The following is a 72,089-nucleotide window of genomic DNA, read 5'->3' on the forward strand; positions in this document are numbered from 1 at the left end:
AATCACACAACATCCTCTAACGAGCGGATTTCCGGTAAACATCTCTTACCCAGAGTGCGTAAACCGAAGTATGAAAATCGGAGGCAGCGGTGTGATTGTATAGTCCTGCTTTGTTTGTGGTACCATGAACATTGAACTGCAAGCAGTCTAAACATTCTGAACAATGTCATGCTCCCTACTTTGTGGCGTTTCTACGGAACTGACCATGGTCTCTCAGCAAGACAATGCACTGTGTCAAGGCTGATGCTGTAATTGCGCGATTTTTGGGCATGAACGTCAACATGTTAACATGAACTGTTGTGGGATCGCTCTACAACAGTCCAGTACCTCATTACATACCTAAAGGAAGAATGGTACAAAATTACCATTGATCGTTATTGTACGCTAGTGGAAAGTATGTCGCATAGAATTGCTGCAGTTATTTCAGCGAAATGAGGTCCTACATCTTATTAAGGTGGTTTAAGTCTTATGTGTCCCTCTCACCCTAAAAAAAATAATAATATGATAAGATAAATAACAAATAAATAAAATTGAATAAAAATAAAGAAATGAAATTAATAAAAATAAAATACTGTGAAATGAAATAAATAAAATAAAAAGTTGAGCTCGCCGGGAAACATACACACTAATAGATAATAGAGATGGGATCCCATTGCGGACTACTAAAATAGAATTAGCTATCAGCAAAATAATTACGTGAGATGGTATTTTGTAAGCTTCAGATAGTCATATTTGTAATAGAGAACAATTCTAATAATAATATTGATATTGTAAACTTTTAATTATTATGATTATTAAGGAATGCGTTGTTTTGACCACCTCTGTCGGATTACAACGCTGCTGACCACCTTCGTTCGAATAGCTGGAACATGGGATTGATATCAAGTTTAAAAAAAAAAAAATTCAAATCGAGTTCATCGGTTACGAACCAAGGTGAACATCTTTTACCAGAGTGCGTAAACAGAAGTATGAAATTCGGAGGTAGCGGTGTGATTGTATGGTCCTGATTTTGTGGACCACGAACATTGAATTTTGAATGGAGAATTTTTCATTAAGTTAGGTTTCTTATGCTGTTCCCCCCCTCCAAAAATGGCTCTCAGAACAGTTGGGAAACGTAACATAAACATCGTTCACAAACATGGGTAACTCACTCTATAAATTCCTTTAAAAAAAAACTGCTTTAAATTTAGTGTAAGCAGATCAGAGAAATATTGCATGCACAGGATAATCAAAACGATATATTTTTTCGAAAATAGTAATAATAAAATGAATAAAAATCCTGATAAAACAGAAACCATTAATTTTGAAGATACTTTGTCTGTTTGTGTGTTATTGAGTAAACTTATTGAATAAATACAACTCTCTAAAACTGCTGTTTCGGTCGAATATTACCAGAGGATACACATGAAATCACCAATGGATTTGATTTGTATCTATCGATATAAATATCGATGCGGTAGCTCGCGGCTACCGCATCGCCAATATTTGTGTACAGACTACCAATTGAGGCCAAACATTTGCTACGATTCAAACTGAGGACGAATATCGACTCTCTCCCTCCCTCCTGTCTGTCTATCCCTCTGGATACCTGTCCATATATCTCTATGCGCCTCACTGTTACTGTGTATGTTCATAGAATTTTTTCTCTTGTTTTCCCCATTAACATGAGATGAGAATATATTTTCTAAAAAAAAAAAGAAGGGAAAAAATGAATTATTCTCTTCTAAAAGCTTCACATAGTAAAAGCATAAATTACAAAGCACATTCATTCTTCCATAAAAAATCTAAATTAAGTTTAAGAGTTATTCAGCTATTAGTGGAATTCCTTAAATCAGGGGAATGAATTATTGAAATACTTCTAAAATTCTTTACTGCAACCAACGATCAATAACTGCGTAACAAATCTTGCATCCTAGTAAAATATCAACACTAAAGTAGAAAACTAGTCCTTATAAGGATAAGGACTGGCTTAAAGGGGCGAAGCAAGAATGCTTTTCAAGTTGAAAACTACGCAAGACGTTGCTGACTATAAGGGCGAAGCAAAATGCTTTTTTATTCCCTGCTATCTGATAAGGATTACTGTGTGAGGAAAAGTTTATGAGCTAAGAGCTCTGCCTGAGTGGGTGCGATTCAGAGATCTTCATTTGGAAGTAGGATGGCCTTCGGTCTCCTATATTTTGAGAAGTCTGTTTCATCATAATTAAGTTGAAAACTAGTTCTTAAGTTCTTAAAAGAACTGGGCGATGGACTGAGTCCTTGACTCTATATCCCGTCATCTGAATGAAGAAAATCTGTGTGGATGGGGTGTTATTCAGCCTAGCAGCTCTAGTCATAACTGGGTAACGGCCATAGCCGAGTCTTGAAAACTACCACTGGCTTCCACTTTAATGAATATTGTGTATCTATTAAAAATTGTGGTTTCTTAACATCAACTAAATTAATTTCGCTATTTTAAAAAATTATTCATAAAAATATTTTTTAATTAATAGAATTAGTTATACAATTTTTTAAAATACTTTTATATTCTTTATATTTAATTTTTATTAAGTTTATATATTTTATTTATTTTTACCTAGCCCTAAATCCTACTGTAAAGAGCGAACAGAAATTTTCATAAAGCCATTTCTCTCCTTCGATAAGTAAGTCTCGCACCGGCGTTGAAATTCATCTCCTAAATAAAATCAATCACAAATATCCATGACCACCATGGGATTTGAACCAGCAGTGTCTGTTGGCTGGAGAGTAGATAAGTTAATCCAGTCAACCTCGTCATTGCTTTGAATATATTTAAAATAATAAACATTTGCACGCATCCTGTTGAAAAATGGATGAAAAGAACTACAGCAGTAAATACGATCAATAACTTAACTACGTAACAAATGTTCTAATCAAATTAACAAATTAAATTTTCTAGAAAAAAAACTTCATTAATACACCTTTTAGTTTTTTTTATATTTTAAAAATATAATATAATACTGCAGTGCCATTGTATTTGCTCGTTATATAATGAAATTAAATATCATTCATTAATTATTAACCACAATAACTAGATTAAGGGCAGTTGTTGGCATACAGTAGATAACTTTGTTTTGTCATTAAAATGGCATAATTAACCGATAAAGATGAAAGTATGATTAAATAAGGCAAAATTTTAAGCAGATTAGAATTAAGATTTGAAGATTCGCTAATAAATGTTTTTTCAGTAATGTATATTTTATCTATCGGGTTGACGCTAACTTTATATCGATGCTAATCTTGATGTTCTTTATATACAAACAAAAGATAATCTTCAGCTATTACTAAAGATTCATAATTTAAATGATCAATAATGTGTAACCCACTGTGAATGACCAACAATTGCACTGTGCTAATCAACCCTCATTCTCATGATGCTCCGCGTATATATACATGTGGCTTTTTTCTTCCAGTACATCTTTGTGCATGCAAATGGACCGGTAGTTTTGACATTTTACCGTCGAATTCTAAAGTAAGGTATTATCTGTGTTGTTTAATATTCAGGGCACTTTTATAGAAAAACAGATCTTAAAAAAAGGTCCAGAAATTTGGATCGATTCTGTAGGAGAAAACTTAAAAACGTTCAGCCACTCAAATATGGCTCAAGATGAACTATATCGAAGACATTATGATTAGATGATATTGCTACATATTTCTTTTCTCTTTTTGTTTTGATCTGACGTTGTTACGCTTGGCACAAAGAAGAGTGGCTTACACCTAGTCTTCGCCTACTTTAAATAGAAAACTGGTAGAACAACATGAAATAATAAAATTATTTGAGATAACAAAATACGAGCTGAGTTTCATTGACGAATTTTCAGTAATTCCCAGTCCACTTTATGTATTTTGTTATTTTTATCTCATTTTTTGAATTTTTTTATTACAATAATAATCGTATAGGTATTCTTAGAATTCTGCAAATATCAATTATGTCTAAGAATACATATCCGATTATTTTGTCAACTACACTTATTTTGTCCCGTTCTTCGTTCCATCCGCACATTAGTTTTTCAGGGATTCTCTCTAAGGGGTCTACTGAAATGTAATATTTCGAATTATTATTACACATTTCTGAATGGTTTCAGTTGAACTCTTTTAATTAGGAGAGAATGAAATTATGTGTACAGTAGGCATGCGTGAAATGATTCTAGGCTCAGTTGTGATAACTAATAAGGTTACTAATGTATCAGAATTTGTCAACTGAAGGCAAGTTAGCCGGTCTCATGCATAGGCTCAGAGTTTTTTTTTATTCTGCAACCAGGCAAACCAGCCAATACCCCCCCCCCCCACACACACACACATACGCGCGCGCAGTATACGATAAATTACTACGGGAATAAGAATTAACCACCACCCCCTATTTCATCGGATCGTCACACGGCGGTTATAGACCTTCATACAAAGAAGTAATGAGACTGAATTCAAATAAGTCAAAATACATACGGAAAATATTTTCTTATTACATATAGGCTTTGGAAACCGCGCGGTTAGCCTAGTGGCTTTGGGGAAGGAGTGGCATATGCCTGGGGAAGGAGTGTCCTAGGCTCGATTCCCGTTGTAGACGTGAGGAATTTGAGGATCTTCCTTAGGCATAGCTAAGTTAGCCGGTCTTGGGCGCGGTCAGTAGGGTTTTTTCCGCCAGTTTATCTGGCGTTTTTCATCCCGCAAACAGGCAAACCGGCCCCGTGAACATACGCCTCTACAGTCAAAAATATATCCCCCCCCCACCCCCAGAGGCAGACCAGGCGACGGGTCGGTTGGGAGTAGTACTAACAAGAAGTCGCATCTAAGTAACACGCGGACCCTGCATAGGAAGCGGGAATAACGCGTAGAAGAAGATACAGGCTTTGGAACACTTGGAAAACTCCACTACATGGCTGTTACAATGCTATTTAGGAAATGAAGCACATTATCAGCTGTTTACACAAAATCTTTATGTACATCCAGACATCTCATCGTGCAAACAGCGTAGACCAGAATTCGAGCAAATTTATTTTTTCCAAGTCTGTAATAATTATGGACTCATAAATTCTTTATTTGCTTTTAACTCAGTATTTTCAGTATTAATTATGGAATTGGGGGTCACTTGCTAGTAAATGTGCATTTTGAAGGCCAATTTCTGGCTACAGGTCATTTTGATTTATCCACTTCAAAGATCTGCTACATCCTTTCTCTCATCTCTGGAACACATTTAAACCATCGAAATATTTGCTTGGGATAGAGCCTTATCTCTATAAACTGTTCGTAACATTTCTTGTGTGTCAAAAAGTCTTTTCCCCTAACTCTATTCAAAACCTGATTGGTTTATTGTTGTATTATCTGGTTTCTGATAATACAACATGTTGCTATACACAAAGAACAACCGTATAAAAAGAAAAAAAAAGCAACTTAGGTTTGTAGGACTGTTGAGTATAATTCTATGCTTCTCTACCGCCCTCTCCTGGATCCATCGTAGCATTAGACTTTTTTTTTCCTCTCTTATAAATGGTTACACCTAAAACCATCTTTTAATTTATCTTAGTTGCTCCATATAAATGAAACGAGAAATATGACCATCACAAAGGTTCATATTACTGACTTTTCTCGTCTTCTCTAAAATAATTACACATCCACAAAAAAAAAAAAAAAACTTAGAAATTCGATCTATGACTAACACACACTTGTGTTTGCAATAATTGTTGTAATTGAAGTGGATATCATATATAATCACAATCACCTCAAGTATCCTTCTATTTCTTCCGTTACGTCATATGATTAAATACTTGGTACAAAGTTCCGCACTTCAAATTGCTGCATACGAATGAGAAATAATAATTACTATTTCACAATCCTTGCAGTTGATTTCTTTTTCTGATCTGTCAGTAGTCATCCCAACTAATCTAGAATTCTTCATTTATCATTAATGAGACAGAAGGGAAAAAAACTTTGCAAATTAAAGCCGTTAAAAAATGGATTTTTGTGGCTCGAACTCGCACGTGCAGTTTCCAAATTAAATGGTGTTGCGGTTTCTCTTCTTGCTCTTATTAAATCGGTTCTGAGACAAGTGTATTCAGTATGCACGGGATAGTAAATAGTATTGATTCACTTCGCAGAAAGTAATCGGCATAGCATGGAAGTAATCGCAACTGATTAACGGACATCAATATCGAAGTGATGTTGAAGGGTTTTCCATTAGAAACTTGCAACGGATTTTTTTTAATGTTAAATTTCTTCGTGTATTGCAACTATCTATTTAACTCATCCCTCGATGTACTCCGTCGAATTTTATGAAAATTAATAGCAGATAACTTCACGATTCTCTGTGAGGATGTTTTCCGACGTTACTAAAGCATAATTTCTAATTTTTCATCTTTTAAATTATTAATTACATACTTTTTTAACAGTTAGCTCTTCAATACAATACGCATCAAGGTTTCAAAATTATTAACGTGTTAATTAACGCTATATTACATAGGAAGATACCTTTTATGAACATTGGGATAACTATGAATGAACTCAACCCATATCAGACTCAAGTACGGTTATCTTTCTTCGTTTTCTTCTTATTTCATATTTTAAAAATCAAATAAAGACGTTCGTTCTATCGAATAATTCGTTACAGAGGATAATGGCGGTATAAAAAAAATTCTTAAAACGAAAGTCTAATTTAAACTTTACTTAAACTATATTCCATCAGCTAAATACTCAGCGTATAGTATAAACATTACATTTATATTATTTATTTATATTTATTACATATATTTTATATTATTAATTATTACATAATTATACAATGATTATTATAGTTACATTACATTTATATGCTTTTTATATTTAATAAATGTGGAATATTATATACAGCACTTATCAATTCTGCAAAAAATCAGGAAATATGTAATGTTAGTGATGATACACCATTTTCTTTTTTATATAAATGAATTGAAAAAGAGGAAAATATACGTTTAATTTTGTGGGTTCGGGATGTATAATCGACCGTGATATGCCATGGACTTCTTTGCAAAAGTTTCAGATTACAATGTTTATCATCAGTTGTTAATTTATTTATTAATAAGTTAATAGTAACAATGGGTAACTTTATTATTTCTTATTAATAAGTTTTATCAACTCAAGTGGTTAACGTTTCCGCTCTCCAACCGCCATGCTGTGGTTTGAGTACCGTCTTAGGCATGATGTAAGTGATTTTCCTTCTGTGCGAGATGAATTTTATCGCTAGATGTATGTCCACCTCTCTGTTTATTGGAGGTCTGAAGTGTCTTGAAAAACTTCCATGTTTCGTGTCTAGAGCAAGGTTTCAGGAACCAGGTAAAAAAATGAATTTTTAATAAAATAGAAAAAATTCTCGCCCACCCAGGGCACCAACGTACTGTAAGTTCACAATCTTTCGTGGATTAAAGTCACATAAAATAATCGCACATTTGAATTTTGAAAATTTTAAAATTTATTTTTGTTTCATGTGAATCGACGCATATTCAGTTAATTTTATAATTACAGCTTCTACGAAATTGTACTAATCGACGTTTGCAAATGCCAACTCCAGATTCTGTTTCTGCATCGAGATTTCTACACATTAGAACAAAATGCATACAAAAAAAATCCACACTGCAGAAAGTATGTTTTAATTGGCACAATGCCGACTGGAGCATCGCCCTACCAGCTGACATCATTTCATGTATGCAAAAAAAACATTGCAGGTTATCTGGAAACAAACAAAAAAAGTCATAATTGTAGTATCCACTGGGATCACGTTCATGAACCGTGATCTAAGTTTATAGTTTCTAAACTAATAGAAATAGTTTCGCCCAATTAGTAATCCTCTGTTAGTTTATTTTAATACTAGATTTCGTGTGATGTTGGCATAGTATATCACAGAAGCAAAGTAGGTAAAAGTCTAATATAGGATATTCGTGACCAGACAAAAGGTGTGGTGGCAATAAATATAATTTATTCATCACTTAATACGTAGTCCAGAGAAGATACGATAAAAGCGGATGCTCCGCCCTAGACAATGGGAAGAAATAAGAAGAGTCCTACTGGATAAAATAATCGATCTTTTCTCTCTCTCTCTCTTTCTTGATTAAACAAGAAATTCTTCGTTTCAGAATCATACTGTTTGCTACATTAATAATAATCCTAGTTTCAGAAAAATCTGTTTTATTATTCAAAGAATCTAAGTTTTATTATAGTAAAAAATGCATATTTAATGTTTTCCATTAACTTAGTTAAATTACTGCGCATGTTTAGTTTTCGTTTAGAATAGTTAAACACTTTTGTGAAAAGTAAGAATGCTCATCTTCTTCACTTAAATTATTTTACCGAAACTCACAGAATCTTGCTACTGGAGTATATATTAAAATATATATTAAAATTTGGAATTGAACAGTATCGATCTTGTGCATAATAGTATAGGACGTATGTTGATGTATGTTTTCACACACTCATGCGCCAAAATATTATGCGTGGCACTAGCGTCGATCGACGGGCGTTGCGCTCTACATGATCTAACAAATGTTTGGTAGGATGCAAACCAGAAGAATCGGGCAGCCAGAGCAGCTGCATGAATTCGAATCCCATTTGAACAATTGAGAGTCTTGTGACTCAGTGCGTTCCTTTGATAAGACAATACCCGGCCTGAAACAAACCTTCATGTAAGAATTAGCGATCAAGGTGTGTTCAGAGGGAATGAGAGGACCAGTGATGTCTACGAAAACTGGTTGGTCAAGCATTTTTAGGGTACATCGGACTGTAAAAATGCGTGCGTAGGAAATTTGCGAATCTATTCATTTATCCATGAAGTCTGATGTGTTAAATCCATGAAAACTCTTAGTACAATTTAGATTATCGAAAAAATAAGCTTTATCTTCGAACAGTACGTTGTTATATTCCTTATTTATTCTCATTATGTCATGTGATACATAAGCCGAGATGTGTTTCTTCCAGATATCTGTCTTGTGCAACTAATTAATCTTCATCCACCGCCATTCTTTCATTTTCGCTCATTCTCTGCCAAGTTAATTTAGGCCCTGCACTTTTCTTGTTTCATTCTGAAATCTTTGTGGAATTCTCATAGAATTTTTCTCTGCTGTCCATTCTCGCTACTTGTCCAATCCATTTCCATTTGCGTTTTTTATTTCATTGGTTTTTGTTCAGTAAAACAACATATAATCCTATACGTTGATTTACTTGTAATATAAGAGAGAAAGAATCAGGACTCTTTTTATAGTAATAAACACTGAATATTTTCCGAACTTAAATAAAAAATAATAATAACTGATTTTACGAAAACATATACTATTTAGATCTGTTATTTTATTCTTTATTGTTAATCTGAAATCTGTATTTTTATAAAGTAAATTACAAAGTAATGAAGGCATGTTAATCGACTATTTATGCATATTAAATTTGGATTATAAATATCATAGGATATCGATCGATTACTAAAAGAAGGCCGAACAAATTAAACTATATAAAAACAGAAGTTTTTCGGAATTAATATTACATGTGTTTAGAACCGCTATTACATGCGGTGTTATTTTTTATTGAACAACATCTATACTCTTTTGGTTTTTCAAAGATGTAATACTTCAAAGCTTGCTCTTGACGATAAAAAAAAGTATTTGATGGCGCCGACACCTCATTTTTTGCTTCTGCACTTCAAACAAGTGTTGAAAGGACAGCGCTACAAAAAGATTTCATAATCACTTAAGATTTCGAAGAATTCATTTGTAGTCGTTTCCGTTCTTTCATAAGTTTTTTTTCCAAGAAGAGAGAAAGAAAAAGAGAGAGATTTACGCTTTTTTTTAAGAATTAGTTTTGTAACAGCGATATGTTTTCTTAGACATTTTAATGGCAGCCTTCTACATTTCTTCTTCAATGCGTTAAGACTTCTTCCAAGACGTCTGAACATACATTTTTCAAATTAAAGTTATATCGCGAAATACAGAAGAAACATCGTTCATGTCACAAATAAAAATTATTGGGTTATTGTATAAAACATGTATTAAGGGTCAGGTGCTAGTTTAAGCTCATAAGGTTTAATGGCCTGGAAAAAAAAAACCACCACAGTGAACTAATTAAACACAACTTTAATACGTTTGAATATATATTGTCTGTCACAGAGACATCATCTGTGATATATACTACAAAAAGTTTAATCATACAAACACAAGATGTAAGAACGGCGCCCTCTATTGGTACTGATAGGTAGTCTTGGCTGTTGGGCGGGGTCAAAGTATGAACATTTCCCAAAAAGTCTCTCGAGTTTGTCCTTGAGGTGAAGCAATTTTTTTTATTTGATTTTGAGCAAGATATAATACCCATGTCCATGGCACGGCCAGTCAGGTATATTAAACATCTATATAGAAAAAAAGCAGGAATAATGTAATTAAAATTAAATCTAGATGAAGTAACCTTTAACCTTTTTGGCTGGATGGATCTCAATCCCTTGGATTATAATCCCTTCATCTCTATGAAAAATGGCTTAAATTAATGAGAATTTATCGAGCACCTGACTCACCCATTTTAGGGCAGTGTGGGAGCGTCTGTACCGATGAGCAGAGCTGCTTTCGGACGCTTGTGTTTCCACCTATCGTTTTCATTGTAGTTAGATGAGTTGATTGAGATGATTAGCTGCTTTGGTGAAATGTGTAATGGCAGTATCACGGAGAAACATGTGAATATCAGGAATGTCAACGTCTCGGTGGAGGAGAGTATTCCTGACAAACCACGGAGCATTGAATATCATACGGAGACATTTGTTCTGGATGACTTGTAGCTTTTTGATGTTGCCAGGGGAGGTGTGACCCCAAGTCCGTGATCCATAGGTCAGTGGGGGTCTAACGATTGCTTTATAGATTCGTAGTTTGTTTTCGGTGCTGACACGGCTTCTTCGGTTGAGAAGAGAGTAAAGTTGCATAATTGCAGAGTTTGCCTTGCTGCAGACATAATCGATGTGAGAGTTAAGTCGAGGCGGTTATCTAGTTGAATACTTAAATATTTGGTGCTGGATTTCCATGGAATAGCTGCGTTGGAAAGTTTGACTTCTCCGTAGTGGGATGCCTTCTGTCTTGTGAAGAGAATGGCAATACTTTTGTCTGCATTCACAGCTATTCTCCATTTCCTGAGCCATTTTTCTAGGTTTGTTTCTGCGGTTTGTAAGCGCTGCTTAGCTAAGTTCGGCCCGAGAGATCTACTCAAAATTGCCATGTCATCCGCATCTCAAGCTGTGGTGGTTGATGTCGTGTTAGGGGCGTCAGCAACGAAGATGTTAAAAAGCAGCGGAGAGAGTAGCGAGCCTTGAGGAACACCTGCGGTGATTCTTTTCAAAGAGGATTTGAGTCCTCTCAACTTGACCTGAAATTTCCGGTTTTTTAGAAAGGAATTGATATGTTTGGTAAGGTAGAGCGGAACGTTGGCCATAAATAATTTGTAGATGAGGCCTTTGTGCCAAACCTTATCAAAGGCTTTTGCTACATCCAGAAAAACAGCCCCTGTATGTTGTCGCCAATTGAATCCAGTAGTAATGAATTCGACCAGTCTGTGAACTTGTTGTATAGTACTGTGCCCGGTTCGAAACCCAAACTGCTCTTTCGCTATTGTGTTGTTTTTGTTCACCACATCTTGAAGTCGATTGAGAATGATTTTTTCTGCAATTTTTCCCCAGCATGAAAGGAAACTGATGGGTCTGTAACTTTACGGTAACTGAGGCGCTTTTCCCGGCTTATGGATGAGGATTATGTCTGCTTGTTTCCATCATGTTGGAAAATAACTTAATCTGAGTATTGCATTTATAATTGCTACCAAATGCATGTCAGCTTTGTGCGGAAGGGCCTTGATTGTTTTGTTGTTAATTTCATCTGGGCCAAGGGCTTTTTTGTTGTTAAGCTTCCTAATGATTGAGTAGAAAATATATCTCCCACCTCTTTAGGCGAGGTGGGACAGATATTTTCTGGCTGCCGGAGCGCAGTACGGACTCAACGGTGAATTTTCTCTATGAAGACCAAATCCGCATGCACATAATTAGGACTGCACAGAAGTTGAAGTGCTACAGCGCGGGCTTCTGCCTTTTCATCGTCCCTATAAACTATACCTCTTTCTCCGTGAATGGACTGAATATTGGAACGGTCTGTACGGAGAGTCTGTATGGCTGTATCTAATACATCGTGCCTTCCGTGTGTTCCATAGGGTGTTGGTTCAATCGGACCTGCCATGATAATATTTTTCAGCTTAGCAAAATTGTGAAGGATTTTTCCGTTGTAATTGGTACACCTGCTAATCCACAAGGGATGCTTTGAGTTTAGATCTCCTGCTACCATTGTTGCTTCCGTAGAGTCAAGCAGCTGAGAAAGATCAGAGGATAGCAGAGTTCTGCCTGGAGGGTTATAAACGGAATATATTTTCAAAATGCCTGCATTAATGGTGTAAATTTCTATGCCAGTTTTTTTCCCAGATTAGTTGTAGGAATCTTTTTTATTTCGTTGTAACGGATGTTTTTCTTGATAAAGATTGTAGTACCTCCACCTCTGGCATTAGGTCTATCATTTCTAATTAAAGAGTAATTTCTCAGCTTGGAATTATGACAGGTCCGCAGATGGGTCTCATTAACTAACAGGATATCGATTTTGTAGTGAGCAGCAAATTCCTGGAGTTCTAGAATGTTTTTGCTGAGTCCATTAGCATTCCAGAATGCGACCTGTATGGAATTTATTGTGATGGCCGGATTATCCGTTAATCAACGAGAATATGACTTGGGTATTTTTAAGAAATCTGTTTGTGTCAGTCTGGTTTGGATTTGATTTGCTAAAAGCTGATAGCATTTCTCCCAAAGTGGCAGCAAGCATTGCAGCAGAGTTTTGGCTGCATGGTATGGTTTCTGTCGATTTGTTGCATGAGGAAACTACAGAGGCATACGATTTATCAGGTGTGATATCCCGCACTTTAATTTCCGATTCAGGTTGTGTGACTCGATTCTGAGTAGACGGGGCTACTGCCTCCCTAGTCCTTGTCAGGTTAGATGTGTGGAGTGAACAGCCCTTGTAGTTAGCTGGATGTGGGCCGCCACAGTTGGCACACTTAGCAGGAGTGGTTCCTGACTTGGCAGATGTATGAGGGATGATTATTTCCGCACTTGACACATTTGTATTCTGCCCTACAAAGCTTCTGCGCATGACCATACTTTTGACAGCGGAGGCATTGTCCGGCGGATGTCTTCCTTCTGACGGGTTCAGTCCTGATAACCAAGTTACAGACAGTCTTAAGGTCATAAATCTCTCGTTGGTCTTTACTGATCTCCACTAAAACCAGAGCCATGAGCCGCTTATCCGCTCTGTACATGCGTGATATTTTTATTGGTGCAAATCCTTGCGATTTGAGATCAGTGGCTATTTCTTTCAGATGGCATGGTTTCTACTAAACCTCTGATGACCACCTTGAGGTTTTTTTTCGCTTTTAAGCTGAAAAGTGTGATATGGGACTTTCAATTCATCTAAATGTCTGGTGAGCAGACGGTAGTCCGATGCGCTTTCAGGCTGAATCCGGACTCCTTCATCGGTGTTCTTTGCTGAATTGAATTGGATATTGTTATTTTTCATCAACTCAGTGATTTATGACCATTTTTCTTTGGATCGTAAGATCACTGGTGGAATTCTCTCTTTAGGTTGTGTTACTGTATCCGTCTCTGTTACTCGTTCAGCTTGTGCTGTAGTGTCCATTGGTGCTGCTCTCTCTCTCTCTCTCTCTCTCTGAGATCTGAGGCAGTATTTCAGGTTCTGTAGCTAGAGACTCCTTTCGTTTCTTCCTACTGACTACTTGAAAATCGTCATTATCCTCTAGTGTGAATATCAGCTGATGTAGTATTTTCTTTGCTGGAATCTTGTGCGGTGTTAGGAAGAGGGTCAAGGAATTGGTAGTGCTCTGATTCAACCTCTTCTATTTGGTGGATTGCTACCTTTCCTGGCCATTTCCTATGCAGCAGGCCTCCTACATGCTTGAAGATTGCCAATAGCTGCTTGAAGTCGAGCTCATCATATGGAGAGTCCATAATTTGGCCTAAGAGAAAATAGCGGTTGCTCCGGATTCCCGAGTAGTTTGCAAGTGATCCTGTAGACTTTGAGAGTCCACTAGCTAATCCAGTAGACAGCTTAGAGTAAGCGTCTACCAGAAAAACGTTAGTTTATTATAAGTGACTATCCTAAAAACAAGGAAAAATGAGTTTCGGGAACTTACTTGGACACAGTGCAAAGACCTACCTCCCTAAAATACCATTCATCCACCACTGGTCCTTATTGCGGGTGGGGTCTGCCCGCCATCAGACCTCTGCATATTTCATACAGAGGGGGAGATAATAGGCCACGAACTGTGTTAGTTCCAGTGCAATGCGAGCTTCCCGAAAACCTTATATAAAATTCAACTAGGCAGAGTCTAAAGGAATACGTCCAATCACAACGACAGCAAGAACAACCCTCCCGAGATCTTTTTCTGAGATGAAGCAACCTTAGTCCTTATAAGGATGGCTAAAGGGGCGAAGCAAGAATGCTTTTCATCTTCCCCGTTATCTGTAGATATAAGGTGTTTTGAGCTATTAAAGCTCTGATCATTGCAAGAGGGTAACAGCAATAGCCGAGCCTCAGTTAGAACTTCATTGGCTACAGCATTGCCATCCATTACCCTCCAAGGGTATTAATCACCGCATCTCTCGGTCGATTAAAACCTATCATATCAGAATAAAAATGGTGTATAAATAAAAATATCACAAGACAACTTTTAGAGTTTTTTTATGAAATATAAACTTCAACATAAATCAAATTATTTTTGTCTATATATAATTACAGTTTTTATTGTACCTAAATATACACCTCCGATTCAAAAAATTAGAATAATCAAAGGAAATGTGTTGAATGATTTGCGATTCTCATTTATTGCATAGAAATTATTACCAAATATGAATTAGCATCATCTAAATCTACGTACTTTGTAGATTATATAACCATGTAAACATATAAAATATAATTTTATGTGTTTACTGTTATTTGAAAACATTCACAAAATTAGAATAATTTTAACGTGGTTCAAAATATTAGAATAATGCAAAACTAAATGCACAGAAAGTACAGTCAAAGGGAAACAATATGATAATTAGTACTTTGTCGTATCCCCCTTAGCTATTATGACCGTTTGTAAACGGTAGGCATATTATTTACTAGTGTCACATAGTCTTTTTTTTTTTTTTTTATCAAAACATGCCCATATGGTCTGCAGAATAGAAACAAGTTCATTTTTGTCTCTTGGGGCAACTTCTTGAAGACGTTTCTTCATAATCCTCCACAAATTCTCAATGGGGTTTAAATCTGGTGAGTTTGCGAGCTAAGGAATTACACTGATTTGCCTTTCTTTGAGCCATCTCTATTAGTGGTCTTAGAAGTGTGATAAGAAGCTGACTCTTGCTAAAAAGGAAATCACTATCACATAAATCTTTCGATATCGGTAACATAAAGTGCTCAAGAATTTCTTGGTACACTTTGGAATTGACTCTTTCGTACACAATACACAACCTACCTGGATCCTCTGCGGTCATATAAGCCCATACCACGACAGAGGTTGCAAATTTCACCGAATGTTTCATGCATTCTTTATCAAATGCTTCTTGCTTAAGATGCCAAACACGTATCCCTTCATTACCATGGGATACACAAAACATAACTTTCAAAACAGTCTTTGTTACACCATCACACTCTAGCTGTCTTTTTCTTGGAAGTCATAAGTGGCTTCGTTTTAGGCACACGTGATTTAAAACTCAATTTTGAAGTCGTCTCAACGTCGTAGATGTAGACACATTCACACCTAGTTCTTTCCATCTCCTGTGAAAATACCTTACACTTCGGAAGCGGGTTTTCTTCATGATATTCTTCAATCTTCTCTCATCTCTTGATGTAGTTATTACCTTTCGACTGCTATTGCAGCGATTATTTTCAAACCTTCAGTTATTAAAATACTGCCTCAATACTCTTCTCACACTTGGTTGAGAACATTTCAATTCCTTAGCTATGAATTGTTGAGTTTGGCCTTCTTTGTGTACAGACACCATACAAGACTTCTTAGCTTCCGATATGTCACTCGTACGACCCATGTTTATCAACTGATTAACTGAAATTCACGCGCAAACGATTCCTCACATACGAGTCAGGCCCGCAGCTACTGAAATAAATGCTATTTCTGTGGTCTCCTCAAAACCAATGGGAAAAATTTGAAATATTCTAATATTTTGAACCACGTTGAAATTATTGTAATTTGTGAATATTTTCTTTATGTGTTTATATAATCTAAGTACGTAGATTTAGATGATGCTAATTGAATATTTGGTAATAATTATTTTCTATGCAATAAATTAGAATTCTAAATCATTCAACACATTTTCTTTGATTATTCTATTTTTTTTTTTTGATTCGGAAGTGTACATAACATAAAGGTGACAATTTGTAGATCTTTCTTGTGTTATCCTTATAACATTCTGTAACAAATAGCTCATGATACATCACTTTCGTTGAAATTACAATGGAGCTAACTAATGCTATTATTATTAGAAGAGAATGTTAATTTTTACGTAAATTCCTTCCACAGGAAATGTTGTAAACCTATAATACATGGAAAATTTCAACACATTTCATGCTTCCATAAGCGAAATATAAAAATCATCTTCCGCCTAAAGATATGTCGAATTGATGGCAGACAGATAACTGGATAACCATTTTTTTTTCAAAGATATAAAACAAAATTTTTTATTGCAAAATTAATTTTTGATACCTAATGAAAGGATCCGCTTCCCACTCTCCCTAGACAATTTTTGTTTGTTTCTTACATTATATTTTAGTAACGAGAAAGATAAAAAAATGAAGTCACTTATCAAAGATCAAAGAGGTTCATATAATGAGGCTGATTTTTGATAAAAAAATATTTTTTTCATTGAAGTGACTTTTTCATATTGAAGTGCTAAGATTTACATTGTCCTGTGCAGTTCCAGTGTCTTGCTTAATGTTGCCAGAAATAAAGACATGCATGTTATCATTGGGCTATCCACGATACCAATGTGCTATAGGTTTCCAAACTTTTTGTGGATATTATTATGATAAACATAATGATAATAAAAAAAGAACTTGAACTACTTTTTTACAGTGTAAACATGTTTTTTTTTCTCTAAAAGATGAATTAATATATGTACAACAATAATATTGTATATCATTTTAAAATAGGAAATGTATTTCTATATAAAAGTGTTATTGTTGTCTGAGATATAATTGCGAGTAATGGTTTGAATTTCTAGAAACTTGCAGGATAGTGTTATGTGTGTTGACGATCATATGAAGCGCTGTTTCAACCCCATCCAGAGTACGGTATTCAACAATCTTGTCGCTGGAGCAAGACAAGTCATGGATGAGTTGTGTGTGCCTGGACCTATCCAAGATGGTACGTTCTCTGTAAAATGGTGTCTAATAAATAACATTTTGTTTTATTGTCAACTATTGTGGGAGATTTTTTACAGTTCAAAATAATATATTATTTAAAACTGCAGTGGTTAGTTTATTGTGTTCGAATTTTCTTAGTAAATGGGCTCCTCAGCTTACAGATAAAACAGCATATTATAGAATATGCTGTGTTATCTCTGTGTTATATGCTGTGTTAACACAGCATATTATAGAATATGCTGTGTTATCCGAAATTGATTGAACCGGCCATTAACTGATAGCAATAAAAAATTTCTATGGTAAATAAATTAAACAAAAAGTTATTGTTGTTTTTTTAATTAATTTCTAAACACAAAAATAAATTTTTTTTCTATAAATAACACAAAATATTTTCGATATCTAAAAAAACGTTTTTTTTTTCAATAAATAAAAATTTTCATTAAAAAAACGCCATATGTAGGGCTAGATTTTTTTCTTTGTAAAGTCGATTTTTTATCTCCCCCCCCCAAAAAAAAAACAGACAAATAAGCCAGACTTCGTACAGACGCATCGAACAGACATAAAATCTTCAGTAAATAAGTGTCCTTGCGTTTATTGAACTCTCCACTCCTAGACAGTGGTCGTGGGATGCACAGTTTTGGATGAAAACACCGAGATGCGATGGACGAGATTTTTATTACGTGGAAATTCAATAGACATTCTTTCGTTCACATGACAAATGAATTAGCTTAAATATTTTATAACTGACCCAACTGACGAGCATGTCGACTCCACGGGAGTTTAGTTACCTCGGTTCCAATCCAATTGATCATGCACCTAAGGCATTTTATTATTTATTATATTTATTAGTATATACGGCAACTGTATATTGGGTTCCTTTAAATCACGTATACATATATCCTCCAGAAGACACACACACACACACACACACACACACACACATTTTCTGAAGCTAGACGAACGTAGGCGTATCTCGGAAGTTGTTCCCTGCTATCTAGAGTATTCAAGAACAGAACGATAAATAAAAAACATCAAGATAATATCATTCAAACAAGTGATCAAAGCAGAAAAAAGATGAAGCATTGTAAAACATTCTTCAGATGTGATACAATTACCAGTAAAGTAAGTGTTGTTGAATAGCGTAGACCAGAATATTGTGGCCAGTCAATTACACCTGTTTATGCTGGCCAATAAACACTGCATATGATGGTCACTGACAGCAAGGCAACTATTGGATTCATTCGGGATGTAGTGGAACAACTTATTCGGAACATAGACTCGGTACCAGGAAATTTGATGAAGTTGCATAAATTTACAGTGTCTGTCTAAATTTTATTGGATTACTGTAAATATAATTTCGAAATTTCGTGGAATCGATGCCTGTACTCCAGCTGGTATCCACTTGAAATGGATATGAGCTTCCAGAAATTGAAAGCCAGTTAATAGGAGAAAAGAGTTGTCTCTTCCTGAAAATTTATTTTGTTTTGTTTTATCGTGACCTCAGAGCTGTAATTACTATACACTGATTTCATTTCATTAAATATATTCTCCTATGTTCTTTACTTCTTGACAGACCTTTCAGGCTGGACTGTGTACTTTCCTGGAGAAAATCCAACGTTGCGGAGAAAATACTCCCACCTTGAAATAAAAGTCATTTTATTTAGCGATAAGATTTGAAATGAGGTGTTTTCTAACTAGAGGGCACATATGAAGGCTATTCTTCTAATTGTGGCAAGGAGATTCTGACTTGGTTGCTTTAAGTGCCTCATCATTAATTCTAAACAGCCCTAATCGCCCTTTTCACAATGATTTAATGTTCATTTTTTCTTCTTGTTTTATCATAATAATATGAAAATTTGCCATTTCTCATTATAATCCATTTAGTTATTGCTCTATTTTCTCCCTCACTTACCTTACTTAGTAGGTAGTTTGAATCCTGCTTAGTACATAAAGAAATTTCAAATAAACCAAAATTAGGCAAACTATTGGAAATAACTCCCCTCTAGATGGATGGAATTTAATGTAATTTGTCAGTTGCGTTCTTCACCTAAACGTTGTCAAGACTGAGCCGTTTTCAAACATAATGAAATACACCAAAGAATGTAATATGTCTTATTAACATGAATACATAGTACAAATGAAACAGATCCAATACAAGTGGGACAAAATTACAATATAAGATGACACAAAATAAGACAAACTTGATAATATAGCATGATGCAATTTATACCAGGCAAGGTTTACAAGAATAAACATGAACTGCGCATGTGTAGTTCATACAGTTCATGTAAACAGGACAATATCCATTCCATTTTGACAGTTGGTAAAAGTATAACAGATATTTAGTTATTTATATCTATGCATTCATTAGATTACACAAATTAGTAGTTACATATACAGATTATACGTAGTAATCCATTAGATTATATATAATTTTCTTTATATATAATTATTGTTTCATTTGCTAAAATTTTGTCTGTTCGAAATATGCTTCAATCTCATTACTTTCATAATATAGTTCCGTTGTATTTAAATATGTAATCAGATGACGAGAAAATTCAGGTGGTATAGACGATCCGTTTTGTTAGAAATATCCGGGGTTTGAATCCCGTCTATGACGTAAGGAACTTTATCAGGCGCTTTCAATCAAATGATGACTTATCCGGTCTCGTACCGGATAAGTCACCATTACGGAGGTGGAGGATATTTTCTTTCGGAAACTCGGGTTTATCGTTTCTCAAAATAGACAAATCTGCTTCACACAGGATATTATATAAAGAGAGGATATTAACTTCAAGATAGAAGGGATTGGAGCTTCGCCATCTTATCTTTCTACCGCACTTTGTGGATTTCAGGTAAAGATTCATAAGAATCAACCTCCTGGATGACACTTGACAGGACAAATCAGATGATTCAGATTATTAATCGTCAGGTAATTTGTTCTATTGTTTATGGCTATATGTTGAAATGATTTGTGAAATATCTCTCTATTGGCTTTTGGTACTGCGAACAAGTTTCTCCAGCAGCACAGATCATCAACCACATTATATGGAATGCCATCGAGAAACGAATCTTTTTATGATTAGCTCAGATCATTTTCTCTTGTCATTCATCTTTTCTCCCGTCTCTCTCTCTCTCTCTCATCATGATTTATCTAACTTTTAAACCATCTTTCTTTTCGTGACCGATCTAAATGTTATCATCACTTTTTTCATGTTTTTTCTGTCTTTGTCACTTGACTTGTAACATTTCTCCATCCCATTCTCTTCTTAAACAATTTAAAGCGCCTTATCCTTATGTATTGGATTAGAAAAACATCCAACACCTGTAGCTAGTTCAGGCTACCATTAATTAGTCTTTATCTTCGAGGAAGATTATCGAGAATCTCCCGTTTTCCATTGCTTTCTTTGTCTGCTTATGGCGTGTTGTTATTTCCAGACGGATGTGCCCTCATCCTGTGGGAACGCGGGAATATCGGCAAATCGTGCAGCTGCCGACACGTATGGAAAAGATATTGACTGCCAGTACACCGGCCTCACAAGAGGGGGAGGAGAAGGGGGGTATGCTCAACTCGCACCTGCGTAACCGTTTAGCCGTGCGGATGTGAGAAAACTCCAATATTACCAGTTTGCCGTAAATCCAATAGGTCGGAGTTCGCCGTAGACACGGAGTTCGGTTGCGTGTGTTCGTTTGTTGTGAATCGTTCTCTTCTTTTTCCCCCCAGGACAGAAATCATCTCAGCCAACCATCCGTGGGATGGCCAGCAAGTTGATTGGTTTATTTTTCTAGGTACGATGGATCTGAATACAGAGCTGAAAACTCTTTCAGAATCAGATTGTGCGTGCCTATCCTGTAATCTACTGATCTCAAAAAGCATGCACAGATTGCAGTTAGAGTACAGTGTATTATTATCCGATGTAATATTCCAATAAATATTGTTATTAAAATTAAATTTTAATAATTATTACTTATATAATAATAATGGAAGTTATATTATTTATTGATTTTATTTAATAAACTAATATAAATTTCTTAATAGTTTATATTATTTTAATTATTATTAAAATTAAATTTTAATAATTATTACTTATATAATAATAATGGAAGTTATATTATTTATTGATTTTATTTAATAAACTAATATAAATTTCTTAATAGTTTATATTATTTTAATCATTTTAATACACCTTAAATGAATATTGATACCATGTTAAGAGTTGGTTTTTTTTTCGTAGCATTTCAGAAACATTTATTTATTTATCTAACCTTCTTTAGATTTAGATTCATTTTATTTTCTTCTTATTACATTACTGTAATTCTGTAATGTAATATGACTTTGTCAAACATTTGTGGGAGAAAAAAAATTAAATAAAATGAATTTTTCAAAACATTTGTGGGAAAGAAAAAGAATCAGCGCATAGCTAAATGGGATCGTAGTTATGTTATTATATTTATATTTATGTTCTTCAATCATTTTGATATGTCTGTAACAATGAGAATCACAGTACATGATGAAGATGTTGCTAAAGATTGTAAACAACTCCTACACCATCAGGAGATCAAAATGAATCTTTCATTGTTATAAATAAAGCTGAGGAAGTTTCTTGACAACATTAATATGAATGGAATGGTGGTCTTAAATCTTGATAATCACTAATATTGCAAACATCATGTCACCGAGTTTAACTGTGTGTTCCAAGTAAACAAAGTTTTTTTCTTGGAACAACAGCATTCGGCATAATTCTAGTGCAAACGCACACTACACGGTAGTAAAAAAAAAAAAAAAAATCAACTCATACAAATATAACACTAAAATATAGAGCCGATATTAAAAAAATGTTTCTGTTTACTGCAACACATATTATGTAATCATAGTCAATGTTAATATGAATATTAAGGGTCAAAGCTGTATAACTGAGAGGAGACCTCCACATAGCCTTTAAAGGTATGCGGAGAACCGACCAGGGCTTCTGACCTAATGTCCAATCCTCACCTTCTCGTTGTGCACCCTGTTGGGTATCTACCTGGATACTGAACAAACCAGGATGGGCTGACAATTTTGGATTTAGCCGACCAAATTGTATTCTTATTAGTTAAGCCAAAATAAAAATGATGGTACAGCATGACAAAATTTCATGCCGGCTGGGATGTCGCCCAGTTAAACAAGCCCCCGTTGTTTTCGCCAGGAAACCAAGGTGAACAGCGAAAAGTCAGTTACTGGAACAAATCTGAAAACACACCCCAACTCAACATCACCAGAGTTAAAGATCGGTACTATCAACATAAGAAGCCTGAATAGCAAAGCAATGGAGCTAGCTGAGGAATTAGATAAGTACCAGATCGACATAATAGGGGTGACTGAAACAAAAAAGACAAAAACTGGTGAGATCTTTCTGAGCAATAAATACAAAATGTTATATTCAGGCAATGACAATCAAGGAAAAGAAGGAGTAGCCATAGTATTCAACACAAAATACGAGGCTAATCTTCTTGAATGGCAGGCAATCTCAAGTAGAGTAATGTGGGCAAATATGAGAATGGGGAACAGGACAATGAGACTTATTTGTGCGTATGGTCCCACAGAAGGTTCTACTAAGGTAGAAGTGGAGGAATTTTTTAAGGCTTTAGAAAAAGCAACTGACACAATGAAAATTGAAAAGTTGATCCTTGTTGGGATCTAAATAGCAGAGTAGGAAATGATTGTCAGACATACAAAAATATTTTGGGAAAATTTGGAGAAAAGAGCAAAGCTAATAATAATGGCAAATATCTGTTGGATTTCTGCTCAGGACATGGACTGGTTATTACTAACACCATGTTCCAACATACAAATGTGCACAAATTCACATGGAGAGAAGAAGCAAGGAATAAGAAAAGTCTCATTGACCATATTATTGTTGATAGTGATGTTTTCTCCCTGGTGCAGGACACCAGGGAGAAAACATCACTAAAAGTACAAAGGATTTGAAATTAGAAGTGATCACTATTTAGTCTTGAGCAGGATAAAATTGAATTTCATATTGAAAAGAATAACATATAAGAAAGTTTTAAAGCGAATAAAATTGAGCAGCTCTCAGATGTGAACTGTAGACTAAAATACACAACGATTATTAGAAAAATTAGAACTCCATGGTGGACACAGGAAGTTAAAGAGGCAGTGAAGGAAAAGAAGAAAGCATATCAAAAGTTCCTGGCAAATATGTCAGCTTGTGCTCTTAGAGAATACAGAGACAAATGTAAGAAAGCTAAACAATGCGTAAAACTAGCTAAACAAAAGTCAAGGGATAACTTTGGCAAGAACATAGAAAATAAATATCAAGAAGGTGATAAGATTTCTGGAGGTTGTTGAAGCTTAGAAATGGAGGAAAGAGTGTTGTAAAAGGAGTTAGAGATGATAAAGGTGACAGGAAAACGGGAGAAAAAGATACCCTTGAAGTATGGAGTAATTACTTCGAAAAATTGCTAAATGAAACAAGCAGTGATAGCACAGTGGTAAAAAAACACTAAACAGGCATACAGTCAGGAATACATATCCATACTTGAAGTAGAAAAAGCCATCAAAGGCTTGAAATGTGGAAAGACAGCAGGCGTAGATGATATTCGACAGAAATTCTGAAGTATGGTGGTATAAAAGTCTTACAGTGGCTGCACTGCATAGTTCAGAAGGCCTGGACAGAGGGACGAATTCCCGATGATTGGAGTAGAGCTCTCATAGTACCCATATATAAAAAGGGAAATAAAACTGAATGTGAGAATTACAGAGATATTTCCCTACTGAGTGTTCCGGGAAAGATTTATTCCAGTATACTTGAGAAACGGTTGAGAAGAATTGTGGAAGAAAAGTTTGGTGAAGAACAAGCTGGATTCAGGCCAAATAGAGGCTGTCAGGATCAGATCTTCACTTTACGACAAATAGTTGAGAAAGCATGGGAATATAACAAAGATCTGTATTTAAGTTTTGTCGATCTGGAAAAATGCATACGACAAGGTGCCAAGAGAGAGAGAGAGAAGCTATTCAAAACGCTGCAGTTATATGATGTCAATGGGGCATTATATCAAGCAATACTTAGTCTTTATTTGAGTTGTAAATTAGCAGTTAGAATTGAAGGAAGATGGTTTAATGTTAAATTTGGTGCGAGACAAGGATGTACATTATCCCCTCTGTTATTCATTATCTATATGGATCACATTATGAAGAAAAGTGGTATTAAACCTGATATCGAAATTGGAGATGTTAATACAAGCTCTTTGCTTTATGCGGATGATCCGCTGCAGGTCTACAAGATTCACTGACTAAATTGAATAACTGTTGTAATATATATGGTATGAAGGTCAGCAATAAAAAGACAAAGACAATGAAAATAGGCAGAATCATTGAAAATGTCAACTGTGTTGTGAATGGGGAACCTGTGGAACAAGTAAAACATTTCAGCTACTTAGGCACGAGTTTTAGTAAAGATGGTAAATTAAATATATAAATGGACAATAGAATCAACAAAGCTGGTATGGTAGGAAGTCAATTGAATAAATTCATATGGAATAAGAGAGAAATTAGTCGTAACACTAAATTAGCTGCATACAAGACAGTGTTCAAACCAGTTTTAAATTATGGATCTGAGAACTGGGTCAGAAGTAACACACTTGACCAAAGACTAGAGACCGCAGATATGAGAGTTCTGAGAAAACTTAGGCGTGAACAGATGGCATCGATGGCAATATCATATTAAAAATGAGGATATTAGGAAAGAACTTGACATTGTCAGCATCCAGGAATGCGTTAGTAGAGCTAATCTCAGGTGGTATGGTCACTTAAACAGAATGGGCGAGGAAAGATTAGCAAAGCAAGTGTTCTCTGCCAGGTTGGCAGCTAAACGACCCAGAGGAAGACCAAGATATAGGTGGATTGATACGGTACAAAGTGCCTTAGACGATAGAAATATAAGAACTGATAATACTGGATCTGATAATGTTACTTGACAAGTAACAGACTGATTTGGAGGAAAATTGTAGATAGGAAGTTAGTAATGATGTAAATATTTCGTGTAATACTATCATATCCTATACACCCCTTGAGGGTACAAGGCTGGAATTTGATGATGATGATATTCATAATTAAAAAAAATAACAATTTATTGTTTCATAATTTTAATCATAGTTTTATTTGTTTGTAACTAATTCCTTACCAGTTATAGTTTATTTTGAAATTTATCAAATTCTGTTTTGTTTTCTTTGAGTTAGGTTACATCAGACATGCGCTGTGTTTTAGAAATGTTTCATTGGACGAAGATAAGTGTGCTCCCACCTACCGCCACCTACTGGAAATGTCAGAAAACGTTAACGAAGAAAAAAATGTTGAAGAAGGACTACGGAAATCCTGCTGGTAAGTAAATCGTTTACTATTAAGTAGGAGCATTTGATAATTGAGAAGGGGAAAAAAAAAGAATGAAAGACAAAGAAAATATAATGCGCGCGCGCGCGCACACACACACGTTCTCGCAGTAAAATAAACTGAAGCATCCTTTTCAGGGAAAGAATTACAAACTACTGTTTTCCATTATATATGAATGAACCTAATTGTATGCAGATGTAACAGTATCAACTAAATTGAAAGAGACTCACATGAAGAATATTTGTTTGGCTAAGGAAGAAAAACAAATGGAGAAATTAAAGTAAGTTGAAGAAGAGGGGGGGATAGAAACATTCAATTAAGGGATCGTATTGCACGGTAAAAGAGATCTCAAAAGATGTATCTTTAATGGAATAGAATTGCACGCCGTATTCTGAGGAAGCTAATTAAACGACATGCGGAAGTCATAGGCGGTAAAGGCAATAAAATGTAATGGCCATCGTATTCCGAAGAACATAATAGAAATCTGATAGGAATTACTCCTTGTCTGCAATCAAGGGATTATGGCAGCTGCAATAAGAATTGAAACGTTCATCTAAAGGGGTTTAGTGAATTTCCTTATTGGACTTAGCCAGACGAATCCGTTTCTCATTGGATTCACATATGCCACTGAAACAGAGAAAGTACAGCTTTTTTTTATCCTTTATTCAAATCAGAAAATAGAGGGGAAATGTATTATGTATATTCACTTAGTGGTGTGTTTTTTTCTAATAAAATGTTGCAGATACCGAAAAGTTATAAAATCAAAATATAAAGAAAACATGAACTCTTTTAAACAAATGGTGGGGAGTGTTATCCTGTTGGTAATATCTTTCCTTGTAATAAATTCTGGTATTAGTGGAAATATTCACCACTCAGTTATACAGATACGTAGGTCACCATAATCTCAATTTTTAACACTAACTTTTAGATTTAATTCTTAACATCATCGCTTCTAATTGTTAGCAAAAAAAATGAGACAAAATTTATAACAATAATATTGCATTATCGTTACCATAATAACAATCCTTATAGTCCTTATAAGGACTGGCTTAAAGGGGCGAAGCAAGAATGCTTTTCATCTTCCCCGTTATCTGTAGAGGACGGTGTAGGGATAAGGTGTTATTGAGCAATTAAAGCTTTGATCATGGCAAGAGGGTAACAGCAATAGCCGAGCCTCAGTACTTCATTGGCTACAGCATTGCCATCCATTACCCTCCAAGGGTATCGGATTGAATAAATCAATCACCGACTGTTTAAGTAAAGGTGAACTCCAAAAAAATCGGATGATCTCTAGGCCACTCCATAGTGGGCGAAAGACCGTCCATATCTCAGCGTTGGTTCCACTCAGTGACGGGCTCCCCCACCACCGAGCAGAACCGCTCTTATTCCGAAGAAAAGCATTCACCGACGAAGCCCATCACCGGGCCGTGCCGGAAAACACTTTCCCCGGAGACTCATATGCTCCCTTAAGGCAAAAACCTTAAGAGAGCGAACTCAAAAACTCATCGCTCAAGGGGTAACAGCAACAGCCGAACCTCAGTTAGAACTTCATTGGTACAGCATTGCCATCCATTACCCTCCAAGGGTATTAATCACCGCATCTCACGGTCGATTGATTCATCCTTCCAGAATAAGAATCTTTATAAGGACTGGCTTAAAGGGGCGAAGCAAGAATGCTTTTCATCTTCCCCGTTATTTGTAGAGGTCAGTGTAGGGATAAGGTGTTATTGAACTCTTAAAGCTCTGATCATGGCAGGAGGGTAACAGCAATAGCCGAGCCTCAGTTAGAACTTCATTGGTACAGCATTGCCATCCATTACCCTTCAAAGGGATTGGATTGAATGAATCAATCACCGCATCTCACGGTCGATTGATTCACTCCAAAATAAAAATCCAATTTTCAGTGACCTTAAACCTTTTATATATAAAAATATATATGGTGTACTTATAAATAATAAGAAATCTCGAAAATGGTTTTATTTTTGAATTTTTTTTTACTTTTAATAGTATATTATATTTAAGAATATATATTATTTTTTCAGGGATAATGATGTTATTATTATTATTATATAAAACACCTCAGTGAGTGCACGAACATCAGGGGGTATTAAGTGCCTCCCGAATTTCTTTGTACGACCACCGTTCTCTGGTAGTTATTTGATAATATAAATTTCTGGCTTAGATATCTTTATTTTGACTTCAAGTATTGTCTGATTGGTTTGAAGATGGCCAATAAGAATACGGTATACACAGTGGTTACCATGGCAACCAATGGATATTTTGCAGTCTGTGAGATTTCCATAGGAATTTGCTTTCTGGGTGGCATTTATCTTGTAAGATAAAGCAAGACTTATCTTGTGATTTTTTTGGTTTATCCTGTGAAATATAAGCAAAAATCGTATGCACATTTTTGCGTACAGTAATCGAAAGCAAATTTATTGCATGGGATATGAAATTAACTTATTGTAAAATGAGCTGCCGATCCCTTTGGAAAGCCATCCCTCTAAAGGTCCAGCAGTTCATTTCGTAGAATATTAAGACTATCGTTGAACACGTGAAGTCTGTTTTCATGAATTCCCAACAAGTCGATGTTACACAATTTACACCGAAACCAGGAGATGGAACTTCTTCACAGCTGTTCATACATCCGCCGTTTCACAATCCCCTAAATCACTAATAATTGAATGAGTGTCCAAAGCGTTCCATTTGAGTACAGAATTGGTACAAAATGGTATAAAAGTCCTTTGGTACCATAATCTGCCTGTTCAACAGGATATTCGTCAGTCAAATTCTACGAGTACAAATGCTCTTTATTTAGGGCACTTCAAGCATTCGTTTTAAGAACTCCAGCGCGGATAATCGCCGAGTACTTGTTCCACCATTGCGTCTATTCGAAGCACGTTTTATTTTGAACTTGCGATTAACAACAGCTTCATCTGGTGTCTTACATGATTAAAAAATATGTAATGATCAAGTTTCCTATATATCAAATACCCTATTGTCGACCGGATACAATAGGATATGGAAATCGCTGGCGATATTCCTCAACGGAAGATTCGACTTCTCGTTAAAACACCTCCGCAGCGTAGTCACGAGGACTTTGCTATATGTGCCCTTCGGTTTGGAAAAACTTGGTTTTTAATCCCATTTAGAACTCAAGAAAGCATTATATTTTCAACTGAAAGCAACAGCCAATCTCACTTATGTGAAAATGTAAGTTCTACGTAGTCGTCAGAGAAATCGTAAATGAAATCGTTATCAAGGTACTCCTCTTCAACTTGCCTCACATCTTTTCAGTAAATATATAACAGAAAAACGTATAATCCATGCAGATATGCCAGTCCAATAACACACAACAGAATATGTTTACAAGCCTTGAGAAGAAAGGCTTCTTGAGAACAAGGGCTCCACAATTAAACTAAGGACTCCTAATCTTGATGGCGGACATCATCCGCCATCAAGATTAGGGGAAGTGACACTTTCTGATAAAAATTCACATTTTTTTTTATAAAAAGAGCAATTTATCTACATACTTCCCATAATACAGTTCACGCTAACGAACTGAAGTCTTAAGTTCTTAAAAGAACTGGGAGATGGACCGAGTCCTTGACTCTTTATCCCGTCATCTGAATGAAGAAAATATATGTGGATGGGGTGTTATTGAGCTAAAAACTCTAGTCATGGCTGGGTAACGGCAATAACCGAACCTTAGTTAAAACTTCATTGGCTACAGCATTGCCATTCGTTACCCTGGAAGTCCTAAAAAGGACTCTTGTTATCTACCAACTGAACAGTCGATCAATCCATAACTACCTCAAAGTTTAAGTCCTTATAAGGACTGGCTTAAAGGGACGGAGCAAGAATACTTTTCATCTTCCTCGTTATCTGTAAAGGACAGTGTAGGGATAAGGTGTTATCGAGCTATTAAAGCTCTGATCATGCCAGGAGGGTGACAACAATAGCCGATCCTCAGTTAGAACTTCATTGGCTACAGCATTGCCGTCCATTACCCTCCCGAACAGTCACGTTCTGCTAGAACGTAATGTTATCATCTTAAAAAGATATAAAAAAGGTGTATTTCATTTTAATTCATTTATATGAAGAATTATGCAGATAACTTAAAAATGGAAAAAAAGTTCAGGAATTATAAAACAAATTTTTCATTTTTTTAAAGATCTACTCTAGTAAAAATTAGTTGCATTTTATATACTTATATTGAATTTTAAAATGGCTATATATATGAGCAGCGATGAAGATACATCTCAGAAAGCGACATTTATCATGACAGGAGATACGTTGCACTGTCTTGGTAATATCAGTAATTACTACAACTTGGCTGTTCTCTGCTTATTGAAAAATTCAAAATAGCTTCTATGAAAACGAAGTGCTACTGATTTTAGCAAAAGTTTTATACTTTTCGTTGGCTAATTCAAACAATCTGGTGCGTGGGATCGGCTGGCTACCATTTGAATTAGACTGTTTTTCATGTGACTTCTACCAGCGAAAAGGTGTAAACATACTTATCATTGCTCAAACTTAATAGACTACATTTTTATTAATTATGTATATATATATTTTATTTTTTTTTACATAATATGGAAACCTGCTAGGGACCAAACGTAAAACTTTTCTGTCACTTCAGGCTTCCGATAAGTGTGATCTCACACCAGCGGACGAAATTCATCTTCTACTTAAACTACAAACATCCATACCCTCAGAGGGATTACAACCCGCAGCTTTTTCGGCGGAGAGAAGATACGCGAACCAGAACGACAACTAGATCATTTATCTTGACTATAGTCAGTCAAACAGCAATGCATTTACTAACAGAATAGATAGTCAAAATGTCATATTTCCCCAGACATTAGGAATCTAACCAGTGTTGATATAACAACGTTTTTTTTTCTTTTTTTTGCTTAAAATCAATCAAGGGAACCCTTGAAATGTAGTAGATGTTCTTAGAATTCTCTGTGTATATTTTCATACGATAATATCCATAGGTATACACAACAGATTAGCTATACAGAGAGAAAGAATGTCAAATCAATAATTTTTAAGAAGAGTTGCGATGGAAAGAACACTGCTCAAGAATATTGTGCAGAGGGCGCCAAAAATAGGACTTTAGATCTTTTGTCTTTTGCAATTATATAGTTTCACTCACTCACTGTCGCGTATACAAGAATGTTGTGCTCTGATGATGCTGAGTTGAAAATCAGCGAAATATAAACGTTAATAAAACATCTTTGTGATAAAAGTGTGTGTGGTGTTGTTAATACCGTGAAAAATAAGTCATGAATAACCATCAACACCTAAGTTTATCTGTTAGATAAATATTATGCAAAGAAAGACCAGATTTGTGGAACTTCTTCTGAAAGGTTCTTCGGGACACCTCACAAGAACTATATTACAAGGGAAAGTTGAGGGGAAGAGAAGACGTGGAAGACTAACTATAGAATGGTTCAATGACATCGTGGAATGGACTGGTTTAAGAATGACGGAGGCGACAGACAGAGAGAAATGGAGAAAAGCTGCCCATCTGCTGCAACCCTCTTGCTAGAGGATGCTACCGGACGACGACACAATAGTGATAGCTAACGTAGTGTTTCAAGCACTTTACTACAGTAGATGTTTTTATAAAGTTTAAGAGCTATTAAGGGAAACTACCAATACCCTACTTCCAATATTTAACTCTTCTCACAATTGCTTATATCCATAAAAAGGAGAAGGTGAAATTGTTTGCTAGTGAATTCAAAGTCCTCTGAGACTAGCCGTCATCTCTTTTGTTGGCAATGGCAACTAACTTGGCAATGACTTCCACACTTGAATTCAAAGTATTACAAACTTAAAAGATGTTTTTGGATACTGAGACCTTCGACCAATGAGTATAATTAGAGAAACAAACTGGGTTTTATTTGGTCGTGGATAACTAAAAAGATAATGAAACCCACCAGCATTGATACTAAAACGTGTGGCTTCTTCAGGATAAAAAAATACATGAAAGTAAATGCCACAAAGACAAACATAAACTATGACCCTACTAAAACAAAAAGGACTGCCCATCGTAAGAGATGAAGATGTTCCATGTCCTTACATTGAAGGCACCTTCGTTGCTCTCAACATAAAAGAATCTACTATGATCATCTTTTCACGAGGCACATTTTATAGGAATCAGGGAATAATCCTGAGTGATATTTGGAAATTGCTTATCAGATATTTTTCAATCATAAGCCGAACAATATCTAACTCATACCACCTCCACGTGTTTTCGGTCAGTTTATATTGTAACTGTTCCTATACAGCTTGTTTTAATAATCATTGTTTATGGTTGCCTTTGTTGCATTTATTTTTATGTATTTTAATCAAAAGTCACAATTTTAGTAGGTTTCATTATTGATACTTATCCACCGCCAAATAAAAAACACTTTTTTTTCTTTTCTAATTAAAGAATGTTAGTTGAATAAGTAGAATTTTCGCATATGTGCCTACGTACTGCCCATTTGTTTATTATAGAACAATTCTTGGTACATCCTGTGATGTGTCTTAAACATTCTTCAATTATTTATGGAATGTTTATGTCAATTAACCACCACATCCTGTCGCCATACAGCATCATCCCAAGATTGAAGCGAGAAGGAGGCTATCCCGAAACCAGTTTAGAGAAATTATGATTTTTATCTTCTTAAATTCCCCAGAATTTTACTAAACGATGAAAGCGATATATTGGACTGTTTATCTTGTATTAGACAGGGATGCAATGAACAACTCTCTTGCCATCCACAAATTACACTAATTTCCAGTAACTCGAAATCCATACGACTAGATCTTACCCCCCACGTATTTGGTTTTTTGACTCATGACTTGGCTTTATTAATATTCACTACTAACTTCTATATTAAATATTCAACATCTATTAACTAGTTTTGACGCGTTTGGATTAGGGCCTTTTAAACAATTTAATACAGACTGCTTGCTATTCCTCTACTGCATCTCTCTCTCTCTCTCTCTCTCTCTCTCTCTCTAAGGCTAAGTATTTTACGTCTATAGAGCAGTGTCCTCTATAGACATAAAACATAGAACAATTCTTGGTACATCCTGTGGTGTGTCTTAAACATTCTTCAATTGTTTATGGCATAAATTCTCCCAGTGTACTCCTGAGAGAATCTGAAAGGAGGATATTGGTATTTGAGGGGAAGTGCTATAGAAAGATCTTGAGAATAAGCTGGATATAGAAAGTGAACAATGAGGAAATCTACAGACGAATACAACCAAATTAAAACCTGATCCAGAAAATAATCAAAAGGAAATTACGTCTATTTGGCCATATGTGTAGAATGAATGATGAGAGAAAATTAAAAACGTTGCTGTCTGGAATGATTGAAGTAAAGAACAAAAGAGGAAGGCCAAACAGAGAACGGGGAGATGACATCCTCAAATGGTGCGGAAACTGTATTCACAAACTGAGGCATCTTGCACAAAATAGAATGCAATGGGAGAATCATATCAAGATGACAGCAGACACCTACGGGCATTGGCCCCATGGTTGTTGATGATGATCATGAGAGCAGTGTCTGCACTAGCTCAGTTTGCGTGTTTTGAGGGACGAAAAACCATAGTTCCCATGAGAAAAAATCCTCTACCTACGTACGAGACTGGCTAACTCACCTTTAATTGAAAAGACCTGTATCGCCACAAAAACGTGTGGCTTCTTCTGGATAAAAAAAAAATATTTTTTTTACTCAGAAGATAAACATTACTAACGGGATTTGAACCCGGGTCTTTCCAACTAAAGCGGCTTGTCTGTAAGAAGTGAGCTACGGAGGATCTCTACGTTCATCCTTTTGGAGATATTTAAATTTATCCTATCCAATTATGATTATGGTTAAATACCGTCTTAATAATAATAAAACTATTACTTTTTCACCATTTTTGTAACAGTCGACATCGCGTTTTTGATTTTTTTTCCACAAAAATTAATACTAAATTTGGCATTCGCACGATTCTTTGCTAATGTGCATTCTTTGATAATGTTTTTCCTCCTGCACACAACTGCACGAGAAAAAGGTATCATTTATATTTTGCATAACAGGATGCTTCGAGGAGCAAACCCATTTGCTAATTCTACGTGAAATCAATACTATACATATAATTAACAATACTTAAATAAAAGAGCCAATAGGCTTCACTTCGGCGATGTAACATTATTTAAATTAAGGGGATATTAAATCCCACATTATTTCAAAGCCGAATAAGAAACTCAAACATCGGAATCAAAGAGTTTCATGCCGAAAGCTAAAGCACATAGTTCAACACTAGGGCAACTCGTTGCAAAGGTGGGTAAAGTTCTGAACTATTCTTAGTATTACCCATAATGTAAAACACATCTCCTAGGGGATGTATAATGTTACACATTATGGTGGAAGGTACTACCCAGACCGGTTTCGACCTTTATTGAGGTCTCATCAGTGAGTAGGTAGACCTGCTTTGTGCTTTAGCTTACGCTGCAATTGCCGAAATTTTTATACTTTACTATATTCGGCACGAAATTCTTTCAGCTTCTTATTCGGCTTTCAAATAATGTGGGATTTAATATCTCCTTAATGTAAATAATAATTAATGTTATTCTTTTACTTAACGGAATTTCTGTTCATTTTTTTTTCGTTAAAACATCATAAATTATCTATAATTCCTGCTTTATTTCTATGTGCGAGTGATATATTTAATCAACAGTTTCATGATTACCATCGACATTAATTTTACTAAAGATTTTACTGACTAAATATCTACACTTGTGTCGTTTATTTTATTTATCGCACAGGATGATTCTTTTTCACTTAATTCAAACAATGTCTATTGTTTTAAAAAAAATGCATTTGTAGTTTTTAAAAAAAATAACGATTTTTTTTTATTTTTCTCATCAACTTCCGCTTATGAAATTTACCAGAGAATCGACGCAAAAGTATGGTAGAAAAATAATTTAAAAATAAAAAAAAAGTGTAATAATAGCAAGTATTCAATTAGGGACAGACTCGCTTTAATTTTAATTAAAACCAATGTTATTTTTTTTCCATTCAGTTTTATCCACAATTGAATATTTTAATATGATATTTAGTTTTGAATCTGATGTAAAGATTTCTTGATTCAAATATCGATCATGCATTTGAAATTTTTAAATGTAACATTTAATATTCTCATCAAATGATCGCCTTCTCATTGAGAAGGCGATCGTTTGATGTCGACAAGCTGAAATAATTTGAATAAAATTATTCAGCTGATGCTAATTATACGAAAAATTATAATTTGAATGACGTTACCGAAGCAAACGCGCCATGTGGTAAATTGTAACGTTATTCATTTCGGGAATGAAATAATTATCACTTGTGTACTATATTGATGGAACTGAATAGCAAGAAATTAATGAGATTAAGGGGGTCTGAAGAAGGCGAGAGTTGCTGATGGATTCTAGATTAAAGTTCTGAGAGCGTATTGCAAAAGTGGATAGAATAGCTCATGAGATTGCCTAGTTATGTAAAAACCCGCTGACATGCACAGAGAAGAAGAAGAGATTATCATACCTCCTATTAGGGTCTTGATTAGTCCCCCCCCCTCCTGTCGGGAGACCTGTACACAAATCTGATCATCAGGGTTTCTTGGAGATGTGGAAGAGGTGGAACAGATCCCCAGGCAAGCAAGCGAGATGGTAACAGGTCTGTCTATTTAAATGGTAGTTTTCAGGAGTCGCCGAAGACCTGTGGATTACACAAATTGGTTGATGGACGGGAAAAGGTGATATGATAAAACGCATTTAAGAGTTACAATACTATAAATTGTGAGTATAGGATTAATACAGATGAAAATGTTCAGTACGTGATAGTGTGCAGCCATCCTTGAAATTTCAGAACAAGTTTAATTAGCAAGGGTGTGAGGACTAGAGATTTCACTTGAGAGTGATGAATGGAGTTGGATGAGTTACCTGCCGTCAATTATACATGTGCGTTGGTGAATGAGTTCAAAGAGAAGTACGACATGCAAATAATCGTTAGAGTTTGGCTTTCGGAAAGCTAATAAACCTCCCGTGAGGGGAGAGGCGCTCCCCTTTCAAGGCATACTTCATCTTTAGGAAGAGGAAAATGTCTGTGGGAGCCAACTGAACATTCTTCCCCCCCATTTGCCAAGTCTGGCAAATATGGGGGGGGAGGATGTTCAATCACACAGATCAACTTCGAAGCCAGAAATTGTTTCACAGGCAACGCACATGTTCGTGTGTAAACGGGTGCGACACAAACCTCGAACAAATCTTTCTCTTGTGCATATCTTTTTCTAAGATTAATTTGGCCATTTCCTTACCGACACCAATCTATACAGCGAGTAGCCACTAGGTTAAAACTCTCTCCCTTCTTTAAACGTTGAAAACCAGCAGAACATCTGTGCACGGCCCAGACAGTCATCGGCGTAAAGTTTTTAAAGGTCTTGGTGCACTTCTGTAGCAGCTTTTTCTAATTTACAGTAAATTTTATCATTGCTCTTTACACTTCTGACTTCTGACACGCTCCACTCACGCACTGTTGTTTCAACGGTTGCCACACGAAAACTGCTACGTCGCCCGACTCAAACGTTGCACCTACGATTACAACACACTTTAGTGGGTAAAACTATAAACACGTTTATTACTTTTATTCAAAGAACTGTCCTAGAAAAAAAAATCAATCTCATTACTTAACGGGCACATTGTGTATAAGGAGAAAGATGAGATGAGATAATAACAGAAAAATAATGTAGTCTACAATACTTTACTGGTTAAAACAAATGCAAAAAAATCAAATATACAAACAAATAACAACAGAAAAAAATCTAGTATATTGTTTAATTTGGGCTTGTTATTTAATCTGAATCATCTTCGTTGTTCTGTTTCCTCAGAGAAAAAAAAAGATAGAACTGATTGCTAAGTGAAGTCCGATAGAAACCTAACATTCAACTATGCTATTAAAAGGAGAGATTGCTAAAACTAGAAAGACCAGATAAAAGCAAAACAACACGTCCCCGATAGCGTTTATTCCTTTCACACATTGCCGCTATTTAATATTCTGCTGTCAAGATAACTCTGATGACGTGCGAAGAATATCGAAAAACCAATCTGCAAGTGGGATGAGGTCCTACATTAGTTGATGTTTTTGTCTTATGTCACGCGCATATGTTATATAGATTGTGACTCTAATACGAAACCAATAAGAGCTAATCTGATAAGTCCTTGGAATATTTAATTATCATTGGCTCTGTTTAAATCTAACATTTTAGTTTTTTTTTTTCTGCCCATTTTAAAAGATCGAACAAGGCACGCATCGAAGGCTGGCTAATCTTGTTTAGTTAATAAGCAATGATTCTCTAGTTAGAGAGCTAATTACCAAGCATTCTGTCGAAATTTATGTTTGCTTATTAGGGATGAGCACTTTTTATAAACACTTTCTTAGTCGATGTTTCTAGAAGATGCCAACTTGGTTCAATTTGCATAATTAAACTATGGCTTCAAAAAGTGTTGTTGAGAAAATACAGAGAGAGAGAGAGAAATATGTATGTATGCTTGCTTGCACCGTGGACAACCTTTTATCTTTATTAACTAACTTACCTTTAATATTCTGTAAAGCGACATTTACTCCCTTGACGGTTTTGTCTTTGTTATAGCGACTTGAAGGAAATGTGTGTATTGCAAAAGAATTGAACGCATTCAAATGTTCTATTGCCTTATCAGCGATACTTCTCTGTTTATTCTGCAATTCTCTTGTCGATTGAAGAAGAAAGAAGAATGGGTAACGAAAAATGCCTCAGAAACATTGTCAGTTGTTTTATATTATGATGCCGCTATTCAAAATAGTACCGTCATAAATTTGCTACTTACGATTCAAGTCGCTTGACTTCAGTACGACGAGCTCTATAACTGAACACACTGAAAATAAATATATATATATATATATTAACGATCTATTTACTAACTGTGTGTTTGTGTGTGCGCAAGCACATTCGTACATCGAACGATCATCGCGCTATCTAGTTATTTATCTTTCCCTTATTAGGTGGTAATGTTGTTCCTTAAGATGCGATACCCCTGAGGTTGAGTGCCTGAGCACTTAGGTGTTCGCCTTTGTGGTACTTCTACAAAGACTCTGAGAGCGTATTTGTCTATCTTTGATGAACACTAAAAGGTCAAAAGAAGAAATCTAATCCATTCTTGAACTATTCTCCGACGAACAGAAGAATTTCCTAGAGGGTTATTTGTTTTCTGGGCGAAAAACACCAGTCACTTTATCTTGTCTGATAAATCTGTGAGTTCAGCTTCTTCCTTCTTTTCTATGTCAATATTCGAATCTGTTCCTTATCGCATTTTCCAAATGATCAGCTTAGTTCAAATATACGCTGGAATTTAATTCATTTCGTTGCATTACAAATGATTTACGTCTCGTTAATTAGACATAATCAGATAGCTTGTAATTATTCTGTCGCTTTGTACCTAATTCTCAGAGATGTACTACAAAATATAATGCCACTAATGGAAATTCCATTATGATATAGATCGTGTTTTGATTTTAATTATCGTACATCTTATAATAATGATGCTCTTAAAAATATGTGGAAACAACAATACAATAGTATGAAATACATGAAACATTTCTAATTCGTTAATAGCTAAGCTGTAGTGTTATGGTTACCATAACAACCCTAGTGCACGATTTGAACGAATTCAGAAATCGACAAATTCCAACATTTAATAAGATGATATATTGTTGTCATTCATGAATGCCACTAGAGGGCAGGTTGAGCGCTCATTAAAGGAAATATGTTTAAAACTTATATTTGCGGCTTAAAAGTTTGTTGCAGAAAACGACTTTTCTGTCTGGCACATTACAAAGTTATTAATGTAGCAATTTTCTTCTTTTGTGCTTTTGCATCGTTTAAAAAAATGTCATTTTCATTGATGTGGATTGCTTTTGACGTACGACTTTCTCAAGCCACAACAACATTCTTTCTGTGTTTTTCCTATTACAAAACGGAAAATAAGAGGAAACAGATCTGATGGGTTGGTTTATTACGACCGAAAATAACAAAAGCGGGCTACTTTTTTTTTCTTTAAAAAGCAGTGTGAGCGTAGCAGATGGTTTCTATCTTTTGTTATTTAGGGTAAGCTTGGTCTTTCTTGTTAAAAACAAATGTATTTTTCATATTTAGCAAAGTTAAAAGTTTCGAACAAGATAACCTTTTGTTTTTTCCCCCTCTTCAAGATATTCAAGACGGTGTACAGGTGCATGAGAAATTTAATTTGAAGAACAACGTTTTAAAGATAAAATGCAGATGTAAGAATGCTATTCCGAATTTAACTTAACACTAACGCGTGTTGGGCAAAAGTTTCAAATTAAATTTGAAAAGTCGGCCGAAACAGAAGCCTTAGAGGTACTCGTTGAGAATATGAAATACAACCCCTATCGGTTTCGTTATTCTTGGGAAGAAACAATAAACAGATGCTAATATTTTTTCTTTGACGTACATAGAAAAGTGGCTGTTTGGTTCAGCAGAGATCGCATTTTTATTTGGAACCCAAATTTTTATTTGGATTCCAAATATTATACTGGATTTGAATTTAAAGTATGAGTTACGTGTATGTAATATTAATGCATTACTATTATTTATAATATCACTATTAAAATTATTAAAATATTACAATGGAGTAAACAGTCAGGATGCATATAAAGAAGTTAACTAGATTATTTTTCCTTTTTTTTTTAAATATTGCTTTCTGTGGTTAAACATAAAATATATTTAAAAGTTCGTGTTTTTCAAAAAAAAAATTACTTCGAATACATAAATTTAAAAATAAACAAATAAATGTAACAGAAAATGTTTAAGTGAGAGATCACTTTAAAATCCAATATGACATCGCTTACCCGATTGAATAAATTAAACTGAAGGAAAAGAAAAATAATTGTGTTCTACAGGAGGATTCAACTTATCTTGATTTTTCAAAAGGAAAAAAAAAAGAACGAATAATAAAAACACCAATCATTTAGTAAGCAGATAGTGTCAAATTTTATCGAGTACTAACGTTCGCTAAATTGTGAAGTTCTTTTTTTATTCCATACTAGAATTTTGGCATGAAAATATATTTAAAATGTCGTTAGCATGATTAATCTATTTCTCATTCAGACGTTCAGAATAATCCGAAAGTTGTCTTCAAAATAAACGAAAGTTGGTAAGAATAGAGTCTATGGTGTTTTAAAACATACTTTTATTAACTAAATTTTATTAATTCAATGGCGCCAAAAATGCACTCATTTTTGGAGTGCATTTCTTCAATCACTAAGGAGGTGATTGAAGATGTTAAGGAGGTTATTGAAAATGATTTAACCTCCGATATTGCGAAGTTAAGGCAGATTATTAGACAGACGTAGCGGAAATTAAGAAATTCAAGCGGCTTTTAAATAAACATAGGCAGGATAAGAAACTGAGCTGCGAAATAAGAAACAACAAAGCACGGAATCAGGTAAGCTAGTGTGAAACGAAGATTAGTTAAGTAAAGTTGATTGAAAAAAAAGAAGGATTTGAATGAACGGGTTATAACTTCATGTTTTCGTGGATCAAAAATTAAAAATATAGCACATGCAATTTAAAAACAGGAGAAAAAAAGTAAATGAGATCGTAATTGTAGTAGGCCATAACGACTTACCTGTCGATAAGTTCAGTATGAGAGAGAGGACATGAAAGGGTTATTGGAAGACGCGAGAGTGAAGAGTGAGAAAGAGAAAATAGTAAGTATATTACCTCGATATGATCAAAATGAATTAAGAAGGGCTATGATGGCAAATGATTCGATGCGTTGGCTGTGTAGAAGGAATGGATACGAGTTTGAGGGAAGATTGGATTTGTATAAGAGGGATGGTCTACACCTGATGCTTTTGGGATCAGGAGCGTCGAAAAACTAATAACTGGAATGAGACGTAACACAGAGAATCGGGGAAACTAAATTATAGAGGGACGAATGGTGAGAATATGTGCGTAAGAGCAACCATGTTATGTAAATATGCTAACGATGGGAATGGTTATTATTATTATTATGAGAATGATTATGAAGAGAGAACAATTCTGTGTTCATTCGGTTAGGACCTATCAAGCATGTGCAAATATGTCTGTTTAAATAAGACACTATATATATATACAGGGTGTTCGGGATAAATTTGACAGTTTCGTAAGGAAAAAGAAAATCTTCTTTGTATCTATTAAATTTAATGAATTGACAAAAAAACATTACAGGCAGAGTTAATTACAATACTATCAGCAAGATTTACTCAAAATAACCACCATTAGCATCGATCACAGCTTCAATTCTGCTTCGGAACCTCGAACAAGCTGATGCTACAGTCTCCCTGGGAAGGGCCGCAAAAACTGTTTTAATTTTATCCATTAACTGGGATTTTGTATTACTGGAAGTGCGATTGGTGTCTTTTTCAACTGCGCCCCATACAAAATAATCCATGGGGTTAAGGTCTGGGGAGTTTGGAGGCCAAACATTTGGACTGGTGAAGTCGTAGAAAAAATTTCAGACAACCATTTTTGACTTTTCCCAGAGGTGTGGCAAGGGGCCGAATCCTGCTGCCATACATACGGCCTACCATTGGCTACCCTTGTTATCCAGGGCTTGACTACAGTTAGCAACTCCACGAACAAAGCCCGAATTCCAATGCCAGGGTTCTTCAACACCTGTTCCTGCAGATTTGCGAGGAATTCTGCTGTACGAACGCAATCAGATCGTCTGCTAGGGATCTTTCTTCTTGCTACATTCTCGTAGTCACCATTGCAAGTCTCTAGTTCATGCCTGATTGTTTTTACTGTATTCAGGGAACATTGGGCAGCAGTCGTAATATCCTTATTTTGATGGCGGGCACGAATCATCATGATACAAGTTATTCTCTTCCATGATTCAGGTGGGTTCCAGCTATCCATCCTTTCTGACATCTTGTATATGAATGAAGAAGGGTCCAAACTTTTAAATGAAGAGAAGTGTGTGTTAATACATGTAACTTACGGAAAAATATAATTAATTATAAATATGTCAAATTTATCCCGAACACCCTGTATATATATATATATATATATATATATATATATATATATATATATATATATATATATATATATATATATATATATATATATATATATATATATATATTTAGTGCGCACACATTCACTACGTAAACAGCCTTGCATCGGACATACTCCTTAGAACACACACTTGCTATTATACATGTAACGAGGAATTTATAGAGATTTTCTGCCATATGACTTTTAAAGAAGAAGAATAATAGAGAGAGAGAGAGAGAGAGTGAAAAAAAATACGCGGAATGCTAAATCAAGTAGTACCCACCGCTGGTTCTCCAATAACTTCAAATGCACTCACGATTAGATAAATCTTGTAAGCTCCTGCTTTAAATCATCACTTTTACTGCAACAGAAGAAAAAAAAAACACTCATCGCTCGAAGCAACTTAACACACTGAAATTCCTACGGAAACACGTTGAAAAAAAAAAACGACTCAATTTCAGGTGTATTTTTGATGGCTAAATTTATAGGGATGGCGTGAGACCGGAAGTGACTACTTGGCCTATTCCGGTCTCATGCTATCTCTTTCTTGGTTGATACATTTCGCGTGTGTTTGACAATCAACTGTTAGCCATTCCGTTTAGTTTGTTTATATTTAATCATATAGAAATTCGTTGGTTTTATATTAAGCGATTCTAAGAATGCCTCATTTTTAGGATCTCATATGATGTATTTAGCTGGCTTAACATATTTCACTTTCGTGAAATACGGATTTATCTTTATTTTATATATATATTTTTTTTTTTTTTTTTAATTAGTTTTTTAATTTTATTTTCATGTAAATTTGCTTGTTTGTTTCTTTCTTCTTTTTTGTTTTTGTTTTAACTTCTATATGGAGTAATATATTATATTGTTGGTTTTAACAAAATGTTATTTCGGTGTGTGTGTGTGTGTGTGTGTGTGTGTGTGTGTTCTTCCTCATACGATAGAGCATGTAAATATTTGAAGATATTCACATGTTATAATATTTTATTATCTACCACTGTTTTACTTTTTACAGAATCTTCCGTTTTGAATGACATTAGTGTTGTTCTTTGCATAATATTGTGTTCAGATTTCATAAAATTATCTTAGTGATCTTCGCGAATTCTGTCGGTATGGACGAAGCCCTTTAGTCGAAAAGATCTGGGTTCGATTCCCGTCTATCACGCAAACATTTCTTTTTCGGGTATTTTTCGAGTCCAGTTGAGTTAGCTGATCTCATACGCTGGAGAATGTTTTATTTTTTCTCCCATAAACTTGGGTTTTTCACCCCCTCAAAACAAGCAAACAAACCCGTAAACACATAGATCTTCAGACATAGAACACTTGGGAAGTGATGGTAGCTTCCACTGTCTCCCGGTTAGAAAGTAGCAAATTCTGACCAATACCTTACCTCACGCTAACAACTAGTCTTTGCAAATCATCTGCTATACCTAGTACAACTTAGTCGTACTTAAGTTTTTGGTTTGTTCCGAATGAGGTTTTCTTGTTACCGGACTGTTATAATTTTAACTTAATAAATACTGAAAATTAGGGGTGTCAAGTACGAAGCCATAATCGTCTTGATTTATTTAATTTCTTAAACTCACATCGATTTAGGAAGTCAAACCATTTACTGTTTAGTAAAGCATTCTTTAGAATAAATATTCTTTTTATAAATACTTTTATAATCTATAAAAATAATAGGTGTTTTTTTTAAAAATATAATTTTATATTAATTTTTTTTTATTAAAAATATTTTTGTAATATCAATGATCTTTTAAAAGTTGCATTTATTTTTTTAAAATTTTATTAGGTTTTAATTTTAAAATTTAATATCTTTGCATATGCTTTAAAAAAAACAACCATTAAACATCAAATAATTATACAAAATTGTACTTCCATTGTGTATATCTGTTAGTAATTGCTCAATAGAAGACTGCCATTTACCAATCTAGAAAACTTCAGCACTGCTGATGGTTAATGCTTTGACGACAAGCAATTTTATAAAATTGAAATACGCAGTGGTATGAATTTAAAGATTATGATTGACGATACGTCTAAAATCAAAACACTTTAATGTTGTTGTTTGGGTATGTTATATCGATGACGATTGTGAATTTACGTAAAGCACATGCTTTACCTGAATGTATATTTCCATGCCACTCTAAAAGGTGATAGAGAATTTTATGCAGATAGTTCTAAGTATGCACACTGTGAAGTGAGTCGTTTACAAAATATCTCTTTCTTTGTTCATTTGCATTGATATCCCAATTCTCATTTTTCTTTGTCAGATCGTTTTCGCCGACCATCTACTAGTAGCTCCCTCTATTTAAAATTTATGCAACTCACGGATGTTCGAAATCTTTTTTTTTTTCCTTCTTGTTTTTTTATCTGAAGAGGTTTGTCTGAACACACACACACACACACACACACACACACACACACACACACACACACACACACACACACACACACACACACACACACACACACACACACACACACACACACACACACACACACACACACACACACACACACACACACATCGTTTTAGGTAATGGCAACTTTTCCAGAGGAACGATAGATTGCTTTGAACTATTTACGCAGGAAATACAGCTCATTCGCTAAAAGTCGCAGTTCTTACGGCGAACGGAATTACTTGCTTTAGCTGGTGTGTTGTACAATATTACGTAGTAATGTACCTACCTGGTTGGAAATGATGTGTCTGATCCTTTCACAGTGCACGTTAGGTAGCGGAGTAACAAGGCGCACCTGCTAATGCTTACGAATATTTACGGAAAAGAAAAGCCATAGAATTACGGTTTGTAATTCTATGACGAAGTAACCTGGGCTATATCCATGCCCAGGTTACTTCGTCCATATAATCGACATTCGTGAAAGGTCACGCCTTTGAAAATATACAGAGACTCAGTGTTTCGTGTAAACTAATATAGAGAAGTAATTCGAATTTATCTGTTTTGTTAAACAACCTACAAATAAATAATAAAAATAAAAATGATGCTCGATACAGAAAAGACAACTTAATACCATTGTCAACACTCATATTTCTTACTTTTATTTTTTTTACAATGCTTTTTTTTTAATACGACTATAAATTTAATAAAATATTTTTTCCTAGTATATGGGGAAATGTACTATTAAATCTATTTCAGGCCTTCTGTAAGGCATGACAGTAGTCTCACACCGGACATTAAAAATCATCTACCACTTAAAGACATTTACAAGCATCTATATCACAGTGGGATTTGAACCCACAACTTATTGTTTGGAGACGCGATCCACTCCTCTAGGTCAATAACTAAAAAAATAAACTGGACTAATCATGTTTTTTTTGTTGTTTTTTTTGCGCTGTATAAGCTAACTCATCAGTTGGCCTTGGTTGAGCGGAGAGCTTTTAAGTTGCATTGTGTCATGAATTTCTGTAAAAGTCTTTAGGCGATATGTCCAATGTAAGACCTCTTCCCTGTTTATTGGGCACCTGAAGTGGCTTAAAAATTTTTCATGCTATGTGGGATAGACGAGAGATTCGCATGTCTGAGCATATCAAGCTCGTAGAGAAAACAAGAAACCATAAATCAGGATTAGCAGCACTTACAACAGAAACTGAACACCAAGTGCTATAGCAACGTACTCAAATGGTATACATTGACTAAATTTCTACGCCAGGCCATTCAAAGAGTCATTCGAAATGTTAAATCAACCTGTATTGGAGCAACAGGAAACAAAAAAATTACTATTACAAGCCAAACTCGCTTGCTGAAATCTTAACATATTCTCTCCAACCTGCTGGTTTTGGTTCTGCTGTGGGCATGGATGTTTACGATTATCTCTAGGTGGGAGATGAATTTCAATAACTTGTGTGAGCCCCCCCCCCCACTTACTGGACGCCCAAAGAACTAAAGAATTAAAGAACTAATAAAGCTCCTCGACTACGATAGAAGAGAGTGATGGTATCAGTGGAAGAACTCGACTTCTCTAAATCTAGTCGGAAAAGCTGTCCCTACTGAGAAAACTTGGAGGAGCCGAACTTACATCTATTTTCAACATCTAAGATCAATCCAGAGACCTCCAGAAAAAAGACATTTCCTCTGTAGTTCAATGACAAGAGAGGAAATCCAGGAAGCTCTTTCACATACCAAGAATGCCTAATGGACCTAATGGGGTAATAATGGACCATTAGGTCTCAGGGACCTAATGGACTCCGATGGTCTCCTCCCTGAGTCAGCATGGAATTGCATGGCTGTCAGTCCTGTTCTCCATCATCATCTCTGCTGGAGAACTACCAGCTCTCTGGCGAGAATCTAAGATAATTGCTGTTCCCAAGCCAGGAAAAGACCCCATCTCCGTTGGAAATATTCGCTTAACTGCCCTCCTATACTCAGCTCACAAGCTCCTGGAAAGAATCATACTGAAAAGGATTTTCCTGCCCATCGAGACGGCTCTCTCCCTGTAAAGCAAGCTGGCTTTAGGCCTGGAAGAAACTGTTTTGATCAAGTGTTGGCTTTAAAACTTCAATTGAAGCTGGCTTCCAGAAGAAATTAAAATATGTAGCTGTCTTCATTGACTTGACATCGGTCTATGATACAATCTAGAGCAGCGGCTTGTTGTCAAAGCTCAGTTTCATCACAAAATGTAAAACAACCTTACACTTCCTACAATCTATGCTCACAAACAGAAAAATTCGGGTCCGTATTGAAGGGAGGAAAAGTAGACTCAGACTCCTTCATCATCATCAAGATGTACACCATGTCATCCGCAATACTTGGGAGTGAACCTGGATAGACGTCTGACCTACAAAAACCACATTTGTAAAGTAAAAATAAATAAAAAAATAAAAACGAGAAACAATAAAATATCTCACGACTAAGTGGAACTAGCTGGGGGTTGCAGAGCCTAGGTGCACTTAGGATCTCGGGCCTTGCCCTTGTTTACAGCCCCATCAAATACACCAGGCTTCGCTAAAAGAACTGGAAAAAATCACAAATAATTCCCTATCGCCTCTCCACTCAACCCTGAAGTCAAGGTATCCATTTTTGAACATAACCACAGCCTTTTCTGGCCCAGCACCTTCAACTCACGACATGTGGAATCAACAATGGACTCTGAACTTGCCAACAAATGGCTCTTTTGTAAAAGACGCCTGAGATAAGGAACCCCTAAGGATGAAGGATGAATTCTAGGAAGGATGAAGCCGAGCTGGCGGCCTGCAGCCGCCAGCTCGGCTGCATCCTTCCTAGAATATTATGGACAACTATCAACAGAATCAGGGTGAAGCAGGGCAGATGTGGCTGCGTCCTACACAAATGGAATATGATAAATACCCCTTACTGTGACTGCATCCATATTCTACAGACTGTGAAACATATCATCAGTGACTGCTCCTCTTTGCCGTTTCCACGGCGACCTGTAGGAGATACATGAAATGTTAAAGGAGACTCTACAGCGGCTTTCAACATTGGACATCGAATTATAGCCATAAGAATAACTACTTACTGGAGGTCTAAAATAGCTTAAAAATAAAGTTCATGCTTCACCTCTTGAAGAACGTTTCTGGATTGTTAAAAGTCAATAAAACAAAATTCTTAGCCCATTCGCAGTATGATGTACTATAGACCTTCAACGTTTCGTGAATTACACCATAAAAATGTATAAGAATCCTTACATATGATGTATATAACACACCCAAATTCCGCAATTCTTTTTTGTTATTCAATGTACTTCATGCACATTGATAGCAAATCATCCATATCATTTCTGTCTTCTATGTACTGTGATTTCGATGCTTGATATTGCATTCTATAGACTGTGTTTCTTGCCTATATTTATGAAACGATACTTATTTTATTACACTATAAACAAGGTTGAATTCCTCATTAGCCTTATCTCAATAGTTCCTAAAATATTAAAACTTTCATGTGCATTTAAATATTGATTTTTGCGTTTCTTATAGAGGATTTAAATATTGGTTTTAGGAGTTAGATCGAAGCCGTAAATGTACTAGTATTAGTTAACGTGGCGATTGGACGAATAAAGCTCTGACTGTATTAATAAGTAGAACGGATAAAATACGTATTATGTAGAAATATAAAGAAAGAAAGAATAAATAAATAACTGTGTGTGTAAACAATATGTAAAACAGAAAGTAATTAAGCTATTGATCTGCAAATTAATTGCCTAAAGAAGAGTAAACTAAAGTTCGTATCTAAATTTTAGAAGAGAAAAAAAAATCAAATACGCCATTGATAGTAAGGCAATGTGATTTAAAGATTCCGAAAAACTTCTTCCCAAAGTTTATTGTACAAAGTATTCCTTCTCCGAAACCTTTAAACATTAATTTCCCTACTTCTTGTGGATATTATCTTCTTCGTCTATTCCTTTTTATTACAACCTCCGGAGAGTGCACACAATACCCAGTTTTATATCAGAATTTACACTATTAAGCGATGAATGGAGATCTTGTTGTTAGTCTCACACAGAAAAAATGTCCTTACATAAAAACATATTACCGGAGTGAATACTGTTACCATAGCAACCGTATCTTCTGTCTACAACGCTCACAAACACCTTACTGTCCCATTGCCGTCCTTACTTTTTGAGGACATTTATTGCATAAAATGTTATTTTTCGCCAGACTTTTGCAAGTTTATATACATGACCATGGATGTGTTTGCCCGAATGTAGCATCTCCTGCATAATACTTTTGGTAGGGCTTGCTTTGATACAGCTAAGGTAAATCCTGTTACAGTTCGACTGCCATACACGCCTTGGTTTCCGTACTTATGCCACGAGTGCAAGAAAAGGATGTGGACGAAGAAATGCTATTGCGAAACATATTCATAAATCACACTCCACCCATTCACACAAAGTCTATTTGGAGTTTGATTGATTCTTCGTTTTCCGAAATGTCAGCCATAACGTAGATCTACGCTTTCTTCATGCCAATACAACCTCCAGTGCTTTACTCTCCCGCATTTTATAAAACACTATCTGAATGACATACGTTTTCATACGCTGTCTTAGATACAGTTTTTGCATCTAAGACCAAAAGTAATTCTTGAATTCAGATAACTTGCTTCTGAGTCCATTCCCAATATACTAATGTCATATTCTTGAGTGAAAACTGTCTCTCTTTATCTCTTGGGAAATCCGTATTTCCTGATAAAGAACTATCAATGATTAGTGGCAACAAAAAAAAACATGATAAAAATAGTGGAAGTTCTCTAGTCTATATAAGTTATATTATAATTGGGCGGAAGAAGTGAAATAATAGTGTTCCAATATACCACGTTCTCGATAGCATCATAGATTCTTTTGGCGATATGTTTAAGGAAAAGCCTCTTAATATTTAAAACAGGCTGAATAGAGAGTCATTTTAGCTGGCCAAGACTTGCAACAATAACTTTTTATTATGCATATTTAAATAGCTGAAAAGAGGAAGGACTACGTTGCTTTAGCTGTTTGTAACAATATTGCGACTATTTACGATATAAAAGATTACCATAGCAACAGTAATCTTCAATATTGTTGATATAAAATGTGTAGTCAGCCTTTATATAGAGTGAGTTTCCTTATATTTTTCTCATTTTCCCGTCTCTCTGTATGTGTGTCTCTGCAGATTCTTTCTCATTGCATACATTTTACATTAAGAAGGCGTTTTTCTTTATATCTTCTAGTAAAAGTTATATTGATGGGAGAAGAGGTAATAGCCGCTCGCATTATTTATAACCGTTCTCCGTACGCTTACAGAAAGCAAATGTTATTCCATGAGATGAGTCACTGACCGTTCAAGTAGTTGTGTTGGCAAACAAATAGAATTCACCATCGTCTTGAGAATCTCTCGGAGGATATTGTGTCTTGACTTTATCTTTGGTAAAAATGCATCTATTGTTTAGTGCCTGCTTGTAAAGAAAGTAAGAAATAAAATTGTAAGGTTAAACATACAATTTCACGGGTGAAATACTTAATTACGTTTCACAGAGATGAAAATTGACGGAGGAATCTAGATTGAGTTGATTTGAACACTTTTACATGTAGCATCTGATTTTTATATTGTACTTTAATAATAACAATGAACGCTATTCCCCGTATGGATAACGGAACTATAAAAATTATATATAAATTATAAAATTGGCAATTGACATTTATGTCTTTAAGGGTGAAGCAAGATGCTTTTCATATTCCCCGCTATCTGTTGTGGTTACAGTGAGGGTAAAATTTACGAGCAGTTTGCTCGCCCTGAATGGGCATGGAGATTATGCATCGCTATAGGAGGCTAATATAGATTTTGGTCTTCAATATTTTTGAATATGTACGTTGGATCGTATGCTGCAGCTTGTTGAACTAAATCGTTGGGATGTGTGGACGTCTTTAGGAAAAACTTGGTTACTAAGGGTTGTAGAAAAGAGAAAATATAGGGAACATTTGTATCTCTGTGGAGTTGATTGTTTCTAACAAACCAAGGGGCGTTCAGAATCATTCTCAAGCACTTGTTCTGCACTCACTGTATTTTGATAATGTTCACATTAGAGGTGTGGCTCCAGGCCGGAGAGGCATAGGTGATTATAGGACGAATTGTCATCTGGTATAGTTGCAATTTGATTCTGTTGCTGAGCTTGCTATTTCTATTAATTAGCGGATGGATCTGAGCTATGGCTTTAGATGCCTTTGTGCACGCAGACTTAGTGTGCTGATTGAAAGATAGCTTTTTGTTTAGAATTACACCCAGGTAATTTGTTTCTGTCTGCCAGGGAATTTTAGTATTGAATAGTAACACATCTCCTACAGGAGACATTGGCCTTTTTGAGAAAAGAACGGGTGAGCTTTTCTGGGGGTTGACTTCCAATCTCCACTTAGAGAACCAACTCTCCAGCTTTATAATGTTTTCTTGAAGCTTTCTGGTAATGAAAAGGGGTCTGAGAGATCTGGTTAGTATTGCCGTATCGTCCGCATACAGGGCGAAAATGGAAGTCATTGGATTGTGTGGGATGTCTGACATGTATATAGAGAACAGCAATGGAGCCAGTAGAGATCCCTGCGGCACTCCAGCAAAGATGTGGCGCTGAGAGGATGTAGAACCGTTGATTTTTACTTGCATTGATCTATTCAGAAGATATGAATGGATTAAATGAACCACTTTAGTGAGATACCGGCTGAGATAAATTTGTGCAGGAGTTCAAAATGCCAGATTTTGTCAAATGCTTTGGATAAGTCAAGGAAAACAGCGCCTGTGCACTGGCGCCAGTTGTAGCTGGTGGTGATGTATTCGACAATTCTGTGGATTTACTGGGTAGTACTATGGTGTTGCCTAAAACCAAACTGTTCTTTAGGGAGGATGTTTAGCTCATTTACTGAGGTTTGGAGTCGTGAGAGTATGACCTTCTCTGCAACCTTACCCAGATTTCAGATGAGACTGATTGGACAATAATTTTGCGGTAGGTGTGGATCTTTGCCTGACTTATGTATAGGAATTATGTCAGCCAGTTTCCAGGTGGAAGGAAAATAGTGAAATCTTAAAATTGCATTTATTATACTGGTCAGGTGCACTACTGCTTTTCGGGGCAGAAGTTTAATCACCCGATTAGTAATGCCGTCTGGCCCAGGAGCTTTTTTGTTCTTTAATTTTTTAATAATGTCATATATCTCAGCAGGTGATGTTGGTGCAATATGGTCAGTGCTGGTGATAGGAAGGTTGAGTGAGTGTCTGACCTTTCTGTGAATCTTATATATGTGGTCAAAGTCAAGGTTTCCATACGAAGACCTGCACTGCTTCTCTAAGTTGTATGCTATAACTTCTGCTTTGTCAACATCTGAGTGAGCAAGGCCCTGGTCAGAGAATATTGGGGGGAAGGGATCTGTCTTTGTTTTTGATATTTTTCAGTAGTCCCCAGATGATCAGTAGGTGAAACGGAGGATAACTTTTCATCCCATACTTGGTTTCTATGAGCTTTGAGTGCATCTCTTACTGCCCCATTTAATCTGTTTAGATTTATTTTATCTTGTGGTGCACACGTGTTACGGTATCTTTTCCTAGCTCTGTTTTTGTCTCTGATCAAGTTCATGATGTCTTCAGGCAAACGATCTGGCTTGCGGGCAGATTTGTAGGAGGAAGCTACCTTTATAGCAGAATTAATTTGTTGTGTCAGATTTGTAACTGCAGTTGCTACTTCTTCTTTTGTGCGTATGTGAGGAACGGGTCAAATATAATCCTTGAGTGCTGCTGACAGTCTTTCCCATGCAATGTAGGAGTGAGAAGGAGGACACAGGTATTCTTGATTTCCCAGCTATAGTAGAACTGGATTGTGATCGGATGATAGTTCATCCATAGATATGATGCTGTATTGAAGTTTAATATCCTGCAGGATAGCTATATCCAGGATGTCAGTAGTGCCAAACGTACTGAGATGAGTTGGTTCGTTGGGGCCTGCCACAACAGCGTTGCTTGATCCTAAGTAATTGGAAAGGATGCAATCTTTCTTGTTTGTGGTTGTACAATTCCACGCAGGATGCTTGGAATTCAGATCCCCGGCAATAATGGTGGGCTCTCTGATGCAAAAAGATGGCATTTAGATCAGAGTGAAGTAGAGACTTTTGGGGAGGGTTGTAAGCTGAGTAGATTTTCAGTTTGCCAGTGGAGCTGGTGACTACTTCCACTCCTGTGATCTCAAGGTTAGTGGTTGAACGATTGCTCACAGAGTGGTGCTTAATGTAGTTTTTAATGAAGATGGCAGTGCCACCGCCTCTGTAGAGTAGTCTGTCATTTCCGTATAGGTGATAGCCCCTTATTGTAGGATTGTTTGAGGGTCTTAAATGAGTTTCACTGATTAAAATAACATCTGGTTGATACCTAGATGTGAAATCTCGGAGTTCCAGAATTTTGTTTTTGAGGCCATTTGCGTTCCAAGCAACTATCTGAAGAGATGCTGGAATGAGTTTGTTACTGTTCATTTATGAGAGCTGTGAGGATGACCTACGTTTCAGAAGAAATCTTTTAGTGGAGGTTTCAGTAGGGTTTTGATAGGCTGAAATTTTGTAGCATGTTTGCTAGTGAGGCCGTAATAACAGCTGTTAGGCTTTTAGGTACTGTTGGTTGATTTTGTTTTGGAATTGGTCTAATTGTACGGGTCACATCGGCATAACTTCTTGTTTGCTTTTGGGAGTCTCTATTATTGGAGGTCTCCGACTGTGGCCGCTGAGTCTCCGGTGTTGATGTCTGGGCCTCTGGTGTTCTTGTACTGTAGGAAGAGGGCTGATTGACTGCCTCCATCCGTCTATTCTTTGGGTGCTGAGTACCTCCTTTGTAGTTCGCAGTATGAGGGCCACTGCAGTTGGCACATTTGGCCGAGGTGGTCCTCGGCTTTGCGCAGGTATTGGTTGGGTGGCCGTCCCCACATTTCAAACATTTATATTCTGCTCTACAAAGATTCTGGGCATGGCCAAACTTCTGGCACCTGTGGCACTGCCCAGTAGATGATCTTTTCCAGAGTGGTTCTGGTGTGACGATGAGACCACAAACTGTTTTTAAGTTGTAGATATCCTTGTATATTTTATGATTCTCAACTAGGACTAATGACATGGGAGTCTTGTCTGATTTCTACATTCTGCTGACCTTGACTGCAGGCAGATCCTGAGAATTTAGGTCAGCAGCTATTTCTGCTGTGTCAATGTCTTCACAGACACCACGAAGGACCACTTTTAAGTTTTTTCCGGAGCTGAGCGCAAAGGTATGATACTGGATGCCACTGTCGTCCAGTTCTTTGGTCAACCTTCTATAGTCTGTCACTGTTGCTGGCTGGATCTTTATGCCTTCATCCATGTTTTTGGCCTTAATGAAGCCAATATGCAGATTGGACATTGTGGATCTTAAAGCTGCCCACTTATGCTTTTCTCTAAGGATGATCGGAGGCACCTTTTCTTTGGGAGAAATAGAGGCGTCCGAACCCTGAGAATCCTGTTCCATTTCAGTATTATCATTGTGCGGTTCATCCGTTGTTCTTCGCTTTTTTGCGTGCGCGCACTTCTACAAAGTCTAAAGGAGTAGAAGACACCGATTCTAAATAATCTTCAACGACAATGTCTCAGACACATTCGTGGGGAAACGTGTCATACAATTTCACTATTCCCGGCCAATTATCACTCAGCAGCTTTCCTAGTGTAAGGAATTCCATGTATATACTTCCTCGAATTTGGTCTCATTCAGAAGTTTTGACATTTCAATAATTTAAAATGTGTTAAGACATAAACGGAGAAAGAGTAGAGATTTCTCAGGTGTCCCGAGCAGGAAAAGGTAATCCTGTGGACTTTTGAGGGTCCACTAGCAAATCCCGTGGACACTCTTAGGTGACTACCAGCAGTAAAATGTCACTATAAGAAACAAAGGCGATACTAGCGGCAGTAGGTCTAGCGTATCGCCCTTGTAATTACAAATGACTTACCTGGATAAAGCACTATGGAAAATGAGACTGTTTATGGTAGCAATCAATTAACTACTATTACTAATGGATATGCATAAATAAATCGCTAAAAACATATCAAATTCACAATTCATCATCAATAATACACGACACGAAACACCAACACACGAGCCGCCATCTTTTCACTGCTCTTTTAATTATATATATACATAATATAAAATTTCCTTATCCTTATAAGGACTGGCTTAAAGGGACGAAGCAAGAATTGCTTTTCATCTTTCCCGTTATCTGTAGAGGACAGTGTAGGGATAAAGTGTTATTGAGCTATTAAAGCTCTGATCATGGCAGGAGGGTAACAGCAATAGCCGAGCCTCAGTTAGAACTTCATTGGCTACAGCATTGCCATCCATTACCCTCCAAGGGTTATTAATCACCGCATCTCACTTTCGATTGTTGTTTCAAAATAACTCTATTTTTTTTTTAAGTTATAAAATTTTCAAATATTATTCTTAAAGTTTTAATTATAAGGTGTATGTATATTTAATTCTTATAAACATTAAAAAATTCTTAGTTTGAAGTTATTTAAATAAAAATTAAAACGTAAATACAATTCATTTCAGATTTTATTAAAATTATAAAAAATATAACTATCTTAAATTCAAACGTTTATTTAGAATACATTCTATCCTATTTTGAAGCCGAGATAAATAACGTTTTATTTCTTTATAAATTTCAAATGAACTTCTCAGCGTTTGCTACTAAATAATGTATTGATATCTATTTTGACATCTTGATCTGCTCTGTTAAATAAGAATGTGCTACTTTATTTAAGAATTTACTGAATATGTGCAAATTTCTTTTATACCATTATTAAAAATTAATTCATTCTATTATTTAAAAAAAGTCAATTTAACCTGTTCCACTAAATATTAAGTCAATATTTCTTATTTTTATTGCAGTGCCTTCAGCGAGTTTGTCCATTGCAAGTATCTTCACGTTTCACACGACTGTGGAATAGATGCTGGAGAATTCCTACAAGAACACATGGACAGAATCTCCGGTCCTCTGATCTACGAGCACTGCACCCCATACACTTTCGGTTCGGACACTTGCTCAACAGCGAGTTCCTTCATAACCAATAATAGCAGTTACGCTGAAGGGTTGTTAATGGTAGCGTCGCTAATATTTTACGGAGGTCAGTGAAGAGAAGCGACCAAGCTTCGTACGTTTTTTTCTGCACCCACGTTTTTAGCAATTTTTCACTGTCAGCAAAAGAAGAAAAAAAAAATGTTTTGTTATAGCGGGAATGACCGAATAAAATTTGACACGAGAAGATCGAAGCAACTTGTGGTGCTGTAAGAACCTACGTGCATTGCCTTAACCAGGGCACTAGATAGTGATATTCGGTTGCTTACAGTGTTTGGAACAATATTTATACTGGGCGTTTCCATAGTAACCAACTCATGGCATCGGTAAAGGCTGTTGCATTGCACACAAAGAAACTGAGAGAAATTTACGATAACCTATAGTTCTTTCACCAAAGGCAACAATTTTTAAGATTATATTGTGCTTCTTTACGCACTACGAAGACCACAGTTCAATCATTATTCTATTTCTAAGTCGAATACTATTTTTTCGTTTGTTTGCAGTAAAAACAGTCTACATATATCCCGTCGACCCCTATCCATTTCATTTAAAGTAGAAACCATTTTAAAATATTATCCATCTATATCATAGATCCATTTACTACTGCAATACAATCACCCCAAGTTAATTTTAAATCAGAATATATTCATAAATTCCAACCATTTCAATCCCAGATTCACACATTCTACTGCATCTATCTTTATCTACGTATGTGTCCTTAAATTCACTCGTACAACTTACTCCAATTCATCATAAACATCCTTCCAGTAGCCTTTTTTTAGTATTCCCATTTTAAAAGTAATGTAAATACAACCATTGAACAAGCCTATGCATTTTAGTTAGGAATTATTTGACTATGATGACACACCTTTCTTTTTTTTTATATAAGTAATAATTTAAATCCTAGAACCAAAACGTATCAAACAGAATTTATTTTGTATTTTGGAGAGGAGATTTGTGTAGCTATATATCATTATATCATTAAGAACATCTGCAACAGTTGAAATAATTCTTATAAAGAGAGATTATAAGTACTTTTATCACACCTATGCTACGTAGAACATGTTATTTACTGGGCTGAATGTGTTTCGAAGGTTATAGGTTGACAAATTTCTCATTGACAAAATACAACTGAAATCTAATTTAACAACTGATTATTTCACCAATAAAATTAACTTGGGGGTTGAGGACATTTTAGAGAGTACAAATAAAAACTGTTGTACATATGTCTGTGAGTATTCATGGATGTACTTTTTTCGTTGAGTTGCCTACAATGGACCAATCGAGATGACAAAAATCATAGAGGGTTTGGACAGCTTTCGTAAATCAAAAGCTGATTTTTTTAACAGTCAATTAACGTAAAGATCTCTGTGCAATACGACCCTCTGTCATCAAAGTACACAGTAGTTAGTGAAGTAGAATGTCTGTGTAGCAAATGCATAGAGGAATTTTAGCTATAGAAAAGAAACAACAACAACAAAATCTAACATTATGTATGTATTACAGTTGCTGGTTATACGTTTGGTGTTTGTTTATATGTTCGATGTTTGACACAACCACCCACTGACATCAAGAATTTTTTCATCTTAATTAAATCTTAAACTCCAAAAATTGTTTGATTTAAATGAAAATATACATGAAAAAATGACTGAATTTCTGTGTCTTTCTAATTTTAATCAATAATATTGCCTACATATTAAAACACCTTATTTTTTAAATCATCAGAAAACTACATTTCTCTTGAATCCCTTTTATAGATTGTGTCAGGCAGTTTTTGTAAGTGTACATTTTTTAAGTAATCTTAAAACAGAAAGATTATAAATCAGTCGTTTGTTGTTTAGATTAGTTTATTGTTATGTAAAGAAGGAAAATGTTTATTATTCACAAATTTTTGCTATTGTTATAAAAGAGTAATTTCTTCAGAACAATAAAGTCACTTAAATTCTATGTTGGTCTGGTCTGTAGTTTGTCTACTCACATACACTACAGTAACTTAGACAACATTTTTGTCCGTGTGTGTGTGTGTGTGTGTGTGTGTGTGTGTGTGTGTGTGTGTGTGTGTGTGTGTGTGTGTGTGTGTGTGTGTGTGTGTGTGTGTGTGTGTGTGTGTGTGTGTGCGTGCGTGCGTGCGTGCGTGTGTGTGTGTGTGTGTGTGTGTGTGTTATTTAAAAGAAACTAATTTATTCTGACACATTTGTATTTTGAAATATAGCTTACCAGATATTGCTATTTTGCAAAATATTTTATTTCTATTTATATATTTAAATAAACACACAGATTTAACTAAACATGTGCTGGAAACGGGTACCTGAGGATAAGTTAGCTTACACATCATCTTAGATAATTCAGATAATTGACACTAACAATATAATGGCTGGCAATAATGGAGATAATATCATCCTCCAAATTCTCTCTCTCTCTCTCTCTCTCTTTCTCTCTCTCTCTCTCTCTCCTCTCTCTCCTCTCTCTCTCTCTCTCTCTCTCAAGAAGCATAAAGAGCAAATATCAGAAAGCATGGACAAGTTATATATCTTTTAAATTACAGCAAAATCCGAAAAAGTAAAGACAAAACTCAAAAAGAAAGAAATATAAATGGCATACTTGATACTGTTCTTTTTGATGTTTCTGACTAAGCTAAGCTTAGTCTGTTTGTGTTATATGGAGGCATTCCTTTTTTTTCCCTGTGAAGTCATGTCTCAAATCAAGCAATCTCACACTTGAAATTAACGAATTCTACATCCACTTTTATTATGATTACGTTGAATATGCATTTCATTAAAACTCGGAACTAACTTTTGATATAGTTTTATGACGAGCTTTCATGTCCTAATTATCTTTAGCCAAGAAACTCTTTTCACAAAATTAGAACGAATGAAAAATTAAAAAAAAACAAAACAAAAATCTAGCTATAAATGTTATTAAAGGTTTGGAAGTAAACATGCAAGAAGCGTAGGAGAAGGTGGATTTGATTCCTTCAAAATTTCTAGAGATACATTTTGAAGTAGCGAATCGACGTAAAGATCTTTGTCAGCTTTATTTATGTTAGGAATGTTGGATTTCTGTTCCTTCTATGGAACATAAACGAATACGTCGTTTTTGTCACCTTGGAGAACAGAAAGGTGAGGGGAAAATTGACATTCGATGAGGGTTAAGAGTAGTACTGTTATTACAATGGATGAAATTTGAGAAGAATCCATTCCCGAAGATTCTCTAAAATGAAATAATTATGGAAATTTTGATTGTAGGCAGATCAATCCGATTATATCTTAACACTTAAAACTTCTTGGTAAGCTATTACACAGAGATTTGGAATCTAGACTAAGAATATTATTGAAATTATTCTAGATAATATTCTCTCCCCCACACATTTTGTCTTTTCATAGCTAATACATTGCGATTATGTACCTTTTTATGTTAAATAGAAATTTTAGTTTAATAATTAAAACCTTGCCTCATTTCAAGTACAGTTGATAATACAGCAACGTGTGGCATTCCAGACCCAGTTAGGCATTATCTGCTTACACTAAAAATTAATTTTTAGTGTAAGTAGATTTAAATCCCGTCTAGATTGCGAAGAACCTCTGTAACTTTCGAGTGAGAATAACGACTTTTGTTCTGCGGAAAACTCGGGTTTTTCATCTCTCAAACTGGTCAGAAGAAACACGTGATTAACAAGCATAACACCTGGACCTCATAGCCATAATTCAAAACAACATTAACAGTAATCCAACGATAAACATTGCAAGATTTCGAATATATGAGAGAGAGATACTTGTGATGTAGTGATAATAAAAAAACGTCCTTAACATTTTGAGCAGTCTTCTCAAAACATTTTATCAAAAGCTTCATCATAAATTGCATTCTCAGATGTCGATAAAGGTTCGATGTTCCCAAACAATATTTGAGGACTGCTAAATACTTCCCGTAGCCATGGATACTGAAAATCATAAGATATACGATAGCGATCTTATCTTAATAAGATAACATTGCTATCGTATATCTTATGATTGCTTAATAAGTAATCTTATTAAGTTTCGGTTCGTTCTGAAGAAGAAATATTAGACCTCAGTTCTTTGGCATAAAAGTTTGACAGTACTATAAAAGCATATTAATAAAAATAAAATTGAAAAATCTAAAACATGTTATACTATTCATAATTCTGACAATCCAAAATGGTTTTTTAAAGTGATTCGGTATTTGAATTTAATATTCTGTTTGAAATATGTAATTTAGGTGCATAGGTTCAGTGGTGGATAGTCTGGAGCTTCCCAGCACAAATGTTTAGGATCCTTCTCATAGTTTGTATGATATAAAAAAGATGAATTTTGTCGATTCATCTCTCCTAGTTTGAGAACCATAAATCTAGACATAACATGCGAGTGCTGTGCAAATCAAATGGACCCAACTACACAAAGATTACACTTTAAAAATATATACAGAGATTTTTATTTTGTTTCAATAATGAAGTTCATATAACAACGAAGTCTCACGCATATGATAAGGATCGTCTAGGCATATTACTCACACAGCATAGGTTAAAGGTTTTTTTTTATATATTTCGATATAGCTCAATAGCAGCATTTTATATCAAATAAAGCCAAATTGCAGATCACTTCAAGTTATATTGAGAGTTTCTATCACTCTGTACGTAATAGTAATGCAAATAAAATATTATTCAACATTTCACCGAACAATAAATAGCAAGATACAATAAAAGTACTGCGATATTCTGAAAAGTACACAGATTTTAAACTCCTGAAATAAATGAATACTCTTTCTAGAAATGAAGAAAAATCAGAACGTATTAAATCAATACTCGCAGCAAAAAAAAAAAAAAAAAGAAAACAATCACTCTATTCAAAAACGTCATTACTCGACCAGATATTGTACAGACAATACATTTCTTAACATAACTTACAGAGCAAAATAAGTAATTCAATAGGGAACTCTCCATCCCCTTTTTATAGATTATGATTATTAAAAGAGCGTTTGTTGACTTCAGAAGAGAAAGAGAGAGAGAGAGAGAGAGAGAGAGGACTATGAGAAATAATGCGACGAACGGGTATTTCTCAACAATTGCTTGATAATGAGAAAATGAGAATATAATCATAAAATAATAAAGGTTTCCATTATTAACTTTGAAAAAATCTTTAAGCTCGAGAGATAAACGAAACGGTAGCACGTGATTGCAAAACAATGAACGTCTCTCATTTAAAATCTTTTTTTTTTTAATTTTATGCACATTTTAACTATAAGAAAATAGTCATCTGAAAATCAGATCATCTATTTTAATCTCAAAAATTGGGGTTCGATTGTATTCCATACTTTTACTGAAGATGATTTAAGTGGTTTTGTGATTTTCGCAGTTCAGAAATATTGGAAAACAAAAGAAATGTTCTACAGGGTGAAATGCACCCTGTAGGACATTATCATAACGAAGAATATCTATAATATCATCAATGGAAAAATGAATATTCCCTTCACATCAGTTGGTTCTTTGTGAGTAAAAATTTCACTTGCTCTGCATGCTTATGCACGTGTTCATCTTACCGCGTCTATCCACTATTAATTTCCAAATGATTCACTCATCAGCAACAATTCTGTATGATGATTATTTCTGCTCAAGGACACGCGAACGCAAACCGATTAAATATTCGACATTTGCAGTGATGCTCGTGTTCATATTCATAATTAATGAATGTTCTAGTTTTGTGAACATGTTTTTGATCACTGACAACCATAATGAATGCAAACTATACTACTATTTAATAAACATTACTACGATATCATACAAACACAGTTTCAGATCACTAGCATTGGTAATTTACAGCAATAGTTTTATCTCAGAATTCAATATGTCTACATTTTTAATTTTTTATCTCTTTGTAAAATTCCTTAAATTAGGTACGTATTAGCGGGAGTTGTTTTTTGACCATACATGTGAATAAATGAGCAGGTGCCACTTATTTCTTTGTAATCTTATCTCGCCGTTATTATTTGTAAACTTAAATTTCCTTTCATTGAAGCAAGATGCTCAATATTATGTTTGGATATTCAAATTCACTAAATAGGATTCAAATTTTCTCGCACTAAGTTGGTTTCTTCCTTGAAAAAACTTATATATTTACTCGACTGTAATTCGCACTTTTCCCCCAAAATTAAAGTTAAAAAATTGTGGTGAGAAATATATGAAGGGATTTTAGCGCACAATATTTATAAAATAAATGCATTGAAATTTTAATTATCAAAGTTATTTACGCGGTCGGCCGCCGCCACATTTCGTCAACTGGTGCGATATTAAAAAATATCACGCGACTCAACGACAAAGGCAAGCCGACGATTGTTGAGTTGAAATGCTGATTCTCTTCAACCGAAGTCTAAAATATCTGAAACTGCCATAACAACATTCATTATTTATTTCTTAAAGTTTTAAACTTTTTTCGTGTGCACGGTATATGCGAAATGTTTTAATTTCTTTTTCCATAAAGTAAAATCAGGGGATGCGAAATATACGCGAGAGAGCAAGTTATATTCGAGTAAATACGCCATTCTTTCTTAAATATTCTTAAAAGAACTGGGAGATGGACTGAGTCCTTGACTCTTAATCCCGTCATCTGAATGAAGAAAATCTGTGTGGATGAGGTGTTATTGAGCTAAAAGCTCTAGTCAAGGCTGGGTAACGGCAATAGCCGAGCCTCAGTTAAAACTTCATTGACTACAGCATTTCCCGTCATCTGAATGAAGAAAATCTGTGTGGATGGGGTGTTATTGAGCTAAAAGCTCTAGTCAAGGCTGGGTAACGGCAATAGCCGAGCCTCAGTTAAAACTTCATTGACTACAGCATTGACATTCGTTACCCTGGAAGTCCTAAAAATGACTTTGGTAACCATCTATCTAGCCGTACGGCATACCACATACAAAATATATAAAATACAGTTCTAAATCTGTATATGGTGTTGGAATTATTATTCAATTTTAGACAAAACGAAGTTTATTTTTTAAAGACTTTGAAACAAATAATATTAATAAATTAAATAATATTATTTTAGTATATAAGAAATTAGTTAATTAAAAATTATAAATAAAATAAGTCCTCCTGAATTCGAAACAGAAAAATCAAAAATCATAAAAAAAAAAGTTTAAAGAAAATACTTTGCTTGGTCTTAACTGTAACTTTCGATCCTGAAATGGGTAACTTTCTTTTGTATTAAGATTTTCGAGTACCATAACTTAGCTGCGTAGACATATTCCTGATGTCTTAATTTGTAACAACAACATTATAATTACCTTTTACGTGTGTACGATATTCCGGTGGTCATGTCAATACCACACGACTAACCAAGAACTTGGCAAATTTCCATCGGGTACTAGGAAAATAGAGAATAGAATAACCCCCATAGCATTTTGTTTAAAAGGAAAACCACGTCTGTGTTTGGCATCGGAGTCACGTACAGTCTCATCTCTGTGTTTGATAAGAGAGTAAATAATTGAAAATCTAAAAATTCCACGTCTAGACACTTGTTAGGGTAACGAATCGGAAATTTTAATTATTCTGGCGTTAAGCCAGTGAAACCTCAAATAGATATTCTGATAGTTAATGAGAGGACAAATTTCTGGCAATCGGCCAAATGATTCAGATGTTTTTGGCACTGGATCATCTGACAGAATAATCAAATGGTCCATTGTCTGATAATAGTACAGAAAAATAAAGTTTAATAATATACGAGCATTTCGGAACAAAAATGCTTCCAAAAAAAAGTTCACGTTCCACGAGTTCACTTCTCAATGTTGCCTAAAATATTTGTTTCATTTTATAAACAAATTGCGAATAATCACAGCAGCTATCTTTAATTTTTTAGTGATATAACTGTAACCAGTAATCACTATTTAATTGAAAAGCATTTTGTTTATCTGTTAAGTGGATTAAAGTGACATGCACTTGCCGCATAGCGCGTATCAACTGTTATGTTTCTCCTCTCACCTGATTTGTTGATATTGTCACATGGGCGTGACTAATAATGATAATAACTGGATTTTTAAATTGATATAAAATGAACACTATGACGTCGTTCTTGAACATAAAATCATCTAGGATAGTTAAATATATTCGTATTTGCGAAATACGAATTGACATACTTATATTTGACCAAGAATATTCATTTTTCTAGTATTCCATCTTGAGAAACAGGAAAACAGATGCATATATTTTTTTAAAACCACAAAAATCCAACGTTTATAAAATTGCTTCAGTTAAATCTAAGGTGGCTATCAAAGACACAACAGGAAAATGCCTTTGATATAATGATGAAAATAAGATTTTTTTTCTGGTGTCTTTCTAATCAAAAGTAAAAGCCAAAAAAAAAAAAAAAATACACACGCACACACACTACGCTTCACACGCATTTCCCGAAGGTCGCAATGTATAAATGATTACCCTTCCTGTAAAAAAAAAAAAAAGAAAAAAGAAAAAGAAAAGAAAGAAAAAAAAAGAAAAAAATCCAATTCAAATGATGTTACATAAAACCTCAGGTCTTGTACAAACACAGCTTACACCATGATAACTAATTAATTAACTCAATTTGTATATTAAATACGTAATTTGAATGCAGATTTTTTTGGTAACTTGAAGAAGTGTTTGTTAAAGATTTTTTGAAGACCAAAAATGAAGTCTCATTGTTTACCTTTAAGCTTTAATTTCATTCAGTATTAAAGTTTGTTATTAACAGACTAATTTGGGCAGATAATTTTGCGATAAATTATTAGACGTTTTTTTTTCTCTTCTTAATGTAGGATTTCAACTGCTTAAATTATTTAAAAATTCTCTTTTTTATTTCGTTAAACTACGTCTGTAGTTAATGATTTAACCATTATTTCTAAAACTAAAACATTTCCATCACACAACAAGTCGAATATTCTTGCACAAATATTAAAAACTCAAATGTCATTCCAGGCAAACCAAAAACTCCCAGTGGAAACCATATGTTTCCAGTATGTGACATGATCGCATCGAATCACATTATCTATAAGCACACATTACCAATAAGAAATGTGTCTACTTCGGATATTTCTCGGAGCGGATCTGTGCATTAACTGAAGGATCCATTAGCCACGGCGAGTGAGGGCAAAAAAAAAAAAAAAAAAAAAAAAAAGCAGTACACCTCTCAGTTTGATAAAATATCTAGAAAGTCGCTTTCTCTGAAAATCCTGGGGTGTATTTAGATTGTAAATCCCTACAGAGGTACACCGCGCATTGGAGAGATAGATGCATCAGATATAGACAATAACACAGGACGCCCAAAACAAAAATCGATAAAATAGAAGTCATCCCAGAGTGGCAGTAAAGTTTGAAATACGACATAATTGTATAAATATCGTAAATATATCAATACATTTTCCGATAAACTGTTTCTCAATCTTCCAAGTATTGAAGTTTCGTTTCCTATACCACTCCTTCATGATATATTATATATCATCATATTTTCATCGATGAAAATAATGAAAATTTTATCTGGCCGATAAACCCAAATCATAAAAATCAAAAACCATAAAATTTAGTTTATAATTTTATAAAAATGAATTATTCTAATAAATATCATGGAAAATAAAAATATGAAATTATAGAATTATTATATTCCTTTGTGGACGCTTTTTAAAAAATAATAATTACCTAAATATTATTAATAACATTAATTATAAATAAAAAATAAACTAAATCATAAATTCGGTATTAAGCTATAAGAACAAAAAAAAGCTGCAATCAAGTTATATATGCAGATATTTTGTTCTGCAGTGAAATAAAATAATAATAAAAATAAAAGCAAAATAAAATAATAATGTAATTGTCTTAGGTGGGCGATGAATTCCGTTGTCTGGTGTGAGAACACCACCCCCGCTTATAGGAAGGGAAGCATTAGCTTGAAAGTGTTCTGTTCTTTAGTTTCTGGAGATGGGTTTTTTTCCGGATTATGTAAACCATCAAATAAAAATAATATAACGATGTAGTCTTAGCCCGCTCACCATAATAATGTACTAAAGGTTCAACCTGTCTTAGGTTTGTCTTAGGTCTCAATAACTTGGTTGCAGAATAGAAGCATTATGCATTAGTTCATGAGGATCGCAAGTTTTTGTGTTCTTAATTTTAATATTTTAATGCTTTAGAGTGCTGGAAGCTTTCTATCAAAGCCTAGTTAAATTGTACTTAAGTTTAGGTTAGACTTAGTTAAATTGTATTTTAGTGATAAAGTAACTGGTATTACAATCAGGAATACTCGATGAAGAATTTAACTAATCTAATTGACCTTCAAGGAATCCGACAGGAATGTCCCTTTTCACCAACTCTTTTTAATATTTATCTAAATGAAATAATAATAAAATGGAATAAAAATTTCCATCAAGGTATTTATAAACTTTCTCCTACTGTGAACTTAAACACTCTCCTTTTTTCCGATGATCAAAAATAATTACAAATTCTGAAGATAACTTACAGAAAGTATTTTATATTTAAATTAGATAGTCAAAGATTATGGAATGATAATAGCAACAGAAAAATATATAGAAAAAAAAACGATGGCCTTTAAACGACAAGATGCAGTAAGAACTAAAATAGTAATAGATAACAAGGTCTTAGAACAGGTGAATTCATTTAACTACCTAGGATGTATGATTACATATGAAAATGAAAAAAGATATAAAGCTAAAAATTTCGAAATATTTAAAAATAACACGTGTAATTCACTCTCTATTTAAAACAAACCTACCACAAAAACAAACCGGACGAAAAATATACAATACATTAGCTCTACCAGTCCTATTGCATGGAAGTGAAATCTGGACAATAAAACAAAAAGAGAAACGAAGATTAATAACAGCAGAAATGAAGTTTATGAGAAAAACTGCAAATATACTCTATTCGATCACAAAAGAAATGAAGAAATTATGAAAGAATTAATTAAGGAATCAGTAATGGAAAAAATTTAAAAAATATAAACACAAATGGATGATACAAAGAATGAAAACAGAAAGATTATCAAAACAAGCCTTAAAGTACAAGCCATTAGGAAAAAGAAAACCAGGACGTCCTCTTAAACGATTCAACGATGACTTCTAAAGCCGGAACAGGCCATGCTAGTTCATTGTTTTTGCCTTTTATATATCTTCATATCCATGTTGAAGTTATATCCATATCCATGTTGGATATCATCTCCAACATGGATATCTTCATATCCATGTTGGAGATGAAATTTGTCTCCCATCCCTTAGATGGGAGACAAATTTCATCGTCCGGTATAAGACACCAATTGGCTTATTGGAGGCCTGAAGTGGCTTGAAAAAAAGTTCCATGTTTGGTCTCTAAAGCAATGTTTTCTGGCAAAAATAAATAAAAATACAAAAAAATAAAAATAAATAATATTAATAATAAAATTAATAGGAAAAAAATAAATCCATAACGGCCTTACGGTACTAATGAAACCTTTCGTGATTGAGAATCACAAAAAAAAAAAAAAAAAACGGAACCTCAAAAATCTCTACAAAACGACCTATTTGTTTTATTTTTAAACACCGAAAAGCCATGCGAACTTGATAATTATTTATACACTACGGGAGCTCTATCTATCATCTTTTTTGGAAGCTCCTATATCCCCTTTTTTGTTATTATTATTTTTTTCAATTCTATTTAAAATTACGGTACTAGATTTTAGAAGAAAAGGATTTATTTTAATACTATACCTATGAAATATACCTGTCTTTGTTGTAAGGAGGCTTGCTTACAGGCAGTCATAGAGGAATTACTATAGCTACCTCACAATCACATAATAACCATAGAAATGATAACAATGTGGAATTACCAAATAATGGGAATAAATAGGGAAACTTTACATCTGAAGACAGGAAATTCCCTCTCGTGTCAAAAAAGTTTGTTGCCAAATCAACAAACTCTTCCGCTGTCAAAAGAAGTGCAGGACAATCAAATTCCAACGTGTCAGAAAGTCCATCGAAGGAATTTTACTCAGACTGTGTGTTTGGAGGAAATTTCTGCAACTTGGATGAAATTCTGAAAGCAAATGCAAAAGGATCAATAAGCCAATAAGCAAATAAAGCCAATCGCTGTTCAAGTCTTTCCAACCTACCTGATTTGGCTAGATGCGAGTCTGATTTTTATGGAGAGTTGAAGTTGAGAAATTTAGTCAAGAACAGAAGCAATGGAGGAAGATTATTTCTCATGGATATTTCGTTAGGAAATTCATCCATTTAATAGCACGAAACAGTCAAAGAATAAGATAATACCCTGTAACCCCCCCCCCTCTCTCTCTCTCTCTCTCTCTCTCTTTCTCTGAGAAAACGAAAAAGGTTACTGATTATATGAAGAGCCAAAGGCTTCAATTCAGCGACATGAACTTATTTAAGTTAGCACTTTCATTGCCAAGCTGAAAATTGGAATTTCGTGTGGTGGCCAAATTTTTTTAATTTTTTTATTTAGTTGGCGACGTCCACGCGATAACGCGTGATCGGCCGTTTGGTGAACACTCGTATCGCGCGATATCGCGTGATTGACAATGAACGTGTTAAGGAATATTACATCCCATTATGCTAAGAAACAATATGGGATGTATATCCCTTAACTTAAATAAATTCATGTCGCCGAATTGAAGCCTTTGGTTCTTCATATAATTAGTAATTTATTAGGACATCTTCTTGGCAATTCTCATAGAAGGGATGTAAGTTCTGTTCGCTACTTGGTATTAACTAGGTCTACCTACTCACTGATGAGACCTCAATAAAGGTCGAAACCGGTCTGGGTAGTGACCTTCTCTCACTCATAATGTAGAACAGTAATACAGCTCCTAGGAGCTAAGTTCACATTATGGGTAAATACCAAGAATAGTGATCAGATCTTGCACCACCCTTTCTATGAGTTGCCTCAGTTTGCACTACCCTTTGGGATCAGTGCTGCAGTATCCAGGTATTTGCTTACGCTTGGAATCGCCGAAAACTTTATGTAGTTTCTATATTCGGCATGAAACTCTTTGAGTTTCTTTTCGGCTAAGAAACAATATGGGATGTAATATCCCTCAACTTAAATAAGAAAAAAGGTTATTTTCTCCTTATGCCGCAAGAAAATTATTAAATATGGAAAGAATAAAATAATAAAATCTAAAAAAAGTAGTAATACTTCTGTTCACTACTTATTGAGTGCTTTTTTGGAGTAATTCTCAACTATTCGTAGTTTGCTCCGTGTTTAATTCCTAGGGAATATATTTATGTTGTGAAGATTCTCTCATCTAAACTAAACTAAACCTTCATCTGTTTATAAGATTAGATTGACTTCGTTAACATCTTTAGTACATTTTGTTCGTTAAAGAAACGTATTTCACAAACGAATACACTGAAAATTTTGCCAAAATTAATAAAGAAATAAAAATAAAAATAAAGAAAGAAAGAAAAGAAAAAGAAAAATCTGACTGAAATTTTGGAATTAATCATAAAAGAGGAGTGGGAATCCTTATTTATTCATCATTTTAGTTGCCTATTCAGTAGTAATTGTATAAAATCTCAGTATAGTTAAAGACTGAAACCGCATTGAGATTAAATGATAAAATTCTTGAGAAGGAAGGAATAATTAATCTTCTCGATTGCGAATGCATACTATTTACTAATATTAATTACAGCAAATTGAAAGTAAAAATAAATCTAAAAGTGGAATAAGTTTAAATGCGATCTTGCGATCGAGTTCATTTACCATTTTGTACACCATAAGTATACTGATTCCTTTTTGGGAAGTGAGTTTGAACATTTCGCTTGCTGAATGGTAAGTGCATCAAGTGTGAATGAATTTAAGAGAAGACATAAATGGATGATGGATGATCTCCCTCGATGAGTCCTTGATACCTTGGAGGTCTCTAATGATAATACACCTTCTGCCCAAAAAGAAACCGAACTTTTCGAAAATAGAAGAAATTAGTGGCGCCACCTGTTGTATCTTTTAGTTGTCGAAAGCGGCAACTTTCATTAGTGTTGTTTCAACTGTTTATGACATTTGTTTCATTACAAGCCGAGTTATAGTGCCAAGGGTGACAGTGTGTTTTAACGAACGGTCGGAAAATGAGTTTCAAACAGAGAGCTGTGTTGACTTTTGTGTTAAACTTGGTAAACGTTTTACCGAAACGCATCAAATGCTTCAAAAACCATACAGTGATGAATGCTTATCCCGTACTCAAGTTTACGATTGGTTTAAACGATTTCCAAGTGGTCGTGAGACGCTTGAGGACGACGAAAAGCCGGGCCGTCCAAACACTGATTGAGCGAAGTTAACATCCAAAAAGTGCGCAATTTCATCAAAGAAAACCCTAAATCGTCCGTGAGATTGATTGAAGATGAATTGAAGAATCCAAAATCATGTGCACAACATTTTGACCGAGAGTTTGGGCCTTCGTAAATTGAATTCGCGATTTTTCCTCACAAGTTGACCGACGACTAAAAAATATATCGAATTGAACACTGCAAGGACCTCATTAAAACCACTAGAACTCAAACTTCCTTCAAACGATCGTTACTGGTGATGAAACGTGGTGTTTTGAGTATGAGCCAGAAACAAGGCGCCAGAGTGCTGAGTGGAGACCACCAGAAAAGGGGCATCCGAAAAAAACGTCGCTTGGAGACGTCAAAAGTAAAGGCAATGCTGATTTGTTTCTACGATTCCAAGGGTATTATCCATAAAGAATTGCTTCCGCCTGGCTAAACGGTCAATGGTGAGTTTTATCTCGACGTTTTGAAGCGATTGATAACGAGAATTCGTCGCGTACGGCATGAATATTGTAACGACCGACAGTTCGTCAAAACACACTGTCAGTCTTGCCACTATAACTCGGCTTCTAATGAAACAAATGTCATAAACAGTTGACACAACACTAATGAAGGTTGCCGCTTTACAACAAAAACAAAAAGATACAACAGGTGGGGCCACTAGTTTTTCTATTTTCGAAAAGTTCGGTTTAGTTTTGGAGAGATGGTGTAATAATAGAGTAACTTCGGATAATACCGATTACCATTTTGTTTTTTCAAGATAAAATGAAAACTGTGAAAGGAAAACCAAATCACTCTATGTTTTATCTTAATTACTGTTTATCATTTCCTTTTAACTCGATTGCATTTCATTTTATTCAGTGATTTTCAAAAATACATTTTCGGGGGGGGGGGGGGAGAATAATATCGAATACTTGTTTTCATCGAAAACAATGATCCATATGTGTTTTTATGAAGTATAAATCGATCAAAAATCAAAACGTAATCCTATAAAAAAATAGCTAAAGCCCAACTTGAAAAAGTCACTCATAAACAAGTTTTTCGACACCAGCACACGCATTATGGGCCTACAACTCACACTATGCTCAAATCCAATTTCAACTACCAGTTATTCCATAATATCCTACAAACCCCATTTTTGAAATTACGCGTGGCGCAGCTACGAACTTGAAAGCCGAAAGAAAAGTGAAAACTAGGCTGAGATGAAATTCAGTCTTTTTTACTACTGATAGCCAAGAGCGACTAAGATTGCGTGGAATACAGTCTTGGTTAAAGTTGAAAGATTTACCTGTAAAATCTTCAAAATACCGAAAACTAGAAAAAGAATGCCTACTCAAGACGAAGCTCCAAAACTAATAAATCCCAGGTCTAGAAAACAGTACAGGAGTTAATAGTTACGCTGTGGTCCGGTAGGCAGTGATATTTATAGGCGAAAAACTGTGCTATTCCTTATTACCAGAAATTCCACTATTATTATTATTACCACTGATCAGGAGCAGCACTCTACATAGAGTGTTTTTTTTATTTCAAAAGCTTGTATAAATTACGATGAAACAATCCGAAATTGTAGAGATCATCATAAGAATTAGTAAACATTGAACTACCAATAAGTATTATAAGTATTCGTTTTCATAAAAGACAGTTAGGTTACCCACTCGATGATACTGCGTAGGTTAATTGAATAATCTCTACAGTGGAAGAATGGAACAATTAAAAACTGGAAACGTGGATGTCCTCCAATATATGATAGTTGATTTCGAACATATTTTACTGAACAGTCTAGAGAGAGAGAGAGAGAGAGAGAGAGAGAGAGAGAGAGAGAGAGAAAAAGAGAGAAAAAGAGAATGTCTAAAGATGACTGAACAGATACCATAGCATATTATTACACTATGCTAATTGCATGCTTTCCTTGAGATATCCGATAGATGGCGCTGCTCATATGCATCACTTAGTAACGTATTTATCTTCCCAGAAAGAGTTGGAAAATCTGAAATCGTATAAAATCCTCAAATTTATTGAACGTTACAGGATAAACGTATAAAAAAAAACTACTTCGTGCTTAAATATACATTGATTTTCACAGTAAAAAAATAAAAAAAAAAACAACGAAAGGCTTACTAAACTAATAAATTATTTCCTTCAGTTAAGGCAAATAAATGAAAGTATCTTCATCGATTGTACTAAAGCGGTGCGAAACAGAAAGCCTAAATTTGAACATTATCCCTTATATCTAACCATTTATCAAAG

General features: G+C 35.0%; 1 protein-coding gene across 1 annotated transcript; it reads left to right on the plus strand.

Moving 5' to 3' along the window:
* Positions 1-17,345: 17,345 nt before the first annotated feature.
* Positions 17,346-55,598, plus strand: LOC150107683 (uncharacterized). Its single transcript, XM_090392166.1, has 3 exons — positions 17,346-17,469; positions 25,707-25,848; positions 55,355-55,598. The coding sequence occupies exons 1-3, from the start codon at positions 17,346-17,348 to the stop codon at positions 55,596-55,598; spliced, it is 510 nt and encodes a 169-aa protein (XP_090248292.1).
* The last annotated feature ends 16,491 nt before the right edge of the window (positions 55,599-72,089 follow it).

The sequence above is a fragment of the Typopeltis vanoorti genome, chromosome 4, assembly GCF_054136105.1.
Source record: "Typopeltis vanoorti isolate ZY-2024b chromosome 4, IOZ_Tvanoo_1.0, whole genome shotgun sequence".
Taxonomy (NCBI): domain Eukaryota; kingdom Metazoa; phylum Arthropoda; class Arachnida; order Uropygi; family Thelyphonidae; genus Typopeltis; species Typopeltis vanoorti.

Coding starts and splice junctions, on each gene's coding strand:
- LOC150107683 (XM_090392166.1), top strand. CDS start 17,346: ATGTGTGTTGACGATCATATGAAGCGCTGTTTCAACCCCATCCAGAGT. Junction 17,470..25,706: donor GCCTGGACCTATCCAAGATG/GTACGTTCTCTG, acceptor TCTTTGAGTTAG/GTTACATCAGACATGCGCTG. Junction 25,849..55,354: donor GGACTACGGAAATCCTGCTG/GTAAGTAAATCG, acceptor TTTTTATTGCAG/TGCCTTCAGCGAGTTTGTCC.